The sequence below is a fragment of the Alnus glutinosa genome, chromosome 2 (genome assembly GCF_958979055.1).
Source record: "Alnus glutinosa chromosome 2, dhAlnGlut1.1, whole genome shotgun sequence".
Classification (NCBI taxonomy): Eukaryota; Viridiplantae; Streptophyta; class Magnoliopsida; order Fagales; family Betulaceae; genus Alnus; species Alnus glutinosa.
Window position 1 is genome coordinate 646,960 of NC_084887.1, and position 70,886 is coordinate 717,845.

Genomic DNA, 70,886 nt, shown 5'->3' on the forward strand with positions numbered 1-70,886 from the left:
AGGTCACTGAATGGACCAAGCACGAATACAATGCATGCAGAATGCAGATTGCACACTATGCTTGTCGACCTCCCCACATAGGAGCTGAACGTACTCGGACATCTTCTGGGCTCCACCAGCAGATGGTCGTATCCCTGTTTTACCCTTAAGCTATAAGAGTGATGATGTCTTACGAATGGCGTTGGGTAAGCCTATAGGCTCCTTGAAGTATTTAGCCGAGATCACGTCCGAGGTGGTCTTTGGGATCCCTTCCGAGATTATTTCCGGAATCCAGGGGCCTTAGTTATAACAACATTTTTCAGGACCTGTATCAGGTTGGCGCCAAGATTATATCGGGTCTGACACAGTTCTACCTAGGCAAACACGGGAGACTTGCGTTTACAGCAGATCGCATCAGCTCCTCGAGAGGCCCAGCGCCGAACTGAAATGGCCGGGGTCCTTTGAGGTTCAACATCTGATGCATAATGGGAGTTTGCTTCTTTAAAAGAGGAGGAACATGCGGTCTCTCCCCCCGGACTGCATAGGCGTATCACAACTTCTTGTACTGCAGTAGCGAGAACTGCAAGGTTAGAGGGCCGAGATTCGTCCCTCACCCAGACCCCGGACTTCCATATCAAGAATCGAAGCTGACAAGTCCGGGAAGCAAAAAAGCCGAGTGGTGTCTCCTCCAAGTTTCTGGGTAGCCAATAAGGCCATGTTGTTTAGTGAGGGAACTTACCCGGGGTCTTCGGCCGCGTGGACTACAGTTCAGTCAGAAGATGTTAGTAATTGGGACAAAGCTGATTGGAACATGTATTGAACAGCTACAAAACAACGGAACTTTAACGTAGATGCCATCCCCTTCACCGGACGCTGACTTTTGACCCTTAAAGAAGGCGTCCGAGATCGAGGTACAGGTAAGGATGGTTGTAGGTCCTCAGTCGGGTGATTACGGAGTCGAGGATTGTCGCTCATACATCATAATTCGATGAGAAAGTTGTTCGTTCATGAAGTGGTGGCAGGCAATGTTCGTGACCCCTTCAGAGGCCAGGGAGGCCGAGATAAGTCTACTTTCCTCTTCTCATTTCATTTTATTAAATATTTAAAATTGAAATGGTCTCTCTGACGGTTAACAATGGCCAGTGAATAATTGTGCCCTTGTATCCAGTGCTTCAAAGCACAAATATAGAGAATTTTAATAATTTTGTAATTCCAGTAATAAGGGTTAGATATGCTCCTTTACAAATAGCCTAGAATTTATTTGCAAAAAATAAGGAGCTATGGTAGCTCCAAACTTTGAGCAACAGAGGCTACTTCCATGGGACCGAATGTAAGGAGCAGGTCTTTGAGCTCATGCTATTCTGTCTCCTGCTTGGATTTATTGGTCTTTTTCTATAGCATTTTTGCAGGAGCCTTGTTTTTATTGCACAAATAAATAGAGTGAAAAGGAAAGCTCTCGAAGTTACATTCCGAGAGCACTGTTTGGGAGCGAGAACTGGATTAATTTTCGATGATATTTCTGAATTAGTTAACAGGGGATTACCGGGGGAATCGAGGAGGTGACCTCGTTAAAAAACTATGGAAGAGGAGTAATAACCTCGTTAAAAAATCAGGAACCCGCCCTTAACAGGGGATTACCAGGGGAATCGAGGAGGTGACCTCGTTAAAAAACTATGGAAGAGGAGTAAGAACCTCGGTAAAAAATCAAGAACCCGCCCTTAACAGGGGATTACCGGGGGAATCGAAGAGGTGACCTCGTTAAAAAACTATGGAAGAGGAATAAGAACCTCGGTAAAAAATCAGGAACCCGCCTTTAACAGGGGATTACCGGGGGAATCGAGGAGGTGACCTCGTTAAAAAACAAAGGATTAATTTTTACAGGCTCTTGTTGCCACACAAGCTGTTCGGGTCTATGTTCCCAAGACAAATCACTCCGGCCAGCTTTCCTCAGACCGGAGTGCTTTGGGGGGGTAAGAGCTTGGAAGATTGATTTGAAGATTGGTTGTCAAATATTTGATATGTAAAATCCCGTTAACATTTCTGATGACATTTTCGATAACTTCCGGATAAGATTAAAGGAAGAGGAGTAATAACCTCGTTAAAAAATCGGGAGAGGAGTAATAACCTCGTTAAAAAATCGGGAGAGGAGTAATAACCTCATTAAAAAATCGGGAGATGAGTAAGAACCACCCCTCTTGGTAGAGGACAGGGGGGTGATGAGGAAAGTCCGATCCCGGACAATGGACCACCCCCCTCGGAAGAGGACAGGGGGTTGACGAAAAAAGTCCGATCTCGGACAAAGGATCTCCCCTCCTGGTAGAGGACCAGGGAGGTGAGGAGAAAAGTCCAATTTTGGACAAAGGACCACCCCCCTTGGTAGAGGACAGGGGGGTGACGAAAAAAGTCCGATCTCGGACAAAGGATCTCCCCTCCTGGTAGAGGACCAGGGAGGTGAGGAGAAAAGTCCAATTTTGGACAAAGAACCACCCCTCCTGGTAGAGGACCAGGGAGGTGAGGAGAAAAGTCCAATTTTGGACAAAGAACCACCCCTCTTGGTAGAGGACAGGGGGGTGATGAGGAAAGTCCGATCCCGGACAATGGACCACCCCCCTCGGTAGAGGATAGGGGGGTGACGAAAAAAGTCCGATCTCGGACAAAGGATCTCCCCTCCTGGTAGAGGGCCAGGGAGGTGAGGAGAAAAGTCCAATTTTGGACAAAGAACCACCCCTCTTGGTAGAGGACAGGGGGGTGATGAGGAAAGTCCGATCCCGGACAATGGACCACCCCCCTCGGTAGAGGACAGGGGGGTGACGAAAAAAGTCCGATCTCGGACAAAGGATCTCCCCTCCTGGTAGAGGACCAGGGAGGTGAGGAGAAAAGTCCAATTTTGGACAAAGAACCACCCCTCTTGGTAGAGGACAGGGGGGTGATGAGGAAAGTCCGATCCCGGACAATGGACCACCCCCCTCGGTAGAGGACAGGGGGGTGACGAAAAAAGTCCAATTTTGGACAAAGAACCACCCCTCTTGGTAGAGGACAGGGGGGTGATGAGGAAAGTCCGATCCCGGACAATGGACCACCCCTCTTGGTAGAGGACAGGGGGGTGATGGCGGCCGGAGATGACACTACTTAATTTGCCGATATTAAAGACAGAATTAATTATGGTAGCTCGTCCGTCATCGGGAGCTATCTATGCTTGGGGTTATATCAAGGACGAGAAATTTCCAGTCTAACGACCCAGAAGTCGAATAGGGAAATTGGGGTGATTACCTCTTCTTTGAAGAAATGGAAAGGGCAATTGCGCCTCTAGCAGTCCCCGAGCTTCAGGCGTGATGGTTAACGGGCATCCATCTACCAAAGGAAATTAATGGTCCGACGAAAGGTTTCCGACTATTGGGAACGGTGGATATGTTAAAATGCCATCGGAATCGTTGTCCGGGGAAGTATAATGCTAATGGTTGGCATGATGTTGTGCGGGCATAATTTTATAATTTATGAAACGCCCATTTCAGTGGTAGTCCAAAGAGATTATTGAAGATTGATTTGAAATTCATGTTGCCAAGAAGATCTTATTGGATTTAATCATAGTATACACATGCATGAAGACAAAAAGAACGGACAACCCCGAAGGAACATTGTGAAGGGTAGTCATCTGACTACAAAGATGAATTGTCTGGAAATCTTGGAGGGATCATCCGCGCAAATTCCAAGCGCGGCTTGAGCAGTTAGGCTCCCACGAGTTGTTGGGGCAAAATTTGGGTGCTACGCAGTTCCTGTAGGCTGGACAGGAACAGGTTGGCATAAAGCCAAAGGTCACACACCCTTGTGTGTCTAAAGCCGGAGATCACACATTCAATAGAACTACCGTGAAGAGCGAATGCTCCAGGGCCATCTTTGATGGATTTGTGAATATGCTCGGTCGTGAAGACCGCACCAGGAATGAAAAACATTGCAAAAAAAAAATTTGAAGAGTTCAAATAGAATGAAAGGGAAAATCCGATCCCAAGGAAAGGAATAAAAAGAAAGGACGATCTACTCAAATGGGCACTCTCAAGGCCAATGACATTCCAGCGAAGGAAAGTGCGAATATATAGAAAAACAATAGTGATCACTGCATGCACGATTTACGGGGTGTTAGGTGCACCTAACTGACGGTGAATTTATGACGGAAATAAATTCTAAATTGCCTGCCGTAGATGGCTTGGAGCCGCGTAGTGCGGCAGTAGGTGGGATTGGTCGGATTGCAAAGGCTCCATTGGGTAAATTCTCTCTACCTTTATAATAAAGATAGGAGAATTGGGGGGGTAATTGTTAGGGAAATATTTGTCTCCACCTTGGAGTGGGGCCAGGTCTGCCCCAGAGTGGGATTTCGGCCCCCGGGATGGGTTAGTCCCCGGATGTGAGCCTTGGTTGCAGGAAGCCTCCAATATTTATGAGACCAGTCAAATCAAGTCAGAGAAGATATCAGATGTCCCTATTGGACAGTGTGTTTGACAAGGGTAAAACGGACATTTAGCATGCAGGGATATAAAAGGGCTATAAGGACTACTTGACGGGGGGATTTTTTCCATCCTCTGGGACTCCTCTCTCACTCTCTCCTTCTCCCTCTTCTTTAAACACTGGACTGATTTAATCGTCGGAGGAGGCTTCGCCGGCCAACCCCCGGCGGGTCTTTCTTGTTTTGCAGGCTAGCACATGGAAGAAGGGACGCCTCTGATCACGCCACGTCACCAGGTAAAAAAATTAGCATCAACATCTTCTAACCAGATTTTCTCCATTAACAACCTGCCTTGAACCATTCGCTATCATGTCTTTCACTACTTCACTTGCTGGTACCATTTTAACTGCTCTTCCATTGGTAGCAAATCTTGAGGATGATTCAGACTGTCGCATTTCCACTTGAAGCTTATAAAACTTGTAAGTAGTCCTAAGTGGACTGCATGCTGATCCGTCCAACTTTGAGAACTTACGAATTGAAATCGATCTTGAGAAACTAAGGCTGTCTAGTGGTCTTCCTTGATTTATCAACTCCATATTCAAGCAATATTAACAGCTGTAGCTACAGAACAAATAAATTTAGTGGAGAAACAGTAAGCTAAACAGTGAAATGAAGAAGTGATAAATGGGTTTTTCTAAAAGACACAACAACACGACCAGAAAACTTATAAGAACTTAATATATTAATGAGAGAAGAGTTGTAATTAAGCTTCAAGATCCTTCAAAAAAAAGGTTGACTAATACAGCAATCACAAAGCCCTTCAACTGTAAGCAAGATAGGTCGTCATATCAGTTTAGTTGAATCATCTTCCTTACGGCAAACACAACGTACAGTACAAGACTTGAAGTCTTCAACAAGAATGCCACCAATTATATACGTTGATTATATCACTTTTCACTGGAACCAAAGAGAACCCAGATGAACAGACTCAATGTATTCAGCTAGCACCAAATCTTCAATATATACTTCAACCAACTAATTAAATGAACTAGTGTATAAACCTTGAATCTGAGTGGCAAAGAACTTGAGTGGAAGGTGGACCTTGTATATATATTGGGATCTGAACATAGGATGTAATTAACACATGAAATTAAATAAGAGAAAAAGATGGAGCAACAACGTGCAAGGAACGTGTACAAGCTAGAGTTGCCATGGCCGCCGTCCTAGTTTTCTAATCGTCTGAGGGACTGTTTGGATCATCAACTGACAGCTGAGTTCATTGACTATAATAATTAATATTACTGTACAAGGTAACTGTGTCGTGACTTGAGCTCGGGCCATCTAATTTTGTCTTGTGAGGCCAACGTACGTTTTGTTTTCTTTCTTTCATATGGGCCGTTTAACTATTCCCCTCCCGTCATCTCTTCTCCTCTTATAGAAAAAAAAAAATTTATCAAATAAAAATAAAAAGTAATTGATGTGATATAAAATAAAAATAATTTATATAAAAAAGTGAAAAAATTTTATATTATAGTAATTTTTTTATTTAAATAATAATAAAAAATTATTGATGTGATATAAAAAGTAAAAAATACTAAAAATATTTTGAAATTAATGTTTTATTAAAAAATGTGAAATAAGAAGAGAGGGAAAGGAAAGAGTTATTAAACGGGCTGATGATATGATCACTTTGGTTTTGGGTACCAGCAAGAAAAAGGCAAGCTATATTAAATTAAATATAGTATGGTAGATACTGTAGAATAAAATTATTTAAAGAAAAACCTCAAAATGGTAGTAGAATGAGTTTTAACAATTTTTTTTTTTGAAGGGTCACGTGAAAATTGCTAAAATCATATTGAACATTTCAACACCAAACCATTCCTATAAAGTCGTCGTTGGATCCCGAAGACAGGTGATGAGTCCCAATCGGATCGTGGGGAAACAATTTGGACGGTGCAAAAATCTTTGAAAAATACCCTTTCACATAACTCGTTCGTACTGTATACAATTCCAACGAGTCATGATTGCACCCGGACATTAGTGTAAAGGCAGGCGTTGTTTACGCGTGTTGGGCTCTCAACCATTCATGCATTAGGGAAATGCTTGCTTTACAACTCTCATTCGACTCCCACACAGCCCTTACTCACTCTCAAACATTCATGCATTAGGGAAATGCTTGCTTTACGACTCTCATCCGACTCCCACACATGTGTGTGGGATCCACATGCATGGAACCCACACACATATGAGTGGGGATTGTGTGGAAATTGGGTGGGGTTTATGAATATATCATCTCCCATGCATTAACGTACAGGCCGGCTCTAGCTACCCTAGCTAGCGGATTAGACAGTCGCCTAATACTTTCAATTTAAGAAGGCCTTTTAATTAATTAATAAATTTTAATTAAAATTTATTTTATAAAGAATTATTTAAGGCGTTAATTACCATTAATATTATTTAATTAACACCCTAATTTATGGTAAAAAAAATTAATTAAGAAATGCATTAATATCATTTGATTATCTTAAAAATTAATAAATCTCCAATGTTCAATTTTCGAAACAAGTCTTAAAAAAAATTATAGAAATAAAATAATATATTAATATTAAAGTCGAAAAAAAAAAAGTATCATTTGGTCCAAACAATCTTGTGGTCACCATCAACTTCTTCCTTAATTTCAATAGATATGGCAATATATAGCAAATCGTTTTGAACCTAGTAAAATGTGTATTTTATGTTTCTTACGAATGAACAAGTACATGACGTAGTTGTTTAAGATTTACATTAAAATTGTTATAGTATTGATTAAATGATTAAATTTTTTTTTTTTTATCATTTTAAGTTTTTGAAATAAGTAATGATTCAATATGGTATCAAAGTAGAGGTCCTGAGTTTGAACCTTGTCTCCGTCAATTCACTCTCATTTTAATTAAATATTCTATGTGTCAAGTCTCATCTACTTAGAGGGAGTTTGAGCTCACACGTTAAGAAAAATGTTTAAGTATTAATTAAATGATTAAATTTACATATTTTTATTAACTTAAGTTTTTTGAATCAGTGGTGATTTAACAAGAGCATGTATAAGATTTGAAACCGGCCAAGATAGGGGCAATTTTGAAACTTTCTCTTAATATGTAATAAAATAAAATAAAATAAAATAGAAAAGTGATATAGGATGTTCCACGTGTGGTTGTACTTATGAATTTATTTTTTTTCTCTTTGAAGTTTGGGATAAGATTTTGTCTTTATTTGATTAATACATTGAAACAATGACACTTCATTGAAAGCCAAAACAATAATAATAATAATCATAATCATAATGAAAACATGAATTTAATCCAAACAATGAAGCATCATAGATGGTCAAATATAACTTCTTCAAAGAGCGCAAATAGCGGTTGTAATTAGGCGTACTAGCAAGCCAAACATTATTGGACTTCTGAGCTAAAGTACATAATTTATGTTTTTTTATTTATCAAGAATTACATAATATATCAGTACCAAGATTCCTGTTGTAACTGTGAGAAGCTCCATGTGCCCTAAGCATCTTGGACTGTCGAAGCACATGCAGATAGACACCATTCAGATTCTTTCACAATTGTAGGATATTTGGCTGCAATCCGGAAAATGCACAGAAACACAGTAAAAATGCATAAATTCATGATGATATAATCCTAGATATGCTAAGAGATACTTAACACTAGGTAGGTCTCTTACTTCTTCCCCTCTTGGAGTGAGTGGCCTTAATACTCAAAAAAATTAATTAACTGCTAATTAACTTCTTAGTTCATCTCCCATTCTTATTTTATAAGGAATAAAACTCAAAGATATCTACTCCTCGGGTGGCTCACGCCACTAATGACGTCCGTCTGTAGTGACCACCAATCAAACATGATTGCATCAATCACAAAACAACTATCAAATTCAAGCCCAAACAATAAAAGTAAATTTCTTTGACCATATGATTAACCTATATAATAGTAAGGTCATTGCCATTATTCCGCACATACCGGTGTACTATGCCATACGATGCAATTTAATATTTACAGTCTTTTCCATACATGCATTTACAAATTGTTATTTTCATCATCTTATTTATTTATCGCTCATTTTCACAAAATAAAGTTTATAGTAAGAAAAATATATTTCATGTGAGTCGTAAACATGCATGCACGTTTAATACATAAAATAAGCATGCTATGTGAGAAGAAAATAATAACAAGTATCAATGTAAGTTTTACTTACTTGTATCGTAGGGTTCCTCCACAAAATCTACCTGAGGCTCTACAACCTCGAAATCTGATAAAAGACCTACCATTAGTTCTAAACATCGAGCTAAAACAAGCCTTAAATCTTAATATACTCATAATAGACTTTTCGCCTGACCATCAAAAGTTCAAACAGAAGAGATCGAACATTCGGACAGGAGAGGTTGAATGTTCGACCATGACATCGAACATTCGTCTAGAGGAGGTTGAACATTTGGTGCTGGGCAGAAACCCATTTTCGAACAAAAAACCAGCAAAACCTATTATAGCAAGTCCGAAGGTCTTCAATGTGATCCCTAACAATCATAAGCCACAATAATGAACCGATGCAGGAAAATATACATCTAATATTATCAATACGCTAATTCATCGCTAAGCTAGTGTCAAGGCCAACAAAACCAGCTAGAAGCTTAAACCTACGAGCTTATGCTATGAAAATAAACCAATACAACATAACAACAACAAATGAAACGGGTTGGACTATGAAAATTACCTCTTTAGAAGCACAAAGAGCCAAGAACACTCCTTCTCTACCAAGGTTTTCTCTCACGCTCCTCTAGAATAAAACTGACTAGAAGGGGCGAAGGGGGGAAGGGGGGTGTATTTATATATGCCCAAGGGTATGAGGATAAGAATGAAGTATTTTTCACACTACTATCACTTGTCAAATGTTTGGGATGTACCTTCGAATGTTCAATGTGCTGTTGGACCAACTTTAAGGTGTATTGATGGGGCCTATCTTACTAAACTAATGTGACAATGTCCATCCAAGCCTTAACTAGCGAGTTGATCCTTATGCGAACGGGTTTATGAACATTAATTGATTCGAGTAGAGTTTATATGAGTATGTATCGTTTAATAATCAAACATAGTTTTCGTGTTTACAAACCCATTTAATAATTGAGTTGAGTTTAGTCGAGCCGATCCCGAATAAGCTCACGAGTAGCTCAGCTCGTTTACACCCGTACATACAACTATATCAAAACTCACAATTACAATAATTTAAGCTATATCTATCATATTAGGAAGATAATTCACTTTCATCTCTTTAAATGCTTAAGATATTCTCATTTCAAAGTTAAACATAGAGAAAAGTACACATTCCCCTCTCACACTACCACTTAATTTTCAATGTTCCCCCAAACTACCAATTGTGTCGTGGTCCCCTAATGACAAAAATACCATTTAAAAAATTATAAAAAAATTAAAATTAAAAAACAAAAGTCAAATGGGTTCATTTTAATTTTTTTTTTTTTAATTTGTTTTATTTTTTTAAAAATTATTTGTTTTATTTTTTGAATTTATTTATAAGAATAGTTTTTGTCTTATTGAAATTTGTAAGGTCATTTTTGTCTTTTTGCTGACTTGGGGGATATTGACACAATTAGTAGTTTGTGAGAAACATGAACAATAGAATGGTAGTTTGAGAGGACTATGTGTACTTTTCTCTTAAAAAATATGTGTTTATACAAGTTTACACGAGTCGAGCTAAATTTATACGAGTTCATCTCGTTTAATAAACAAGCCTAACATTCGTTCCAAGCATTAAACGAACCAAACTTAAGTCGAATTTATACGAGTCAACCTCAAGATGTTTGCAAACAACTCATTTCATTTACAACCCTAATGGCCTCTGCTGAAAAGTACATCTATTTGGGGGAATAGTCACACTTGTTGCCTCTGCTGAAAAGAAATAGTTTGAAGTTGACAGGAAAAAAAATCAAATTTGCTGTTATATATATTTATTAAACCCAAATTTTAAGTTCATAATTTTTCTATTTTTTCTTTCCCCCCTCCCCCCTCCTTTTGTACATTTTCTATTTTAATCATGTTTTGTATAGTACAAGGCATATTGCTTGTGTATGCTTATGAAAAAAAAAACAAAAATTACTGAAAAATGTAGACCAAGATGTGTCAAACATGAAGGCAGAATTGACATGTCAGTCAAGAAATTATATCATCTTCTCAATTTTATCAAGCCTCTTCACCCTTTGCATAGACCTGAAAAATAGTGCCATAAAAACTCCTGCAGTTAACAAATAAATGACTTTCAGCACATGGATGCATGTAAATGAGATTTTGAAGCATGAGAAGAATAATATCTTGATGGTGAAAGTTTATGGTTCCACAAAAGGTCACCTGCACCAATGAATGATCCATTCGCAATCACTTGACTGCCTTGACCGCTAAAAGTGACCCCAAGATTTAGCAGGGTGCCTCCTAATACCGTATACATAGTTGCCATTTGCAGTATAGTTGCTTTCCGAGCGGCTCTTTCAGACTAGAAAATGCAGTTTTTGTTATTTCAATAAGAAATGATGTTAGATACAGAATATAAAGAAAGATTCTTGAGGTCAGCTAGATCTATTGAAATGGATTATCACTAACAGAAAGTACTAGTATCCAACAAATATCATCTGAGTGTTAAGAGATACCTCAAGCACCCGGACCCGGAGTTTCAAGTCCCCCGAATCAAGCTGTTTCACAAATTCCTCTATCCGCTGAACTCTGTATGGCATGGACATGGTATAGGTTCTGGCCTGAAAATATAGACAAAGATGCTCTTAATGCCAATGTATATAGACATTTAACACTATGATACATTCTTTAAATGGCTTCACTTGAAAATGTCATGGAACCAGAACAATGAACTGAAAGAAAGGGAGCCAAAAGTAAGATGCAGTACATCATCAGCTTGTTTCCTTATTTCCTGCACAAGTTGTGTCCCAGGCTGCTGCTTTTGTCTTATGTCTAAAAGCTCCTGTAAATAGTGTCAAGATCAGTCCTGTACTTCAAATGCATAGCTAAAAGATTACAAAAGGCTGTTATAAACAAAGGCTGAATTATATTTGCTCGGCAAAGGTATGGAACCTGTGCATAAGGCGCAGCAATCTTTACAAAGGAAAAGTCTGGATCAAGGATGTATCCTATACCTGTAAGCAAATATTGTTAGCTAGGAAAGAGCAGAAACATCAGGATAATTGTGACACTGCTTTTCCTGAAAGAAGCATTATAAAAGTTTTGGTTCTGATCCACTGAATCGGGAGAGCTTCACTTCCAATACATCAGGATCATTCTGACAAACACATCACAACTACACTAGAAAAATTTCTACATTGGAAGCAAAGCCCTGGAGACATGCGGTTTTTGTTTTTTGTTTTCTTTGGAGAGAGAGAGAGCACCTTCGAGGGTTGAAAATGCTCTTATGACAAAGGTAAATGTGGATGGAAATCGAAATGGCTGATCTTGGGCTATCGCGAATAAATCCTGCCAGAAAAAACCCCATACATCACCATCTATAGGGCGAAGTCTTATGGTTTATCAGAGTAATGCTAAATGTTATTCTTGTGCTGCGCGCCTCTCTTATGTTCTTCAAAAAATGATGTGATTTTTAAAATGAACAAGTGTGTTATAGGGTTTTATGGTTGGTAATCGAATCCTTGCATACCTCCCCAATTGCAGCCAAAGTCTGCTGCTGATCTGGTGTCTGGCTTAACAAATTGTCCAAGAAAAACTGCACAGATCTCCTTACCTAGGAATAGCACAAAAAGGTTTATTTCTAAGATGGACCGTTCTCTTTCTTGAAGCCCAATTATACTTGAAAATAAAAACGTGACCAATTTCGTTCAAAAAGTCGCTAGGCATAGTATGATAGTTACCGATGACATGTCTCCTGTGGGCTGAAGTGCTTCAAGATCTATGAGCCTTTGCATAACCTGCATGGTTGCTGAGATTTATTGCATGCTTCTGAAGTATGTTAGTGCATAAACTACCTAATTAAGTAGGAAAGACAAATACTCTCTAAAAACGAAACAAAGATTATTTACTTCTGCAATTTAATGTCATTTCAAGCTGAAATGGCAATTTTAATGCATGCAAGGCATATATGCAACATTACTTTGTAAGATGTTCAAATACACGTCCAGTCGAGAGTAAGGATTTATTCTACATGCTCTGTACTAGAAGAGAGACGGAAACAAAACATTCAAATAATGCCATTCATTGACAGACCTTTCCCTGCGTATTGGTGTAATAATGATGCTAGTATTTGGTAATGGGAGATTCATTGTGAACAACATCATTAACATTATAGCAATCCTCCATGTGCTGCATACATAATACAAGCCAAATAATTGAGGGCGAATCATTTCTGAATATCATTGCATCCCAGAAAGACATCATACAGGTTGAGAGGAAATACATATCAAGCATGGCATGTCCAGGGTACAACTAATAAAATTAATTACCGGCATATAACTTAAAGAATGTAAACACACCATAACTGGTTTGCTTCATATGATGATGTAAATATATTTAAAGCAGACCTTCTTTGCATCTTTCTCATAAACAGCATAGAAAAGTTCAAGCAGTCTCTCCCGGGTGAAAGATTTGATTTCTCCCATCATACCAAAATCATAGTAGATGAGTGCTTCATCCATATCAATAGCAAGATTTCCCGGATGAGGATCGGCATGAAAGAAACCGGTTTTTAGTATCTGAAAAAATAAAAAGAAAAATTCAGTAACTAATAACTAAAAAACTAATATGAGAAGAGCAACTAATGCATCCATCAAATTGTAATCTAATTAAAGGAGAATCGTTAAGGAATTCATACATTGGTTCAAGTACAAAATAGTCCTTTGTATTCAACATCAGAAAATCATATTAGTTGGTACAGATAGGAAGAAAGTCCTGACCTGAATTAAGTATGCTTCAATAGCGCGTGCTGATATTCGAGACCGACTATGACCCCGTGAATCTAGCATATCCACTCGATTTATCTTAATCCCTGTCCACAGAGGTGACAATACAAGATTATTTATTACCAATATAAAAATCAATGAGTTGGCTTAATGATGTCAAACAACACATATCATCTTGAACCAAAATAACGCATTAGTTCAGATTCAAACCTGGTACATACTCCAAGGTCAATGCCTTTGTGGCAGTATAGTCCCAATAAACCAGCTAGAAGTGGGGAAAAAAAAAAGTTCTCAAAGTAAGAACCAGGGAAATATTTTGAACAAAACAGTTTTTCTTGCCACAATTGTTTTTTTTTAAAAAACTCAATGATTTTGTATGAATTAGTTCTCTTGTTGCAAGAAACATACAGGTACTCGGACCCACTTTATATTTCGAAAATCGCGGCGAAATCTATCTGCATTCTTCCCTTCATTTATATAATCAATTTCTTGATACAATATCCTGAAAGCAACACAAGCGCAAGAAAATATTTAGAGAATCACAACTTGCAGAGGCAGAAAAAAATGTTTCACTACAGTTCTAGTAAAGCTCAAATTAAAAGGTAGGGAAGCAAATTTTTCTGAATAATTGTGTTAAAATGGTCCAATCAAACACAACTTAAGTTTCATTTTAAAATAAGATACGTTAAGACCAGAAAGTGTTGCACCTTAACATGGATATGAGGTGTTCACGCATGATACATAATGATAGGTCCATATCTCTTTGCTTATGATTTGCATCATACTTAATAACTTATAATTCTACAATACATATCTGAAGAGACTAGAGAGAAACTGGAGAAGCTTGCTACTTACATGGCACATTCTTCATATATGCCGATCCAATCTCTTGTTGGACCGCCCATAGTTTCACTTCTCTGAAAATACTCTGCAATTAGCTTTAGATTTCCTGAATGGAAGCAGCAAAGATTATAAAAAAACACCTAAAAATTGCTGAATTCCAACGAGTCACCCCAAAAATACATGCAGCAAATCTGAAAAGCGTGTCACTTAGCCAGATCTAAAATTTCACCACACCTTGAAATCAGCCAGTCAATTGAACTTTTTCCAAGATGACTGCCTAATAGATTGATCATCGATAACTGTCACAGGTTTTTTCTTTTGCGTCTTGTTCAAAAATCCAACAATTTGGGTTCTCAAACAATACTTAACCCCATCAGTCATGCATGTTAAAAGACACCTTTATTAACTCTCTAATTACAATTATCAAGGGCCCCTTTCAAGTAGTCACCTCCCAATTACGCTTCAAATTTCTATCTCACAATATAGAATAACTCATATCACAGCTGTACTTTCACCATTGGTATTCAATTCTGCACACATGCTTTATTGAATGAATATACAAGAATTCTTCACTGGTCTACCATGCATCTAAAAACAAGTTATACTGAAAAAACTGATGAAACCATACAGTGAAACAAAAAGGAAAAGGGAAATGGGAAAAACAAGCAACAACAACATATGTCATTTTGGATTGACAAGAAACTTACATTGGTGTGGTATGAATGAAAAATGGGCGTTACTTACGTAAGTCAATGTCGAAAAGCTTCTTGAGACCAGGTCTTTGAACTTTCACTACTACTTTCTCTCCATTATGTAGGATAGCCCGATGGACCTAAAGACAGGACTCTCAAATTTTAAATCAGTATAAAAGTCAAAACTCTTAAACAAGTACTATGTGTAGAACCAAGCTTCAGAAATTGTGATTTGTCATAACCTCACAAATTAGAAATTACAGAGCACAGAATTAAAAGCAGTAAAGAATCCAAAAGGAAAAAATTGATATAAGCAACAATGAGAAAAAGACTTGACAATTCTTCCACCATTATAGCATGCGAGCATAAGGCTAAGAGCATTAGTTTCTTTCCTGCCTTCTCTAAGATTGTCTTATTTCTCCAGATTTGTATAAGGATGGACTAAATTTTGAAACAATGTACACTTTTTATCATGCCATCCTTCAAGCTACATAAAGTGAAACAATAAAAACAAAATTCTAACAATTTGGAAGGGTTGACAAATAAAGTGCAATAATTAGACATGAATTAAACACCTGACCAAGACTAGCAGCAGCAATTGGCCGGTCCTCAAACTCCTTAAACAATATATTGATGGGAGCTCCGAGTTCACTCTCAATGAAGCCTCTTGCTTTCTCTGGTGAGAAGGCAGGGACCTTATCCTGAATTATATATAAGAATCACATAGATTTTGTAAGTGAAAACCAGACATTCAAGTTTATTATCTGATAAATAAATAGACTAACAGTCTAACAGGATGCCTGCACTTAAAAGCATAAATACGTGAGTAGACATAGCCTATTTAGAATTAGGACTACAGAAATCAAAAGGTACCTGCAACTTTGCAAGCTCATCCACAAACTCGCGTGGAAATAGATCTGACCTTGTTGAAGATAACTGTCCAAGTTTAATGAAAGTTGGACCAAGCTGCAGCACACGTTCCCGCAGCCATGAGGCAGTTTTTTGCATTCTGTTTTTCTGATTTAAAGAAATCTTGTTAAAACTTGAGGAAAAACAAAAATTCATGTCTGCAAAACCAAGAAACTAATTGGAGATCAGATCAGGCCTAGAATGAGATGGTTAGAGGACAAAACCATCTGTATAATGTAATCATGATTAGGAGTCAACATGGCAGAAACAAAAACAGCAACAGTAAAAGTCCCACAACCCACCTTCTTATCTTCTGTGAAGCCTCCCAAATATGCCCATTTTGCATTGTCCAACAGAATACGAACCCGAAAAGAGAGAACAAAAGACCAAACATCTATGCTCCTTTGCAAGGAATTATAATTTTCATTGGCCCAACTGAAACCTTCATCTGATGGCAAAACCTTGAGCTCCTCCACTGGTGGAAGTTCTTTAGAATCTATTACTTTTGGTTTTCTTACCGGGGCTGGACTAGGTTGTCTTCTAATCAGATTTGCTCCATTAACAACCTGCCTTGAACCATTCACTATGTCTACTTTATTAGTGGACAGGGTTTTTCTTTTCACTACTTCACTTGCTGGTACCATTTTAACAGCTCTTCCATTAGTAGCTAATCTTGAGGGTGATTCAGACTGTCGCATTTCCACTTGAAAGTTGTAAAACTTGTCAGTCCTTGGTGGACTCCATGCTGATCCATCAAACTTTGAGGATTTATGAAGTGAAATCGAGCTTGAGAAACTGAGGTTGTCTAGTGGTCTCCCTTGATTCATTGACTCCATATTGCCGCAATAGCAGCTGTGTGAAGCCAGTATTGCCGCCATTGAAGATACAGATGCCTACAGAATACATTGAGTGGAGAAACAATAAGCTAATTAAACAGTGAAAGATCCAATTTTGGCCATATCTAATATCTGATTTTTTTTTTTCCACTAAATTCAACCAAATCACTCAAGCCTTAAACAAGGAGCTCTGATGCTCACTTAGCTGGTTCAGAGTCAATAACGAAAGAAAAGAAAAGAACATAAAAGAAACGGAAAACTGAAATCTTAAGTATTCCACTTCTTTACTTCTTCAGGAAAAATGATTAAAAGAAAAGCAACCCAACTTCAGTCTTGAACGGTCATGTCACTGATTTACGTTGATTTCATCATTTTCCACAGGAAGCAAAAGAACCCAGATAAAAAAAAAACTCACTTTGTACGAAGAATTCAGCACCACTTCTTCAATACTTGAACCAAATGAACAAATTGTTGACCTTGAATCCAAGTGGGGAAGAACTCGGTTGGAAGATGGGCTTTATCGGAGGTCCAAAGCTACAATATAATAATACATGAAACAAGAGCTGGCTAAACTCGGGAAGAGCGACAAGAAGGGAAGGAGCACTGGGGGTGTCGTTGTTCTCCAATCGTCTGAAGGACTGTTGGACGGTTAACGACAAGAAGACTGTAAATAGGATCTTCAACGACCGCCATTCAGTTGCTTGATGCGTGGAAGTCATTGCAACCCCTCGACAGATGCCAATTTAGCCGACTCCCGAGTTCTTTATTGGTCGTTCTTTCATCATTTGTCACTGTCCCACGTGGGCGATCATCGAATACTTCTATTTCTGTAATTCTTAATTTTCTGTACAATATGGCCAGTTAGCAATCTTCCGTTCATTATATATTTTGATTTTAGATTTCTTGTAATTTTTTGCTTAAATTTTAAAAAATTCGAACGGACAATAAGAAAAGTGAACTCCACTCCCTCTTTATTTCCTGTACAAATTTTATAAAATTCGGATAAAATATTCCAAAAAAAAAAAAAAAAAAAACCTCGATCCACTGCCGTTTAAGTCATGATCGATAAAAACGATCCGAAAATGGCAAACACATGAATTCTGTAAAGGCAATAAAAATAGGATTAGGGACGTAATTTATGTTTTGGACTCCATTATGGACCCAGTAGTGGGCAAGAAGTAGAAGCCACTAATGTATGATGCGTCGTGGCCACCGTAGGAAACAGTCCTTTTCGTTTCTTGTAGGCCAGCAAATTGCTGTGTTGACCGCTAGAAACTCAGAAACCACATAAATTGAAAATTTTGCCCAACCGGGAAGCAACGGGGTAGCCAAAAGTATCCTGATGTGTTTCCACTTTCCATAAATATCACTTCATATAAATATCAGAATTTTTAATTTTAATTTTAATTTTATTTTCTTATTCTTCTATTATCCTTTTATTTTAAATATCAATAATTAAATATATGAGATATGCACTTGTGTCTTATATAAGTCATACAGATTCAGTAGTTACTTTTTAAAATAAAGGAATAAGAGAATAACCGAAATGTACTAATAGCATGTCTCTTAAAATATTGTACACACATTCATCGATAATGTCTCGAAACAAAGCTTCTTCCGGTTTCTATTGGGGTTACAATAGTTGATAATACTCTGTGTTTCCTCATGTGTACCATCAGACCATCGGACAATATGTAAATTATTTTAATTAAAATAAAAATTAAACTATAAAGTTAAAGTTTGAACTTAAAATCTCAACCTTAATATCTGTTGGGGATAAATCCCACTCAACCCGATCCAAAGAGAAGATTCAAAAGTCAAATAGGTCCAAACAGATAAGAATAATGATCATATCAGAGGTCTAAGAAGATATCAGATCAGAAGTCTAAGAAGATACTCAATTAGAAGTCTAGTAAAGGATTGAAGTCCAATTAGAACTCGGACAGCAGTTCTAAATCAACAAGGAGCAGGAGTCCTAATCCAGGTTTGACTCCACCTCTATGCCTATAAATAGGCTCATACCCCAGGTATAAACTAAGACTCAATTTTATGCATAGAGCATTATTTCTCTCACAGAAGCTAACTTAGGCATCGGAGCGGGACCCCCGGAAGGGTCCCTAGTTTTTGTTGTTTTGCAGAATCATTGAGAAGCGTGGAGAACATCAAAGGAACGTGCAGATTCACACCATACCGGAAACTGTATCAACAGTTTGGCGCCGTCTGTGGGAAAACGATTATTCGTTCCTCATAAAAGAAAAAGAAGATCCAGCATGGTGATGAACACACGTTCCGGAAGCCAGACCAATCGACAGCCCGTGGCCCCACAGGAACCGGCTATTCAGAATAATTTGCAGCCTCCACCGAACCCTCCTCCGGGGGGTGGAGATCAAGATCGCATAGCAGCGTTGGAAGCCCAGATTGAAGACTTAAATGCAGAATTGTTACGCATGAGGACGAGACAGCCCAATCCCGAGATGAACAGGGATGAACGTGAGGAAGAAGATCACAATAGCAACATTAATCCTCGGAGGGAGGATGACCGCCAAGGAGATCTGAGCAGAATTATTGCCGAGCTGGAGAGAAGGTGCACGGACATGGAGATGGAAAGAAAGGACAAAGGCAGATCCGTAATGGTGGACAAGCTCCTAATGGGTACAGACTCACCCTTCACCAGACGGGTGGCAGACTATCAGCTTCCCGATAAGTTTAAGGTACCACAAATTCTAAGTTATGCAGGAGACAGAGATCCCTTGGATCACCTAGAGAATTTCAAAGCTCATCTAGACCTTCACGGGACACCCGATGAAGTAGCATGTCGGGCCTTCCCTCTTACTCTTTCGGGGAATGCCCGAGACTGGTTCAGGAAGCTGCCCCCGAATTCCGTTGATCAGTTCAAGGAATTGTCCAAGATATTCCTAACGGAGTTCTTGGCTTTCCGGACAAGGAAGAAGCCTTCGGGATATTTGCTATCATTGCACCAGCAAGGCAATGAGAGTCTTAAGGAGTTTATGGCTCGGTTCAACCGAGAGAAGGCTACGGTCGAAGATCCGACCGAGGATATGATTTTTGCTGCCATTTATCAGGGAATTTCACCCGAGGAGCCTTTGATGAAGAAGTTGATCCGGAAGCAACCGAGTACCTTGCAGGGCCTCATGGATAAGGTAGAAGAATTCATCAATCAGGAAGAGACGCTGAAGTCTATGGCCAGTTCTAGACTACCCCGAGAGACAGCCCCAGAAAAGAAAAGGAAAGAACTCAAGAAAGCTGATTGGGAAGAGCAGAGGCAGGTAAAGAAGTTCAAAGATTACAACTTTACACCTCTCAATGCCGAGATATCAGAAGTCCTCATGGAGATCAAGAGAGATCCGGCGTTTCGGGAACCACAAAAGATACCAGGTGATCCTCCTTATAAGAATGCAGGGAAGTATTGTGATTTCCATAAACAAGCAGGTCATTACACCGAGGGGTGCGTAACCCTAAGGTTGTTAATAGAAGAATTCATAAAGAATGGCAAGCTAGTTCGGTTCTTGGGAGAGCGACGGAACCATCCAGGAAATAACAGGCCTCGGAATCATCAGGACTATCAGCCCCGAGATCAACAGCCACGGGATTATTATCCCCGAGACCGTCCTCAGCTAGACGAAAGGCATCAAGAGAATGCTCCCCGAGATGACATAGAAAGAAGAAAGGACCGAAGAAGCAGAAGCCCACAGCATAGAGAGCCGAGGCAACAGCAGTATCTGCCTGTGATCCCATAAAAAGGACTCTCAGGAATTTCAGGCTTGCTTTTATTTTTTAGCATTTATATTTGCAAAGAACTAGACTTTTATTTTTAATTCAGACTAGACAGAAAATTCCCCAGATTTTGGGAATAAGTATTTTCAGAATAAATGAATAAAGCTGACTTAAGCATCGGAGTGTTCCCGGTCTAGGGACCAGGAACCCGTTGATGTTGTTTCTTTTGCAGGCAAAAACTCTCGGATCAGTCCTAGCCGAGAGTCTCGGATCAGTCCTAGCCGAGATCAAGAAGAAAGGGGGGTCGTCTCGGATCAGTCCCAGCCGAGAGTCTCGGATCAGTCCTAGCCGAGATCAAGAAGAAAGGGGGGTCGTCTCGGATTAGTCCTAGCTGAGACCAAAACTTCTCGGATCAGTCCTAGCTGAGAAGGAGTCTCTCGGATCAGTCCTAGCCGAGAGCAAGAACAACTTCTCGGATCAGTCCTAGCCGAGAAGGAGCCTCTCGGATCAGTCTAGCCGAGAGCAAGAAAAACTTCTCGGATCAGTCCTTGCCGAGAAGGAGCCTCTCGGATCAGTCCTAGCCGAGAGCAAGAACAACTTCTCGGATCAGTCCTTGCCGAGAAGGAGCCTCTCGGATCAGTCCTAGCCGAGAGCAAGAAAAACTTCTCGGATCAGTCCTTGCCGAGAAGGAGCCTCTCGGATCAGTCCTAGCCGAGAGCAAGAACAACTTCTCGGATCAGTCCTTGCCGAGAAGGAGCCTCTCGGATCAGTCCTAGCCGAGAGCAAGAACAACTTCTCGGATCAGTCCTTGCCGAGAAGGAGCCTCTCGGATCAGTCCTAGCCGAGAGCAAGAACAACTTCTCGGATCAGTCCTTGCCGAGAAGGAGCCTCTCGGATCAGTCCTAGCCGAGAGCAAGAACAACTTCTCGGATCAGTCCTTGCCGAGAAGGAGCCTCTCGGATCAATCCTAGCCGAGAGCAAGAAGAAACTTCTCGGGGGGTCGGATTTAACCCTCAGGTTTTGCAGGTTTTTCAAGATACAGGGAGAAAACCCTAAGGAAAAACAAGAAGGTAATTGGGGGGTAAGATTTAACCCTCGGGTTTTGCAGGTTAGCAGGTTTTCAGAAGGAGACAAAGATCGGGTTTCCTTAGACATGGAATTCCCATTATTCAAGCAAGCTTCGGATAAGGGAATTGGGGGGTAACTGTTGGGGATAAATCCCACTCAACCCGATCCAAAGAGAAGATTCAAAAGTCAAATAGGTCCAAACAGATAAGAATAATGATCATATCAGAGGTCTAAGAAGATATCAGATCAGAAGTCTAAGAAGATACTCAATTAGAAGTCTAGTAAAGGATTGAAGTCCAATTAGAACTCGGACAGCAGTTCTAAATCAACAAGGAGCAGGAGTCCTAATCCAGGTTTGACTCCACCTCTATGCCTATAAATAGGCTCATACCCCAGGTATAAACTAAGACTCAATTTTATGCATAGAGCATTATTTCTCTCACAGAAGCTAACTTAGGCATCGGAGCGGGACCCCCGGAAGGGTCCCTAGTTTTTGTTGTTTTGCAGAATCATTGAGAAGCGTGGAGAACATCAAAGGAACGTGCAGATTCACACCATACCGGAAACTGTATCAACAATATCAATAATTAAACATATAAGATCCACACGTGGGTCCTGTATATGTCATACATATTTAATAATTAATTTTTAAAATAAAAAGATGAGATAATGACACAAATGTACTGATAACATGTCTCTAGAAATATTGTAAACATTCACCAAATGAAGCTTCTTCCAATTTTAGCTGGTTTCAATAGTTAATAATACTTTGCATTTCCTCATGTACCATTAATGCATCATGCAATATATAAATTATTTTAATTAAAAAATAAACTTAAAGTTTCAACTTAAAATTTTGACTCGTATTATATTAAATTATTGTTTATCTTAAAATTTTAAGTTAATAAAAAAAATATTTAAATAAATATTATAATAGGCCTTACTTAATAATTGTACAATGAAGAGCAGGACTTTCTAGTAATAACAAACCAGGCCCTGAAATACTACCTGTGGCTGTCAGTACGAGCTTCCACGTGAGTCACGTGTGTCCTTGAATGGGCCATTACTCACTCGTTAGTTGGGCCTCAACATCCTCAAAGAACCTCCCACTTCCTCTTCGTTCGTGGCTCGTACAATGTTTGTGCTCAAACTGACCGCGTCCGAGTAATTGCTGTAAATGCTACGGACAGGGGAAGTTTCCGGAAACCATCCTCAGATTCCTCACCTTCAGGCGGGGACCCGGGGTCCATAAATTTTGGAGCAGTGCTACGCTGAAGCAAATCCGGAAATTTTGCTTGAGCATGGTATTACCCTAAATTTTGAGGTTTAAGACAATAAATTTAAGTAAGGTTATTTTTAAAAAAAATATTAATTAAATTAAATTTATTTTAATATTTATATTATATTATATGTCAATTACAGTGCTTTTTTTTTTTATTTGTAATATATATATATATATATATATATATATATATATATATATATATATATATATATATATATATATATATATATATATATATATATATATATATTTATCTTATAACTTATTAGGTAGAGAATAACTTATTCCTTAATTTAAAGACATGAAATAAGAAGATTTAAAGGAAAAATAAAGAGAAAAATGAAAGTAAGTTATATAACGATTGATTTATAATAGAATATAATGCGGGAAAAAATTGTTGGACATTAAAGATTCACTGAGGGTGTAATTCTATTTATTATGTACAATACAAACAATGAGAATTTATGCACTTTGAAGACTTTTAGTATTTTTCTAAACATTCAATTCAAATAAACGTTGGAGAAAAAATTATGCACATTAGACTAATTTCATGAATATAAAAATTGAGCTTTTAAAAAGAGTAATTAAGTTGGACTTTTCAATAATTTATGAATTTTTTTGAGGCTTTCAATTTGTAATTACTTTTACATGATTAAGGGTCTTAATTATAAACTATTTATTAAAATTTTACCATATTAAAGTCTTAAAATTTGTTTTGAAAATAATATTTATTTTACAATTATTGAGTAGGGCCTTAATTAAAAAGTATTTTATTCACTTTTACCATATCAGAGCCAAAATAATTTTTTGAGCCTTAAATATTATTTAGGAAAATATTTATTATTGTATAATTATTAATTGGGGACCTTAAGCGACCGCTTAAGTCGCCTAAGGCTCTAGCCACCATGCTTGACCTATCATGGTAAGTTGATCCAGGAATAGATTTGCTCCCTCCTCATCTCCTTTTCATTTTCTACTCCTACCATCTCATTCTTATTATGATTTTTTCTTTTATTTGTAAGTGTTTTCCAACCAAATTAGCAATTTTGGCATTTTTGATATGCATCCGTTCATCTATTTTCGTGCTATTCAATTCATCTCCTCCTCATGGTTATTCTATTCATTTCTTCCTTGGTTGCTACTACTGCTGTTTGTTAGTTGTGTTTTTACTTTGAATAAGAGTTTTTTTTTTTTTTTTTTTTTTTTTTTTTTTTTTTTCAGATCTGCCCTCATGGGTGATCTATGAGATGAATGTTAGTTAGGTATGATGAGTTATTTCTCACGGCCTAAATATTTCGGTGCAAGTGGTTATCTTTCACTGCCTATTTAAATAAATTTTTCTAAGATATTTGATTATCATTGTCTTAAATTTAATCTACTCTAAACAGATATGCTATTTAACTATTTTTGTCCATAGGTTAGCGGAATATGAGAATTATAGATATCGCTTTAAAAAATAAATAAATTAATTAATTAAAAAAAAAAAAAAAAAAAAAAAGTCTGATCCATTCCGTATTCGGTTTGCGTTATAAAAATGAGAGAAGATAATTAAAATTGAAATTGAAAGCTGGAGCACGCGTGTATTTCCCCCCAATTTTTCCCTCTCCTCATCTCCTCTCCCACGCTGCTCCCTCCGCCCCCCTCACCTCTCGGCATCCTCCCACCACCGAACGCCACCACCTGCCGTCACCGGTACTTTTCTCTCTTATTATCTGGCTTTTCCTTGTTTTTTTAGAGGAATAGAAACCTGGTTATACTTGATTGTCTTGCTGATTTATGAAAGCAACAGAGGCATTCTTGTTGCAGTTTTTAGAGAGTTCTTTGTTCCTGGTTCAAACATAGTTTTGCTGCCCATTACTGGAATTTCTCTTTCTTGATATTGCCCACTCCAAACGAAGCCGAATTTATCTTTATTTGTGGTTGTATTTGGCTGTAGTTGTTTGGTAGCTGTATAGTGCGTGTTTTGTTTCTTTGTTGTATTGTTGATAGAAGTTTTGGTGTTATCTCGGTTTGGGAGTTGCTTGTTGTTGTTGCTTTTCTTGAGTGGTTTTCTCATTGGTTAGGCTACTGGAGTTTTTTCAGTGGATGCTATTAGGTAGTTTTTTCGGTGGTTTGTGGGATATGACTATGATAAAAAGCAACCTATTACATCTGCATATCTGGTATCTTCACTAATATCTTTCACTGTTGCGTCTCATGTTGATTGTATATAAGACATTTAATTCCAAGTTCCATCAATCACAATAGTATGCAGATAATTGGGGGTGGCAATTCGTGTTCGCGTGTTGGGTTTGGGTCGTGTCGAGCAAATTCTCACTCATTGCACAGTGAAAACACCAGCAAAACCAGACTAGAGGTATACTTACTACCGCCAATTGATTACCTTAACAACAAGAATGAATGTAATTTTTGTTTTATATTTGGAATAACTCACATTTGACTGTCTACGTGTTTCAACCACGTGATTTTGTCCTGTTAAATATACAAGTTCGATTGTGGGTATGTGTTGTACCTTTGCTTGATCTTGATTTGCATCATCCCTCAACCTTCCTATGAATTCTTCTGGCATTTGCTCCAAGTGTACTTTTTTTTTTTTTGAAAAGCCAAGTGTAAGTTCTTGAGGTTAGTCAGATGTTCAATGCCCTCAGGCAACATCTTTAGCTCTGGACAAGAAATTAGATTCAACTCCTGAATGGTTGGCAATGCACCCTCTTCCATTACTAGACTATCCAATTGTGCAAGCTCCACAATATTCAGTTTGTTGAGTTTAGGAAACCATCCCACCTTAAAGTGCAAGAGCTTCCCATCGTAGGCCTTCTTTAGTTCAAGAAACACTAGACAAACAGTACATGTAGAGAAGAAACAGTATCATCTTGGAGGCAAGACGTACTTAAGTACAAATCGGAGAGGCTTGCCAGAGACCCAAGCCAGTGAGGCAACCTATTCAACTGCCCATCCAGTTCCAGCTTCTGAAGAAATGGTGGAAGCAGAGATAAGGCTCCCAACTGAAGTTTTTACCCTTTAGTAGCCGTCACACCTAATCGAAGGAGGCTTGCCATCTTTTAAATGGAAGTGCACAACTTTGGCCCATCAACAGTTCTAAGCCTTCTGATATCCAGCCTTCTGAGCTCAGTCAAGTTCCCAATTTGTTGGATTAGCTCTTCCTCTGCTTCAATGCATGCTAGAGTTTGTAGGCCTCGAATATTCCATATTTCTGCTGGATCCTGTATGCCGTTAGGAATATTGGATGGTTCAGAATTCTGATCACTGTTGAAACACATGTATAGATGTCTCAATCTTAGTAGTTTTGACATTCTGCTTGGTAGCCTTCTCACATTAGTATTACGATCATCCAAGGTTTGTAGGTTCTGTAGCCTTTCCATTGATTTTTGAAGCTTCCTAATCTCGGTACCTCTTAAGTTCAAGTACCTCAAATTGAAAAATTGACCAATGTGCTTGGTATTGTTTCAGTAGGAATCCCTTGTAGTTCAAGGACCCTTATCAATTTGAATTTCAATGATACTTCATCCAAAGAGAATGAGGTGCACATATCACTCTTAAAGACAAAGAAAGAGCGCAGATGGTGTGATACGGTCCTATGTTTTCACCTCTATCATATGCTGTATAGAAATTCTCTTTTTCAAATTTTTCCATAGCCGGTTCATGCATAACATCATGCACTTGACATGACTTCACCCTCCCAGCAGCGTTAATCTCTGAGACCTGAATCATGCTTTGAAAAATTAGATCTGTGAGGTACTCCTCTGCTACCTCCTCCATAGTCATCCCTTTTCTTTCTTTGATGAACCCTTTTGCTACCCAGAGCCGAAATAGCTTCTTCCTCTTGATCTGATAACCAAAATGGCACATACAGAAATACAAGAAACAGTGTTTCAGATAGAAGGGTAAATATTTGAAACTCAACAACAAGATACCCTTCACTTTTCCCAGCATGGGATTGTTGCTAAGTAACCAAAACTCAAGCTTAAGAAAAATGTTAGTTTGTTAAGATATGGTGGATTTGAATTGTCAGGTACAAGGGCATGACTATGCCTTCGAAAAAAAATTGTATATCTCAGTTGTACCTTTAGATTTTAAAGATTTAATGTGAGGAATGGAACATGTTAAACATAGCAGCACTGCTCTCTCCCTTTCACTGGATAATTCTCTGTAACCGACTTAGCCCAGTTTTTCTTTTGCCTTACTGAAATTTACAGCCCATGCCTTGCAACCTCCACCTCATACTTCTCAAATTTTCCTGAAACCGATTGAGCCACCAGCTTTAATCTCAAAATCTACTGTCAACCGCCATTCTTGAGGTTTCTGTGACCAACTGAAGATTCCAGCTACTACATTTTTCGATCTGTATTTTGTGCCGGCCGTATGTCTTGTTTGCTGTAGGTGAATTGTTGAGTTGTTTTTCTTTAAGTGAAGGTGATGAGTTGTCCTTCTTGAGTGTGAGGTATTGTTTGAGTGTTGAAGGACAAACAATACCATTGGGGCACTGTTGAATATTTTTCAAAAGTTGTAGTCATTATTTTGAGTGCTCCAATTTATATTCAATAGAGCAAAGGCTACATTTGCTTCTTCACACAATAATACCTCGGTAATATTACTTCTCTCTCTCTCTGTGATGATGATGATGCATAATGAGTGGAGCTCTAATTAGTGGGTATTTCTGCAGAAGACAGGGGGTGGTGGTGGTGCAGAGGATCCCAACCATATTACGATGACTCCAACTGTTTCTGCTGCAGCTGGGCATAAGTGGCGTTTGGTTATAGCATATGATGGCACCCATTACTCAGGTTTTATTTCTTCTTTTTGGTCTTTGGCTCTGATTCTTTCTCAAAGCCATTAGCTTCACTTTTGTTTTTTAATCCCTAATTGAGTAGTATTAGTTCGCTTTGCTTTGGTGAATTACCCATCTTTTCAACAATAGCTGCTTCTAAATGTGTTTATCATTTTTTTTTTTTGTTAAAAAAAAAAAAAAAAATCTTTTCCTTGGAACAAACTGAAATTTAGAGGAAACATCTGCCCCAAATATCTGTTTGTGTGGAACCCAAAACCAAATAACTCGAAGTGTTCGTTTGGTTTAACGGTTTCAAAATGTGAAATTTGAAAAAAAATAGTGATTCGAAACACTGTTAATGAAAATGCATTTTAAAAAAATACAGTTAAGTGCTTGGTAAAATCGCGATTCGACATTTAAAATTGGGCATTTTATAAAATGCACTCTTTGCCTGCTGTTCAAACTGGCATTTTTTTAAATGCACCTTTGAACATGATACTTTCCACAATTTTGTTTAAAAACATGTGTTTGGCCGGCGAAATCGCAGGGCCAAACACATGTAATTGAAGAAAAGGTCGGAAATGTTGTAAAAGTTGCTGTGTACTGGACTCCAAGCGTTGCCGCAGAAATTTTGAATTACTCAGATATAATTAGTGTCTCAGCTGGTGAAATTATGCATTACAAAATTTGTTTCTGTATGCGACATTACTAGCTAATAGGCATAACCATTGCCCATTTCATGCTCTGAACCACATCGTGATGTTTATTTCAGGTTGGCAATATCAGCAGTCTCCACCCACCATACAATGCACTGTGGAAAAGGCTTTAACTCGAGCAACCAAGTTGGAAAGGAAGGATCTTGTTTTGGTTGGTGCAAGTAGAACTGATAGGGGAGTTCATGCCTGGGGTCAGGTCTGACTTTGTTACTCCTATGGGGATTCAATTAGCATCCATCAGCAATTAAGCAACACACTTATTACCAAATTAAGCTTTCAGGTGGCACACTTTGTTACACCTTTCAACTATGACAACTTGGAAAGCATTCATGCAGCTCTGAATGGTCTTCTTCCCTCTGATATCAGAGTTCGAGAGATTAGCCCTGCAGTGCCTGAATTCCATGCTCGATTCTCAGCAAAAAACAAGGTTTATCACTACAAGATATATAATGACTCCATCATGGACCCATTTCAGCGTCGCTATGCTTATCACAGTGTCTATAAACTTAATACTGCCCTCATGAGAGAGGCAGCAAGTTATTTTGTTGGCAAGCATGACTTCTCTGCTTTTGTCAATGCATCCCACAACGATGGAGTGCCAGATCCAGTGAAGACTATATTCCGTTTTGACGTCATTGAAATGGTAATTGTGAAGACCCATAGCTGGTCTTGGATGATGAAATCTGTTTCACCTCAGAACTTCACCTTAATGTTTTTTAATCCCTTTTCAACTTGATATTACCCAAAAAGGCCCGGAAAGGTATTACTATTACATGTGTTGAATTTAGCTGATCAAGATCTCAAAGCTGATCAGTTGGTTGCATTCTTGTCTAGGGAGCTCTTTTGCAGTTAGAAGTTGAAGGCTCGGGTTTCTTATATAGACAAGTGCGGAACATGGTGAATAATTTTTTCCTGAAATCCATTTGAAACGTGATTGCTATTGTATTATGCATTTGAGGTACACGCAATTGTCTGTTCATTGACTTTTTCAGGTAGCTCTGCTGCTGCAAATTGGGAAGGAAGCAATTCCTTGTGATATTGTTCCCATGATTTTGGCAAGTAGAGATCGCAAGGAGCTTGCTAAATATGCGTTGGCTGCACCACCTCATGGGCTCTGTCTTGTAACTGTCAAGTATAATGAAGAGCACCTACGGCTACCATCAGGTTTCCCCAAAACCAGTTTTGGTAGGCATCATACTGTAAGCAAATGTAAGCTTCCATTTTACTAAAAATACAATTGCACCCAAAAAGGAAAGAAGAGAGATTGTTCAAGGAATTGTGTGTCCCCTTTGTCACTTAAGCTCCGTTTTACTAGACATCCAGTTGTACCAAAACAGAAAAAAAGAAGAGAGATTATCGAAGGAATGGTGCATGCCTTTGTAACTTTTCAATATAGGCAGGTCATAGTTCGCAATCCTGCATGCAGGCTGATCAATTCACTGTTTTATTTGGTATTGTTGGATTTCTCTTAAGAGCGGAAGTGCAACTGCTCCATTAAGGGGTAGATACTTTTTTTTTTTTCTTCTCTTTTATGATTAGATAGTTTTTTTCATAGACATCATCTGACATGTAATAAGTTGAGTCGAGGAAAAGTGTTTAAAAGCAGAGCAAGACTCTGAAGCGGACTATACATAGTTGAAATCTGGAGGGAGAGGAATGCTCTAAAAGGAAAAATAATTACTAAAAGGGAAGAGGAATGGATTTCCATAAAAATATACCTTCCAAAATAATAAAAAAAGAATATATAAATAAAGTAGAGAAAGATTTAGAGAGTTGGATGTGAGTGTTTTTGAAAAGTGGCTTGGTAAAATAGAAAAAGTAGGTTTTCTAGCTAAAGTTTGGCTAGTTCACTTGGAATGCTCTTACAAAAGCACATTCTTAAATGATCGGTTCTGACTCTATAAATCTGTCTTAAATTTTGAACACATAAAATCAGTACTAAAATTTTTGAGCATTCAAAACCAACCAGCATGCGTTTGCTTTTAGGACATTGAAGCTAGGAGCAATTCATCTTCAATGTAAAAGAGTTCGTGAGTTTGGATTCGGGTTGGATTTGTGAACCAGTTCGGATCTGTAGGCTGTAATTGCAATACATTTTTCTTTTTCTTTTCTAGGCTGTAATTGCAATAAATCGTGAAATAGGCAGTCTCTTAAGTGCAACTTTTCATTCTACTTAAACAACCTTTATGAGTATTGCAAACTAATGAGGATCCCCTGCATTAGTTGAATTGAGATTGTCATATCCAACAAACATGTCCTGGCTTGTAGAATGATTACCTCTCTGCTGTGGTGAGGTAGACTGTGATGTAGCCAACAGCCGCCATATAATGAGGTCTTCAGGTACTTGTTCTAATGCCCATGAAACGTACCAGAAAATTTAACTTCTTGTTCTTGCAGAAGAATGTGTTGTTTGAAATGTCCATTATTGCATTGGCTTGGATTTGGTTTTGAAGCTGCTTCAACTAGTTGCATTCTTTATGCTGAATATATTGTCTTGAATAGGAAAGCAGGCTTCACAATGATATAAAAAAAACCTATTACATCTGCATATCTGGCAGCTTCACTGATAGCTTTCACTGTTGCATCTCATTTTGATTGTATGTATGTCCTTTAATTCGAAGTTTCATAACTCACAATAGTATGCAGAGAACTGCAAGATGTTACTTTCTTTCTACTTGTTCTGCATGTATGTTTTAGCTTTTCGTTAGATGCGTAGCATTGGTCTAACTTGTATGACCTGAAGTTTCTCAACAAATGAACACCAAGTGTGTCTATGATATTCATGTGCACACTATCCACTGCAAAAATTGTTCACACATCGCTATAAAGTTTTGAATTGTGCAGGATTATTCTACGCTGCTTTGTTTTTGCTTGGATTAGTAGCAGAGAAGACAAAGAGAGAGAATATTAGGATTCTGACCCCTCAAACCTCTAGAATTGTCAGATTCAAAATCTTTTTCCTTCTTTTTCTCAAATATTGGAAAGAGAGAAAAAATTAACATTATCCGTGATTTGTTGTTTATGATTGAATTATTTCTGAGTATATTGAATGAATCTGTAAGTATTAGTTAACTTCCTAAGTATTTCAATTTACCACCAAAAAAATAAAAGAAGAAAAGAAGAAAAAAAAGAGAGAAGGATGGCAGCGTATGAATCCCCTATGAGGGCAAGGACGTGTGCCTGCCAAGATTACAAGTTACTTTGATTTTCCTGTCCTGGCCTCAACATTGCACAGTCAAAACCCCAGCAAAACCAGACTAGAGTTATACTTACTACTGCCAACTGATTACCTTAACAACAAGAATGAAGGTAATTTTTGTTTTATAGTTGGAATAACTCACATTTGCCTATCGAAGTGTTTCAACTACCCGATTTTGTCCCGATACAAGTTTGATTGTGGGTATGTGTCGTACCTTCGCTTGATCTAGATTTGCATCATCCCGCAGCCTTCTTATGAATTCTTCTGGCATTTGCTCCAAGTGTAACTTCTTAAGGTTAGTCAGATGTTCAATGCCCTCAGGCAACATCTTTAGCTCTGGACAATAAATTAGATTCAGCTCCTGAATGGTTGGCAATGCACCCTCTTCCACTACTAGACTATCCAATTGTGCAAGCTCCACAATATTCAGTTTGTTGAGTTTAGGAAACCATCCCGCCTTAAAGCGCAAGAGCTTCCCATCGTAGGCCTTCTTTAGTTCAAGAAACACTAGAGCAGACAGTACATGTAGAGAAGAAACAATATCATATTGGAGACAAGACATACTTAAGTACAAATGAGAGAGGTTTTCCAGAGACTCAAGCCAGTGAGGCAACCTATTCAACCGCCCAACCAATTCCAGCTTCTGAAGAAATGGTGGAGGCGGATATATGGCTTCCAACTGAAGTTCTTCCCCGTAAGTTGCCGTCACACCTAAACGAAGGAGGTTTGTCATCTTTTGAATGGAAGTGCACAAGTTTGGCCCATTAACAGTTCTAAGCCTTTTGATCTCTAGCCTTCTGAGCTCAGTCAAGTTCCCAATTTGTTGGATTAACTCTTCCTCTGCTTCAATGCATGCTAGAGTTTGTAGGCCTCGAATATTCCATATTCCTGCTGGAGCCTGTATGCTGTTAGGAATATTGGATGTTTCAGAATTCTGATCATTGTTGAAACCCATGTATAGATGTCTCAATCTTGGTAGTTTTGATATTCCACTTGGTAACCTTCTCACATTAGTATTGCGAACATCCAAGGTTTGTAGGTTCTGCAACCTTTCGATTGACTTGGGAAGCTTACTAATCTTGGTGCCTCTTAAGTTCAAGTACCTCAAATTGAACAAATTGACCAATGTGCTTGGTATTGTTTCAGTAGGAACCCCTTGTAGTTCAAGGACCCTTAGCAATTTGAATTTCGATGATACTTCATCCAAAGAGAATGAGGTGCACATATCTGTCTTAAAGACAAAGAAAGAGCGAAGATGGTGTGAAACGGTCCTACTCAATTGGATGTTTTCACCTCTATGATATACTGATAAGCGGTGGACTTTTCCTTCTAGCCTTGATTCACGTCCATCATATGCTGTACAGAAATTCTCTTTCTCAGATGTTGCCATAGCCAGTTCATGCATAACATCATGCACTCGACATGTCTTCACCCTCCCAGCAGCGTTAATCTCTGTGACCTGAATCATGCTTAGAAAAATTAGATCTGTGAGGTACTCCTCTGCTACCTCCTCCATAGTCATCCCTTTTCTTTCTTTGATGAACCCTTCTGCTACCCAGAGCCGAATCAGCTTCTTTCTCTTGATGTGGTAACCAAAATGGAACATACAGCAATACAAGAAACAGTGTTTTAGATAGAAGGGTAAATCTTTGAAACTCAACAACAAGATACCCTTCACTTTTCCCAGCAAGGGATTGTTGCTAAGTTGCCAATTGAGACTTTCTTTAACTTTCTTCCATTCTCCAGTTGTCTTGCTTCTTGAACACATGAGGCCACCTATTGCCACAATTGCAAGTGGCAAGCCTTCACATTTCTTCATAATGGCCTGAGCCAATGGTTTCAGTTCTGTGGGACAGCAGCGACCTGGTTCATTCCAAAATGCCTTCTTACAGAAGAGGGTCCAAGCATCATTCTCACCAAGGGGCACAAGGCGATGAACACGGAATCCGATTCCAACAGATGTAGCGACATTCTCATTTCTCGTTGTCAGTATAATTCTGCTTCCATGTTTATTATTTGGAAAAGCACCTCTCATTATACTCCAGAGATCTATGCTCCATACATCATCCAAGACAACAACATACCTCTTCTGATGCAAAAAGCCAATGAGCATTCCCATGAGTTGCATATTGTTCATTGATCCAAGGTTGCTTGGTAACTCTACTTGCTTTGTCCCAAAAAATTCTCGGACCATGCTCCTCAGTAGCTCTTCAATGCCATATGTTTGGGACACAGATATCCATGCACAGCAATCAAAGTGTCGCTTGATTCTTTGGTCATTGTAGACTCTTGTAACTAGAGTGGTCTTACCTAGACCGCCCATTCCCACAATTGAAATAATTGCCCGTCGTTGTTCATCCTCCAGTAACCATTCAAGCATTTGTTCTGTGTCTTCTTCCATTCCTACAATCTCGTCTTCATCAAAAAGGACTGATGATCCTCCATAGTGCTGCCAACTTTCGCTAGCCATATTTTTACTTGTCCCTTCATCAAACTTATCAAAATCATATCTCTTGCTTCTCTCTGAGATATCATGCACCTTGGCTTTGATCTTTGGAAGCTTTGATGAGATCTGACGCCTTGCAGTGATGTTCTTGGGGAGGTTTACAAAGTCTTTGGCAATACCCTTGAAACCACTTATATGGTTCTCCCTGCCTTTGAGATGCATGAACTCATCTATAATGTCCTCAACTTCATAGGCAACTTCTCTTACTTGCCTCACCCATGTTTCCACTAACTCACTTCTTTCCATTCTTCTTTCTGCATCTCTTAAGAATGATCTCATGGTCTCTAACTCAAGCTTGATCTCTTCAATTCCATCATGAGCATCTCCTAGCAGTGATGCCTGTTGAAGTAGGATAGTTGTAAGTTTATCAAGCAAGAAGTTTACAGCACCATCTGCCATATTTAGATCTATCCTAAATACATCCCTCCCTCTCTTTCTCCTGTGTTTCTTTTCCTCTCTCTATTTTTTTTTTTTTCTCTTTTTTTCTTTTTCACTCATAGGGAGGAAAAAGAGAGGAAGGAAGGAGGCATGGAACAGGAAAGTAGTCTGTCTTTTTTATTTTCAGTATTTAGTTATTTGTTTAAGGAAATGAAGACTTATAAGACTTGAATGAAATGCAGGTGGCCAAGTGCCGGTAATATGTACAAAAGAGTTGCCATTTCATCTTACTGCTGTAGTTAATATCAAGTTTTTGCTTACTGCTGTCCTCCTGACAACTTCAACTTTGGTGTCTCGGAGACATAGGAATGGCTCATGTCGTTATTTTCCTTTGGAAATTACCTTGGTAGTTGGTTCTATTATATGAACTTTCCTCCCCCTTAGAGTTGACCCAAGGTCCACCTTTTTTTGGTAAGAATAGTCGGCAACGACTCTGCATTAAAGCCCTGTGGCTACCGAGTAACTTCCAAGAAGCTACTAACAATAATATGTATGTATATATGTAATGTTCTATATTCTCCCAAATAATTCATAGTATACTAGTTGGGGCCACATGAATTACAACAATACAATGATTGTTTCTATATAAGCGGCAGATTTTTAGAGAGGGAACTCCAAGATCAATTTTCCTACAATATCAGTGTGCAATCTTTTAACAATTTGTATATAAATTTTTGGGCACATTCTTCGTACCAGTTTTCAAGAGTGAGTTTTACTTGTAGTTTGTATGACATATATTCAATAGAATCGTTCTTCATGCTTAGACGGAAAAAATCTCCTCAGACTATTAATTTTGAGCAGTGATTGAATAGAAATTGAAGGGTTCCCTCGTGTAGGGAACCACTCGAGCTTCCAAAATTGCTCGTCGAACAGAGTGTCCAACTTGTCTTGTGATAGCTTCCAAAATTAATTAATTGAAATAATTAATTAGGAGTATTACTGGCAGTGCTCCAAAATCATTTAATTTTTGTAATTAATTGGAAAACTACCTTTAACAACAATTAATCATATTTAAAAAATATAACTGAATGTAAAAAAAAATAATGATATGAGCTATACATTAATGATTAATACCTCAATAGTATCTCTCACCAAAAATTACAAATCAAAGCTTCTAGAAAGAAACAATTGTCCAAATCATAATCAAAGTTATATTAGGAATACAATGAACACTGCCTCATACACGCAAGTTCTCCTGACGCCCCCACGAAGCTTTCTTTCATCTAGTTTTTTTTTTTTCCCGTGCTTGGAGTAGGGCTTCCAAGCTGCAACTGAAGCCCATTTCTACTGACTGCGAAAAATTGTAGTTTTTGCTAAGGTTATTGCGATTATTAGGGTTAAATATATTTTAGTCTCCCAAACTATCACTATTTCTTCGAATGGCCCTCAAAACTACCAATGCTTAGATTCTGGCCCCTCAAACTACTACTTTCTGATTTTTTGGCCTCATCCGTCTATTTATGCCGTCAATTCTAACAGAAATTGGCCAAAAACCAGAAAATACCCCTCCCTTAACTGTGAGAATTTCAAAGTGTAGGAGGGGTATTTTCGGATTTCTGTTTAAAATTGACGGCATAAATGGACGGATGGGGCTAAAAAATTAAAAAGTGGCAGTTTGGGGGGCCAGAATCTAAACATTGGTAATTTGGGGGGCCATTCGGAGAAATGGTGGTAGTTTGGGGGGCTAAAATATATTTATCTCAGATTATTAATTGTGATTATTATCCGTTATCTGCATATTAAGTATTGGGTTTTTATGGCCTATTTTAGTCTTTTTAAACCTTCTTTGAGTCTCTATTACGACATTTTTTAAATGATTTTGAAAATAATTTAGACTGATTTTTAGAGTTTAAGCTTGTTTTATTATTATTTTTTTTTTTAAAAGATCTTAATCTTTTGAAAATATATTTATTTCACATTACTTTTTTTTTTTTTTTTTTGTCAAAGTGTGACATGAGAAAGCAATACAGTCAATCAAATCAATCTAAACATAACATATACCTAGTCTAAAACGACGTCGTTTTAATGAATTTTATTATATATATGAAGGGTACGTCACATCCGTATATGCAAATAATGGATTTTGTTAACTTCATCAATAAACACATGCGTAGATAGCATATATGAACAATTAATATCCGTCCGCATATACCCTTACCTCTTACCAATAAATTTTCTGTTTACTTAAACCAAATAGTGGCTGTGTATCACTCAACGCCCACGACCACGTTGTGGGTCATTTTTTTCCCACTATATTTATTTCTTCCTCGATATTGACCAACTATAGCAAGCAAACATGCATGTCTCGCATTACTAGTTGTCACCCAGTCGTTATCTTTCCCAACAAGACAACAAAAATTCATTTACTGAATTTGGTCTTATCGCTTCACTTGTTTTGTTTATGAATAAATCTTCCGAACAAACGAAAAGTTTTTTGAGATATATTTCTTGAAAAGAACGCAGAGAGTATGGATGAATGATATTAAATAAATAAATTATAATTATATATACAACTTCTTAAGTCTTTTGACCAAGTCTCAAAAATCACAATTTCTTTATTCTTAAATTCAAATGGATAAATTTATTAATTATAATCTTTTTATCTTTCGGTTTAAAGTTAATTTTATATGGAGTTGTTATATATAGAAAAATTTCTAAGATTAAAATGGATTTTTTGACTTCCATTTTAATTAAAGAATGATTACAAAAGTAACCATTTACGTACACACTCCTTCCACTTGATTTGAGCCATCCGGGAGTTGCAGTTACCAGCTGACAAGCCAGCCGGATTGTGTGACTAGGGTTGGTACATTCGATATATTTTGAGGCTTAACGCGACAAGTTTAAGTGAGATATTTTTTTATTTTTATTTTTAAAATATTTATTTTAATATTAATATTTTATTTTATTTAAAAATTATTCTTCTCGCCTTTTGGAATGCAAAATTATTGATTAAGTTTATATATTCAAGTTTTTTTAACATTTAAGTTTCAATTGATAATATGACTTGTTGGCGTCAAAGGTCATGTGGTCTGATGCTCCAGAGTCAACTACTCAAGAACTGCTATCACCATCTCGAGAGGAGCTACAAAGGGCAGTACTACATTTACCTGAGTCTGTGGTTGATACGTCCCTTTGAGATGCCTCGACATGGGGTGAGAGAGAGAGACGTGGCTCTGTTGTAGCCATCGCAACTTGACCCATGCCTCCATTTGAGCCAGTAGTATCACGGCGTTTTCGGGCCTGAAGTTTATTCCACCAGTCGGGATACCCGTGTAATTTGAAGCAATTTTCGCGAGTATGTTTTAGATTACCACAGTGGGAACACTTGGTTCCATCAAAGAAGGCTCGCGGCTTAGAGGAGACACCAGTTTTCTCATTACTTAGAGAGAGAGATCTGGTAAAGGGCGAAGCACTCTGTCCAGGCTTGAAGCTTTTTGAGGCCATGACTGCTCCTGGACCCCCAGTGGAGTCGCAAGTGATCATAACTGCTTGCCGGACAGCTTCCCTGCAGACATGAGCGTACGCTTGTTCGATCGTAGGAAACGGGCGCATCTGTAGTATATCACCTCAATTTTTGTCAAGCCGATCATCGAGGCCATCCAAGAAGACATATACTCAGTCTTCTTGAAGCATGTCGTTGTAGTGCTGAATATCAGCCACGCATTCCATTGGGTTTGGGTGACGGAAATCAATCTCGCGCCATAGGCCCTGGAGGTCAGTAAAATATTTTTCAAGGGAACCACCCGCTTGTTTCAGACGGGTCACACGTCGTCGGAGGTCATATACCTGAGAGGTATCACTTCCATCAAAATAGGTAGTAGTAATGGAATCCCATACCAGTTTCGCAGTCGGAAATCTAATCAAGTTACCAATCAACGATGGGTCCATGGAGTTAATTAGCCATCCCTTGACAATGGCGTTATCCGTGCGCCACTTTCGAAAGGATGGATCTGTCTGTGGAGGTTGGTCGATGTCGCCGTTAATGTATCCCAATTTGTCCTTGCTAGAGATGTATATCTCAACAACTTGGGACCAAAGAGCATAGTTGGTGCCATCCAACTTAATGCCAATCGGAGTAGCGGTAGTGTCGGTGATCTGGGTCGGGGCCGAAGCTTTGGTCAAAACTTCGTTCATTCTGGTGGTCAACTCAATAAGAATAGATGTCGGCTGGGGTTCATTAGGTTGGCCAAGATTGGCCATGGTTGTAGGTGGAAGAGGTGAAGTGTGGTAGGGTTAGGGAAGAGAGGTGATAGGGCACAGGATTAGAACTTGCTCTGATACCATGTTCAAATTCATAGTAGCTTTTCTATTATTTCTCCACGTATCACATTTTACAAAGAATGACAATGTATAAATACAAGTAGGGGTGTGCATGGGGCGGGGCGGTGCGGGTTTCCGCCTTTTTTGGCCCCGCCCCGCACCTTTGCGGGTTGGAAATTTCCAACCCGCAAACCGCACTTGATAAAGACTAACCGTGCGGGGCGGATCACTGCGGGGTTGGTTCGCGCGGGGCGGGGATTGCGGGTATTGCGGGGCAGGGCAGGTATTTTAAGTGGCATTTACGTAATTTTGATTTTATTTTGTAAAAAATAAAAATTCAAAAAAATATTGGTTTTTTAAATAAAAAATTAAATTCATATTTCTATTCAAAAACATTTTCCATGAAATTAGCCTTTTAAACTAAAAGCCCTATTAATTATAAGATAAAATTCTAAGAAACATGATTTCTATTTTCTCCCATCAACAAAGCATAATTGAATAAATGTAAAGAATAAAAAGTTATAATATTTCATTATTCCATGTAATCAATTTTCTTGTCTTTTCCAAAAGTAATGAAAAGATTATTTCAAATAACAATACAATAAAAATGTGTACACTTTAACATCCCATGAAATTGAACCATAAAAATTGTATTTCTCACACAATGAAATTGAACCATAGAGCTAGTTTTTTTTTTTCTTCCCCTTTGTGCGGTGCGGGGCGGGGATCCCTGCCCCGCTCCGCATAAATTTCTCAAATTAAGATCCTAACCTGCAAAAAAATTCGAAAACCCGGTCCTTTGCGGGGCGGGGCGGGAATTGCGGGTTTTGCACACCCCTAAATACAAGAGAATCCTATCTATTTTAGGCTATTCTTGACTTTATGGCTATATTAATAACTAGTGGTCCCTTATTGTAGGGGTTGGCAACCGACCTACATGTCATACCCATATCCCTCTTGTGTCCCTCTAAAAATGAGGTGGCTTTTAAAATCACCATTGAGCTTGTGATTGATCAAAATTGAATTTTGATCACATGGTGATTTTAAAAGCCATCTCATTTTTAAAGAGACACAAGAGGGACATGAGTATGATGTTTAGAATTACTCCCTTCATAGTGATTGAATATCAAAGATCTTCCCATAATTTCCCTCATGACAATTAATGCCAATCTTTCCATAATCTCCCTTATGACAACTCACGCCAACAACATTTCACTTTCTTGTGACATTCTTAATCGATTAAAATCTTATCAATCTTCCCTAAGATTTTATCAATAAAATAAATTTAAAAAATAGAACAATAAAACCTACTTTCCTTCTTCTTTGCATTTAACTTTTTTTCCGGTTTTTTTTTTAAACGTTGGGGACTTGCATGTGTAGCATAATTTCAATCTTTTTAGCGTTTGAAATAAATAAACACATACAATACATATACATTTTTTTGTACACCCCATAAATAAATTATATATTATTTAATAATACTATAAAAATTTTAAGACTTATTTTGAGATCAAATGGAATATTATTAGAAAATTAAATGATATTAATGCCTTTTCAATTACTTATTACTCTATAATTAAGCCTTTACATATTTTTTTCCCTTAATTTTCTTGGAAGTTATATATTGGAATTAATGCAGTGCGTCGTCTATACTCTCTATATATATATGTATATACGAATTCCCGTGTGGCCGTGTCTTTACGAGCAGTCGAACAGAGGAAGACGACCCATTCAATTCAAATTCATAGTCCCAAAAAATTCAAGACTGCCCGCGTACACCGAAATACAAAGGTAATTTAAATGTCTGCCAAAGCCAACGAAATCGAGAAATCTGCGTGCTTGTGCTTGCAAATTCCTTCTTTATATATATATATATATATATATATATATCATGCAGAGGTTAAGAGTAGTTAAGCTGTTGCACCCACATGTTTTAGCTAATTACAACAGTACTTCTCCGGCATCTTCATTTGGAGCCCTCCCGATTCCAAACAGGCCTACTCTTGGTATATCATCCTCATCCTCATCCTCCCGCAGGTCTTCGAACATGTCACATGCATGTCTTTAATTAGGCGGTTGCATGTTTGCGCGCGTCGTTGACTTTTTTTTTTGCGTCGACTGGGTCGCCAGATCGATGTTAACGTTGCCGGCCAATTAATATTTTGTTTTCAAGATTTGGTGATATATATGAATATGAATCGATTATTTCTGTGTATGATTAATGGTATCTTTTTTAATCGTTCGATCAGGTGGCAGATTCCCTTTCTTTTTGATAAGAAACGTGTCGGTTCCAACAAGTTCCATATCAGCAAGGAAGCCTGTAATTATGGAGGAAAATAGAGTTCAACTTCTAAGCTCAGATGATGATCATTATGGAGGAGTTCTTGTAAACGTGAAGCATCCTATGGATTCTAACGCCTTTTCTACTTTGCTGAAAGCTTCAATACAACAATGGAAGCAACAGGTACGTCATATTAACCTATAAATATCAATTTTTATTCGCAAGATGAAATTATTAAAAAAAATGTTAAATTTACAACACCAACACAACAACCCCTCACATGAGGGTGGGCCCCACACACTGGAGCCCACCCTCATGTAAGGGGTTGTTGTGTGGTTGTTGTAATGGTGTTGTGTATGAATCAAACCCCAATTATTAATATAAAACAATTAAAATATCAACTTAAAAATTAAGGTAAATATTTAAATCACTGATTCAACGTGCAGTCTGAAATCAACTCCCCATTATTTAAAAATCCATTTTTGCACTTTAAAGTCTCGTTTGGTTCGCAGAATGAGTACTTCATTAGAAAAATAAATAGTTATTATTTGGAAGGAGGAAGAGTAGAATGAGATAATTATTTCAATTACTTAGTTTGGTAAAAACACATATATCACAATTGGAATTGATTTAAAATTATTAAAAAACCAACATAATTTTTTATTTTTCAAAAACAAAAAAAAACTCAAATCTTAAAAAAGAAAAAAAAAATGTTGGACCTTAGATCTGTGGATGGCCGGCCACAGATCTGATCTAAATTCTTTGTTTCTTTTTTTTTTTTTTTAAAAAAAAATAAAAAATATATATGGTTTAAGTTTTGTTTGAATTTTAATTAATTAATTATTATTATTATTTAAGTCTAGTTTGAAAAATTAAAGAAAAATATGGTTTTTATTTTATTTTATAAAAGGTTGTCTATTCTTTTAAGAATAGTTATTTCTCTAAAAAATTAGAGGAATAACTATTCATTTTCGTAAGGAAATAGTTATTTCTATGAAATAGCCCTACCAAATAAAAGAATAGTTATTTTAATGAAATAGTCATTCCATTCTAATGACTTTTTCTGTGAACCAAACGAGGCCTAAGTTTGTCGTAAATTTGAAATGAATAATGATTCAATGCCATCTAAATATACAACTTTTCACCACCTTGCCTATGTGGCAAGGTGGTCCCCCACTACTTTTTGAGTTTTTTTATTTTTTAAAAATAAATTAAAGTAGGGGACCACCTTGCCACATAGACAAGGTGGTGAAAAGTTGTATATTTAGGTGGTAGTGAATCACTAATCATTTGAAATTAGTCATTTCGTAATTTTTTCGTTCAATTTTTTTTAACTTTCATTAATGTCACGTCAGTTTTTTGGCCACATTTTCTTAAAATATTTTTTTTGTTATATTATAAATTAAAATAAATTTTAAAATTAAAATCTAAAAAAAAAAAAGTACTAGAAAAGATTTGAAAAAAATGTCCCCCAACCCCATTCCCCCGGGTACTCCCTTGGGTGGTTGAAATATTGTGTCTCGCCGGAAAAGTTTATCGAAGTACCTGAACAAATTCAGAGCAAGTTTGTGACGATTTTTTTTTTTAATTTTCCATGTTTGGAATCCCACTGTCAACGATTTTCGCGAACGCGTGAGTTGGTCTTCGTGCGCGTTTTCCCAATCCGATTTTAATGGGAAAAGAATGAGTGGCCATCGAAATATTTGTGTACTAGATCTTCGTGTTTGGGTCGAACCCCCCGAATTCGGCTGGAAAAGACAAAAGGCCAAGGTTTCTGGCCGCGGGTCAGCACGGTATGCAAAGTACGTATACAAATTTATCGGGAAAAGCGACCCAGTGGCGTTGTTGAAGGCCAAGACTCAAGAGCCCCTTCAGCATGTCGCTTAAACTCGGGTCGAACCTTCCAGAAGACGGAGGCTCCGATTGCTTGAGCACCGCCATGGAGTGAACCGTTGAGGACGTTCTGGAGGTTCTGCATCGCCGGCAGGAGCTGTTCCATGAGGCCTTGATCGCCGAAGGTCATGACCTCGTCGCCGACGGTGATGAGGATGATCTTGCTCACGGGTACAAGCGGAGTCAGGATTTTAGTTGAGGGGTCAATAATTGTTTTTTTCATTTTGATAAATGAAAAAAAAAAATTTAAAGTTAATCAAAAATAAATAAAAATATTAAAAAAATATAACTAACACAATAAATAAATAATTCAACAAAATTTACTTATCATTTAAAATATATAAATGTGAGGGGTCAATAATTGTTTTTTTCATTTTGATAAATGAAAAAAAAAATTAAAGTTAATCAAAAATAAATAAAAATATTAAAAAAATATAACTAACACAATAAATAAATAATTTAACAAAAATTACTTATCATTTAAAATATATCAATGTAACTTTATATATATATCATGACTCTCATTTAACCTATTATGAAGAAAGTAGGCTAAGCTAAAGGCCTAAAGCTTTTTATTTATTATTATTATTATTTTTAAAAAAAAAAATTAAGGTTAAATTGTTACTTTAGAGTTTTGACGTGTCTCATTACTTCATATGTTTCCTTTCAAAATCTTTTTTTTTTTTGGTTTGAAATCTTCCTTCTTCTTTTTTTATTCAGAAATTTTATTAAAAGAAAAGCTAATCTCATTACTTTAGAGTCTTATTCGTGTCATTCTTTCAAGTGTTCTACTTTAGACGTGTCCTCCCCACTTGCTGCAGCATTATTATATATATATATATATATATATTTTTATTTTTTTTTTCTCTTTTGATGAACAAAAAGTGTCATCTTCATCTTATTCAAGTTAGTGGCTGGTTTTAGGTTAAGAAATAAGTAAAAAAATGGTAGAAGACGGTGGTAACTAATGAAACTCAGTCCTCTTAAAAAAATATTTATCCCTGATGAGTTTTTAACAGGAGGCAACTGTGACTTTCGAAAACATAATTCTAAGAGTAAAAAAAAGTTTTGGGAGGTGAGGGGGGTAGTTGACCCCTCCCAAACCCCCTCCCTCCACCCCTAGGTAGAAGAGGATTACATTGGACTTGATCTAGTTCTTGGCAAAGCCCTTCTTTTTAAATATTTTTCTTTTTTAGATTTTATTTTTAAAATTTATTTTTTATATTTTGATTTGTATTTTTTTAAAAAAATAATAATAATAAAAAAAAGATACGTGGCAAATGGAAATGAATTTTCTACGTCACATTATCCTACATCAATTTTACACCAAGACATATAGGGTGTGGAACTCATGCATGTTAGTCCTCTATATTTGAGTCTCATATACAAGGGTCCCACACCCAATCTATCTTGGTGAATAATTGATGTAGGATAATGTAATGTAGGAATAACACATACCTGTGGCAAAAAGGTTGACATGGCACTAACTAAAGTAAAAAAATTGGACAAAAAAATCACGGAAAAACTGATTTCAAATCCGTGACAAAATTAAGGTGTAAAAATTAATTTTTAAACAAGGAAAATGTTAGATTTACAACATCAATACAACAACTGCACAATAACCCCTCACATGAGGGTGGACCCTACACACTGGGGTCCACCCTCATGTGAGGGGTTGTTGTGCAATTGTTGTAATGATGTAGTGTAAGAATCAAATCTCTTTAAACAATGATGGAATAATTTTAAATCGCATGTTGATTCAAAGATTTATTAGACACTTACCTTAAAAATTATGTTTGATTAAAATATACACATTAACTAATAATGATCATATATTTTCAAGTTGGGAGAGCTATAAAATAAATAACATCCAACAATACATTCAAACTTCCAATAAACATACCAGCTATTTTTATTTGTTTATTTGCAACCTTGAAAATATTCAAATATTTCTTATACTTTTATATAATTTGGGAAATTACGAAAAAGAGAAAAACGACAAAGATGAGCTACGGAGGATGAGAGTGTGTGAGAATATAAAGTTTTTGGAAGTGGGATTGGAATCTAGTACAATTTGGTTGTAGGGGTGTACAAGAAAGGCAGTTATTAACCGCTAACTGAAAACTGCAAATAATCGCAATTGGATAAGCGCATAGGCTGGTTACAGTTACCGGTTATAAGAATTGAGCAAAGCGGTTAATAACTGAGTAATAAAAACCGATTTTATAATTTTTGGTTATATATATATATATATATATATATATATATATATATATATATATATATAGTTGAAGGAAATACAACTAAAAGATTAAATCCTGAAAAGTTTTATTAGAACTATTTTGTTTTAAATAGCGCAATAAATTTAAATAATATTCAGATTCCACATCTAAACGAACCATTAATATATTCAATTTTTTGAGATGCAAAGCTACCTATCTTGCTACCATCCGTGATCCTTATTTTTCTTGCTTATAGGAATATAGATTGGATGTCAATGTCATTAATAGGTGCTTCTCTCAAAGACCAGTTGAAGAAATTTTATCTGTCATTATGGTGAATTATTATTATTATTATTATTATTATTATTATTATTATTATGTTTAGAAGAACATTTTCTTTATCATTATTAAGTAAAAGAGAAATGATTGTTGTACAACTCTTTATACAATTCTTGTACAACTTCAACAACTTTTTTTTTTTTCAAACTAACCATTGGATATGTTTTCTTACATGTGGTCATACATATCTAATGGTTAATTTTTTAAAAAAATTGTTGGAGTTATATAAGAGTTGTACAGAAATTATAAATGTATCATATCTCTAAGTAAAATAGGCATTAGGTTCTAGCATGAAATTCATTAAAATGGGCATTAATTAGGTCCTAGTATGCAATTCATTAAAATGGGCATTAATTAGGTCCTAGTATGCAATTCATTAAAATGGGCATTAATTAGGTCCTAGTATGCAATTCATTAAAATGGGCATTAGGTCCCAATGGTGAACATTGAAAATGGGCTTTATGACCTAGCATGCAATTCATTAAATACGTCAATTAAAAAATAATTAAAATAGTGAAACAATTTATGGCTTAAGAAAATGTGTCTTGGATTTTAATTAATTAGAAGAAGTCATACATTAATAACCGGCCTTTAATAACTGCATGTCTGTCTATTGTAGTTAATTGCTAATTGGCCTAGCGGCTGCGGTTATTTAAAAATAAATAATCATTTAAACTAGTTGTTCTTGCAGTTAAGAGGGAATAACAACAACCGCTTGTACAACTTTAATTGGCTGTCCATACTACTTGTTATATGAACAAACAATTGTGAGAGTGCCCTTGTGGGGTCCTCTTGCTCGATCAAGTGTTCGGACAACACGAGGCCTGCTCGAGTAGATAAACCTTATAAGGAACCCTCTCACAATTGCCCTGCTCAAAAGTTTTGGAGAACAGTAAAAGATAATTTACTCAGGCGTAAAAATGTAAATTATTTTATGCCTCGTGAAAATTACTTTTCTTGGTCAACGGAAAACATCTTTATGTTGATCAATATTTTACGCCAAGAGAAACACTAAAAAATAATAAAAACAGAAAATATTTTAATTTGGAAGTTGCTCCTACGTCTTATTTTGTTAAGAATTTGGAATATAATTTGCAGGGGAAGAGGGGTGTCTGGATCAAATTGCCCATCGAACAAGTAAATCTTGTTGAAGCTGCAGTTAAGGTAAACACATTTCCATGACTTAGACCAGATGCTGGGTTAGCTTCAGAAAAGCTTACTTGAATTTGAAACTGTACGTGTAGTTATTGGTGTGCAGTCTTTCCAAATCCCGCTTCATAATCTTGTTCTGCTAATTTTACAGGAAGGATTTCGGTATCACCATGCTGAAGCAGATTACTTAATGCTCGTGTATTGGATTCCTGAAACTACTGATACTCTTCCAGCAAATGCTTCACATCGAGTGGGTATTGGTGCTTTTGTCATGAACAGTCAGAGACAGGTATTTCCCACAGTTTTCGCACGTATTAAACCCACCAATTTGAGTATTCACTATGAAAGTTGTGAATTTCAACTATTGACTTTCCTTCATATCCCGAATGCCACCATCTTTATCACCATAACATGCTAATTGAAATGAATTTGTGCTGTATTTCTCACTGCATCAAAAAATGTACATCAAGTGTTCGATATTTATACACAGAGAAGACCTTTATAATATCCTGTTGTAATTGCATTGCTTTGTGGAGGAGCATCAGTATCGGAGGGTGAGTTAGAGATAACGGTTGAATCTTGATTGCTGGAGTTAGTGAGAATGGTCGAGGCGTGATTGCTCGAGGCATTCGCGCTAACAAGCATCAACATTTTCCGTGACACATTATACCGTTGCCGTCACCACATTTCTATCCCTAATAATGGTCAAAATATTAATTAATTTATTAAATTCACCTCTTCCTATCGGTTTAAACTTTTTTGAGATAAATGATTATTTAATACGGTATCCCAAAAATTTAAGCTAATATTTATAATCATTTAATTAATACTTTAGTACTCCCCCTCATGAGTGCATGGGACCCAACAATATGTAAACTATTTTAATTGAAATGATGAGTAAATGATGGAGACAAGGTTTTAATTCATGACATTTGCTCTGATACCATGTTAAATCATCACTTATCTTAAAATTTCAAGATGATAGGAAAATGTGAATTTAATTAAAACTTCAACAGTAATAACAATGCAATAGTACGTCACCACCATTATCATTGTGGCTGTCTCTACCAAATAATACTCTAATTCTTAATAAAATTCAAATTTTGATCATCATCAGTGTAGTTTGGCCCCCAAAGATAAATTTCTGGCTCTGTGGTCTTCTGGTTTGAAAAGTTGAAAGTAATCATGTTAAATATTGTAAGAAAAGTACACTCTATGGATCAAATGGTTGTTTTCATTTGTGTCTCAAGTACAATCTATGTACACTCATGGTCTTTTGGCTCTTTTTATTTTTTTGTGTGGAAAGTAAACCTGCTCCAGTGTATTTGGTTTGACAATTTCAATTTCTTTAATACCAGAAATGTGATGGCTTGTTATATCTGACTACTGAAATTGATGTTATCGTATGATAGGTGCTTGTAGTTATGGAGAATAGTGGCAGATTCAAAGGAACAGGTGTGTGGAAGTTCCCTACTGGGGTTGTTAATGAAGTGAGTACATTATGAGTGCGGTTCTTTATCCAATTCTTTAGAACATCTTAGGAAAGTGTTTCATCTTGAATTGAAATTTTGCATCCACAGGGTGAGGATATTTGTACAGCTGCAGTTAGGGAAGTCAAAGAAGAGACAGGAGTAAGTAAAAAGTGTGCAATTGGTTGACTCAAATGAATATGACATTTACATACATGTGGGTTTACGCATGCCAATGAAAATCTAAGACCATTCCTTATATTTTGTTTCAGATTGATACAGAATTCGTTGAAGTTTTAGCATTTAGGTACGAAATTTTCTAATTATCCCTCTCACAATGCATTTGCACATATTATTGTTTTAGATTAGTCAACAGAAAATCTTCCCCGTGAAAAGCTAGTCTTACTAATGTTGCATTCTGAAGATTTATAGCAACTTGTTACACTAAGCTACTGTTATTACATTGATAATTTTCAATATAATTTGCATGCTCCTCAATCTCCTTTTTTTTTTTTGGCCCTCATTACAGGGAAAGCCACGAGTCATTCTTTAGCAAATCAGATTTGTTATTTATTTGCATGTTGCAACCACGCTCCTTTGACATCCAGAAGCAGAATCAGGAGATTGAAGCAGCCCAGGTACTTTTTTTCTTCCCAATAACACTACAATGCTTGTTTTGCTTTCAGTAAAGTTACATCAACTTGGATTAGGGTTTTGACTTTTGAGTATAAAATTGCATTAGTTTTGTTAATCAAACAGATGTTGGGCAAGTCACACTGTGGAATTAGGCATAAAATGTTTCGAACTTTTGTCAATCGATCCTACTAGCTGCTACTACTCCTTGGAATAACTCTTCCAAAATCATATTAGGTGGGTGAAAGACCATGAGCCAAAGTAATCAGTTTGCAGTTCGTATTTGATGAAAGAAATGAATTTAAGGAACAGTCAGTTATGTCTAAAGAAATTGTGTCACAGTGTCCGTATTAAAGCATTTCAGTAACATGTTTTTCTTCCAGCATGTGCTGAAGTCAGGGTCTGGTTGATAAGTCCAATTGGGAACTTTTTAACCAGGACTTGTAAATTGATGCTTAGAACTTATATTGAAGTAATGGAAAAGTAGGGAAGCTTGACTCAAATAGGGCCTCCTAAATTACTGAAATATGAAACAAGGTTTCCTTATGTTCATTTTTTCTTTTTGTTTTCTCTAGTGGATGCCAGTTGAGGACTATGCAGCCCAACCTTTTATCCGAGAACACGAGCAATTCAATTATATTGCCAAGATATGCTTAGCAAAGTTAGATAAGGACTATGCTGGTTTTTCTCGAATATCTGCAGCTACAGCTTCTGGCAAAACAATCTCCCTGTACAGCAGCAATCTTGGCAATCAGCAGTAGAGAGGTTTGCACCACCATACTTCTGACAATCAGCAGTAGAAAGGCTGATGTAACACCATATAGCTGTGACAATGAGGCCTGTTATTCATCCAAAAATAAAAAATAAAAAAAATAAGGGCATACTGTACGTATCGAATGTTATACTTCGTCTAGATTTCTTTACCATATGATATGATTATTCCATAACTTGATCAGCACTGTCATGGCGTCGATCACAACTTGCATGACACGTACATGGAAAAGTTGACTACTGCTCCTTTGATTTGCATTATAACCCCTTGACAGACGCCAATTTAGCCGACTGCCGAGTTTTCTTTATTGGTCGTTCTTTCATCATTTGTCATTGTCCCACTTGGGTGATCATCGGCTCCTTCTATTTCTGTAATTCTTAATTTTCTGTCCTTTAGCCAATTCTCCGCTCATATTGGATAATTACGTGCAATAAAGTGGTTCATTATGTATCTCAATTTCAGATTTTTTGTAATCTTTTGCTTAAATTTCAAAGAATTCGGACGGACAATAAGATAAGTGAACTCCGCTCTCCTCTTCATTTCTTGTACAAATTTTACAAAATTCGGATAAAATATTCCCAAAAAAAAAAAAAAAAAACCTCGATCCACTGCCATTTAAGTCATGATCGATAAAAACGATCCGAAAATGGCAAACACATGAATTCTGTAAAGGCAATAAAAATAGGATTAGGGACGTAATTTATGTTTTGGACTCCATTATGGACCCAGTAGTGGGCAAGAAGTAGAAGCCACTAATGTATGATGTGCCGTGGCCACCGTAGGAAACAGTCTTTTTCGTTTCTTGTAGGCCAGCAAATTGCTGTGTTGACCGCTAGAAACTCAGAAACCACATAAATTGAAAATTTTGCCCAACCGGGAAGCAACGGGGTAGCCAAAAGTATCCTGATGTGTTTCCACTTTCCATAAAATATCACTTCATATAAATATCAGAATTTTTAATTTTAATTTTAATTTCTTATTCTTCTATTATCCTTTTATTTTAAATATCAATAATTAAATATATAAGATACACACATGAGTCTTATATAAGTCATACAGATTTAATAGTTACTTTTTAAAATAAAAGAATGAGAGAATAACCGAAATGTACTAATAACATGTCTCTTAAAATATTGTACACACATTCATCGATAATGTCACGAAACGAAGCTTCTTCCGGTTTCTATTGGGGTTACAATAGTTGATAATACTCTGTGTTTCCTCATGTGTACCATCAGACCATCGGACAATATGTAAATTATTTTAATTAAAATAAAAATTAAACTATAAAATTAAAGTTTGAACTTAAAATCCCAACCTTAATATCAATAATTAAACATATAAGATCCACACGTGGGTCCTTTATATGTCATACATATTTAATAATTAATTTTTAAAATAAAAAGATGAGATAATGACACAAATGTACTGATAACATGTCTCTAGAAATATTGTAAACATTCACCAAATGAAGCTTCTTCTAATTTTAGCTGGGCCGGGTTTCAATAATTAATAATACTTTGCGTTTCCTCGTGTACCATAAATGCATCATACAATATATAAATTATTTTAATTAAAATATGAAGTTAAAGTTTGAACTAAAAATCTCAACTTTCATATCATATTAAATTATTATTTATCTTAAAATTTTAAGTTAATAAAAAAACACATTTTAAAAACCGGGCCCTCAAATACTACCCGTCAAAAAGAGCAGGACTTTCTAGTAACAAACCGGGCCCACAAATACTACCCGTTAGTACGAGCTTCCACGTGAGTCGCGTGTGTCCTTGAATGGGCCGTTACTCACTCGTTAGTTGGGCCTCAACATCCTCAAAGAACCTCCCACTTCCTCTTCGTTCGTGGGTCGTACAATGTTTGAGCTCAAACTGACCGACCGCGGTTGAGAATCGAGATTGTCATATCCAACAAACGTGTCCAAGTAATAATGGCTGTAATGCTACGGACACGGGAAGTTTCCTGAAACCATCCTGACCGCACGCCTCTCTATAAATTTTGAGGTTTTTTTTTAATCTTAATTAAATTAATTTTTTTTAATATTTATATTAATTTTTAAAGGCATGAAATAAAAAAATTTAAAGAAAAATAAAAATAAATTATATAACGATTGATTTGTAATAAATCATAATGCGAGAAAAAATTGTTGGACATTAAAAATTTATCAATAGTGTAATTCTATCCATCTTGCACAATACAAACAATGAAAATTTATAAACTTTAAAGATTTTTCATATTTTTCAAACCTAATAACGAGGTTCAAAGAAAATACATATGTAACGTTTGTAACTTGATTGTTTTTTAATGATATTTGGACAAACGCATACATTCAATTTAAATAAACGTTGGAGAAAAAATTATACATGTTTGACTAATTTCATAAATGATTGAATGTAAAAATTGAGCTTTTAAAAATACTAAATAAGTGGGACTTTTCAAGAATTTATGAATTTTTTTGAGACTTTCAATTTGTAATTACTTTTACATGATTGAAGACCTTAATTATAAACTATTTATTAAATTTTTACCATATTAGAGTCTTAAAATTTGTTTTGGAAATAACATTTATTGTACAATTATTAAGTGAGACCTTAATTAAATAGTATTTTATTAACTTTTTACCATATTAGAGCCCTAAAAAAAAAAATTTGAGCCTAGAATTTTATTTATGAAAATATCTATTTATTGTATAATTATTAATTGGGGACCTTAAGCGACCACCTGAGTCACCTAAGGCTCCAACCACCATGCCTGACCTGTCATGGTAAGGTGATCCAGGAACAGATCTATTCCCTCATCCTCATCCTCTCCCTTTTCCTTTATACTCCCCACTCCTACAATCTCCCTCCCATTCTGGTTTTTTCTTTTGTTTGTAGGCGTTCTCCAACCAGATCAACAATTTTGGTATGTTCGCTATGCATCTGTTAATCTACTTCCGTGTTGTGCGATTCATCTCCTTCTTGGTCGCTATTGTTGTTTGCCGGTTGTGTTGTTGCTTTGAATAAGAGTTTTATTCTCTTTAGATCTGCCATCATGGGTGATCTATAAGATGAATGTTAGCTAGGTGTAATGGGTTATCTCTTACAGCCTAGATAGTTCAGTGTAAGGAGTTATCTCTCACAGTCGATTTAAATAAATTTTTCTATGATATTTGGCTACCATTATCTTAGATCTAGTCTACTCGGAGTAGATATGCTTTTTAACTATTTTTGTACATGTATTAGCGAAATATGAGTGTTTGTTTTGAATATTATTCTGAATAATATTCTACTTTTTTCAAAAATAAATTATATTTTATTCATCTTTTTCTAATTTTATCTCCTAAAGTCAAACCTCGTAATTCGCGCAGTAAATTCGAATAATATTTAGATTCAACACTCAAACGGACCTAGTAGGCTTGACAATTTTTAACACGATCCGTGAACCCAGCACGAACATGACACGAAAATACAGGGTTTGGGTTTGAGGTAATCGGGTCAACCCGATTATGAAATGGTTATAATCGTGTTTTGGCAGGTCAACCCGCGAGTTGACCCGCTAACATGATTATAGCCTGTTTGTTAAAAAAAAAATCCGAAACAAACCCTACGGCCACATCTTTTCTTTTCAGTTCACTTTCTTAGTTTCTTTCATGTCTCATCTCCTTCAACCATTTCAAACTTTCAGTGGTTTGAGGTTTCATAACTTTCATGCCTCCTTCGATCCTCAGACCTTGAGCGATCGTCGTCCCACTCATCGATCGAGCGCTGGTTGAACGCCCTCCTGATGGCCCCACTAAAATGGCCGAAGAAGTAGCCCGAAACCCGAGTCTGATCCGATCGGTCGCCTTTTGCATGTTCTTCCTCTATTCATCTTGTTGCTGTGGATCTTCTTCAACGATGTCAAGCTCGTCGATTTTGTCTTCGGAAGTGGAAACGCCGTTGTCTTGTGCACCGGAGAGGAGGGTGTTGGATTGTTGGAGTCCACGTCGTTTTGTGAGTTGGTGAAGTAGTGGTGTTGTGGTGGTGGAGAGGCTGAGATGGGACAAAACTGAGAGGAGGGGGAGGCGAGGAGTAGCGCTGAGAAGCCTGAGATGAAGAAGAAGACGAAGTCACAACGGGTTACCTGGGTCGTGTTCGGGTAACTCGGTTAACAATAGGGTTGTATTTGGGTTTGAAGTTTCAACCCGATTATTAATCAGGTCGGGTTCGTGTTAGACTCGATTGTGTATTTGGGTGGGTCGGTTGACACGAACCTGACCCGTAAACCCAAATTGCCAAGCCTACTACTAGTCTCATAGATAGCACTTTATTGTAAGAATTTTGTTTGTATCTATGATTATGTGACCTCATAGCATGTTGCTATGATTTTACAGAGCTTTATACTTTGTAATATAAGAGCTTTTTTTTTTTTTTTTTGAAGTGAAAAATCCCTTTCAATAGATAAAAATGAGACCAAATCAGTCTAATGTTCAGGGTTACAAAGATTTCTTAATAAACCAAGTCAAAGGCACAGTGACAAAATATCCTCCACCCAGACAAGGTCAGACTTAGACCACCAATATAGGCCACAACTGCTACAAAATAACCTAGACAACAAAATATGCCTCTACGTATACATAAGCCTCTACTTGATTGAGGAGATAACACACATTCTAAGCTATATAATAGCTTTTACAGACCATATTTGATCTAAAAATACAGAGCAACTGCCTTACAATAGTACAATAAGATTGAAACAAAAACAAGGAGGAACAATGACAAAAATCGGAACAAAATCGGGGTCACGCCATCAAACCATCCAAAAGAATCCATACGCAAACTCCCGGCAAATTCGCCCCCACGAGCACACTCAAAAGGAACCCCTGTACCTAAAAAATACTCCCCTTGTGCAAGGAAATAGTTACCTAGGGAAAATTACTATCACCTGAGCCATCGGTCCGACGCTGGTAAGACCATCGAGAAAAACAAACAAGGGCAACATCAGGCAAAGTTGTCGGAGTGGTAAAACGTCAGGTCCGACACCGGTATCCACCAAACGAAATCAGAAATCCAAGAAAAAAGGCCCTCCCCTTCAACAAACACCCAAAGCACACCCGTAAAAAAACGCCCTAGAACAAAAAAAAACACCCCTTTTGCAAGAAAACAGTAACCTAGAGAAGGGAGCCGTCACCCGAACCACCAATCCGTCGCCGGGCGAGGCCATCTAGAACAATAGGGCATCTTCAGGCATAGCTGCAGGTATGGAAAAACCTCAACATCTCGGACCCAAAATCAGCACCTGTGGCCACGAAACAGTCCCGATCGACCGCCGTTAACCCCAGCAAACCAACAAAACAAACCTCCTCAACCCAAAAAAGGGCAAGGGACCAAATCCTTTCACCTCTAGGATGCCAACGACGCCCAAAGAGAGAAAAACTTTTATTTAGATACAAAGCCTAAAACAAACAAACGAGGGAGGAGGGAAGCGTACGGTCAAAATGTGGACAAAGCCCTCAATGGAAGAGAACTCTCAAAATCTTTGATCAATAAAATACTCATATTTTTATGCTCGTAATTTTTGATCAATGAAATACCCATATCTTTCATTAAAAAAAAAAAATTGGGTCCAATACGTATTCAGTCTTGGTTATAAAAAAAGAGAGAAGATAATTAAAATTGAAATTGAAAACTAGAGCACACATGTATTTCCCCCCAATTTTTCCCTCTCCTCATCTCCTCTCCCACGCTGCTCCCTCCACCCCCCTCACCTCTCGGCATCCTCTCACCACCGAACGCCACCACCAGCCGTCACCGGTACTTTTCTCTCTTATTATCTGGGTTTTCCTTGTTTTTTTAGAGGAATAGAACCCTGGTTATACTTTCTTCTTCTTTTTTGAACTAATAGCATGTGCTATTATAAATTAATAGCCAAAGGCTTACATCTTGAGAAACCTGGTTATACTTGATTCTCTTGCTGATTTATGAAAGCAACATAGGCATTCTTGTTGCAGTTTTTAGAGAGTTCTTTGATCCTGGTTTAAGCATAATTTTGCTGCCCATTACTGGAATTTCTCTTTCTTGATATTGCCCACTCCAAACGAAGCCGAATTTATCTTGATTTGCTGTTGTATTTGGCTGTAGTTGTTTGGTAGCTGTAAGAGAGGAAGGTAGGAGGCTTGGAACAGGAAAGTAGTCTGTCTTTTTTATTTTCAGTATTTAGTTATTTATTTATTTATTTTTTTTGAAACAAGTATTTAGTTATTTGTTAAACGAAATGAAGACTTATTAGAAGATCGGCTTGAATGAAATGCAGGTGGCCAAGTGGTAATATGTACAAAAGGGTTGGCATTTCATCTTACTGTTGTAGTTAATGTCTAGATTTTGCTTACTGCTGTCCTCCTGACAACTTCAACTTTGATATCTCAGGGACAGGAATGGCTCATGTCTTATTTTCCTGTGGAAATTCCTCCCCCTTAGAGTTGACCAAATCTCTACCTTTTTTGGTAAGAATAGTCAGCAAGGACTCTGCATTAAAGCCCTGTGGCTACCGAGTAACTTCCAAGAAGCTACTAACAATAATATTTCCATATGTAATGTCCTATATAATTATATTCCCCCAAATAATTCTTAGTGTTAATTCGGGCCTCATGAATTACAACAATACCATGATTGTTTCTATAAGCGGCAGATTTGTAGAGAAGGAACTACAAGATCAATATTCCTTCGATATCATTGTGCAATCTTAACAATTTGTATATAAATTTATGGGCACTCTCTTCTTACCAGTTTTCAAGAGTGAGTTTTACTTGTGGTTTATTTCACATATATTCAATAGAAACATTCTTCATGTTTGGACGGAGAAAATTCCCTCAGACTATTTATTTCGAGCAATGGTTAAGCAGAAATCGAGTAGTCCCCTTGGGTAGAAAACTACTCGAGTGCTTCTTCAATTGCTCGTTGAGCAGAGTGTCTAACTTGTCCTGTGATGACCTCAAAATTAATTAATTAAAATAATTAACTTTGAGTATTATTGACGGTGTTCCAAAATCAATTAATTTGTAATTTACTGGAAAAAAAATACCTTTAACAACAATTAACCAAAGTTTTTTTTAAAAAAAAAAATTATATGAGCTATACATTAATACCACAATAGTATGTCTTACCAAAAATTACAAACCAAAGCATCTGGAAAGAAACAATTGTCCAATAATAATCAAACTTATAGGAATACAATGAACACTGCCTCATACACGCAAGTTCTCCTGACTGTAACACACCAATGTATTCTCATTTTTCTCAAGGATATTATGGTAAATTGCAATGGAAAGATTCAATGGATTCCATGGATAATACGAAATTGTATTAAAGCCCATTATTCTGACAGCCCATACCATGCGAAATCTCACCGACCACTAACAGCTTAACACGTCAAAGCTTATCCTTATTTTCACAGCTAGCTCGCACCCTTCATCTTCAGATACACGTGACTTCTCAACTGTTCCACAACGTTTTTTTAGGGTTTGGACTCTTCTTCGTCACCCCCCTTTTAGGGTTTGGACTCTTCTTCCTCCTAACCCTTAAGTCCCGTTTGATTCGTGAAATAAACGTTTGGAAGGAAATGGCGATTCTCCAAACCCCCCCCCCCCCCCTCCCCCCCCCTGCGTTTTGTTTGTGAATAAATCTTCCGAATAACGACAAATTTTTTGAGAAATATTTCTAGCGTGAAAAGAACGCAAGAGAGTATATATAAATCATATATACAAGTCTTTACACGCGTGCGCGCTTCCCTTTTAATTTTTTTTTTTTTTTTTTTTTTGTTGACAGCACGCGCTTCCCTTTTGACCAAGTCTCTAATCACAATTTCTTTTGTCTTAATTCAAATGAATGAATTTATTATAATCTTTTATCTTTCCGTTTAGGGATAATTGCACCGTTGGTCCCTGTGGTATACCATAATTATTTTTCACTCCCTATGGTTTAAAAAGTTCATGGGAGGTCCTCGTGATATGCAATAATTACAAATCGATCCCTGACGTCAAATTCTGTTAAATTTTTTAACAGATTCTGTCAAATGCCACGTCAGCGACACGTGTCCACCGTAATAAAAAAAATATAATTTTTTTTTTTAAAAAAATATTATTTTTAAAAAAAAAATTCAAAAAAAATTCAAAAAAATTCAAAAAAAAAAACTGAAGGGGCCGGCCACCCCCAGTGGCCGGGGGTGGCGCGCGGCCACCCCCAAGCCACAGGGGGTGGCCTTTCGGGCCACCCCCAGGCCACTGGGGTGGCTCCGCGCCACCCCCGGCCACTGGGGGTGGCCGCGCGCCACCCCCTGCGGCCAATGGGGGTAGCGCGCGGCCACCCCCAAAGGGGTAGCCGGCCCCTTCAGTTTTTTTTTTTTTGTTTTTTTTTTTTTGAATTTTTTTTTTTTGTTTTTGAATTTTTTTAAAAATAAGTATTTTTATTTTTTTAAAAAAATTTATATTTTTTTATTACGGTGGACACGTGTCGCCATGTTATTGGCGACACGTGTCGCTGACGTGGCATTTGACGGAATCTGTTAAAAAATTTAACAAAATTTGACGCCAGGGATCGATTTGTAATTATTGCATATCACGAGGACCTCCCATGAACTTTTTAAACCATAGGGAGTGAAAAATAATTATGGTATACCACAGGGACCAACGGTGCAATTATCCCTGTTTCCGTTTAAACTTAATTTTATATGGAGTACGTTGTTATATATGGAGAAATTTCTAAGATTAAAATGGATTTTTTTTTATTTCCATTTTAATTAGAGTAACGTTACATTAATTACAACTTTTTTAGAATGATAACAAGAGTAATGTTCCACATTAGAAAAAGAAAAAAAAGAAAAGAAAAGAAAAAAAAAAAACAATCTACACACCACTTCCACTCAATATGAGCCATATGTGGGTTGCAATCACCAGTTGGTAAGCTGGGTTGGTGTGATTATATATTTTGAAGCTTAAGACAATAAGTTTAAAGGGAGACATTTTTTATTTTTATTTTTAAATATTAATTAAATAATATTTATTTTAATATTAATATTATATTTTATTTAAAAATTATTCTTCTGGCCTTTTGGAATGAAAAATTATTGATAAAAGTTTTGATATTCAAGTTTGAGAGCCCCTTCTATCAGGATATGGCAAAAACCAAGGGTTTTTTGCCCACCAATAATATATTGACACATCATCTCAAAACAAAAAAACTCAAAAAACTAAAGTGTTGTTGAAACACCAAATCTGGACCACGCTGAGAACGCCCCTGCCCAAATCTGCACCACCACAGCCAGGCCGGACGCCGCCGGCACCGCCTAGGCCGAACGCTGCCGGCACCGCCCAGGCCAGACCACGCCGCCAACGCCCGTACTGGACCACGCTGCCACTGCCCGGGTCGGAACACGCCGCCACAGCCAGGCCAACCCCAACTCCTCCGACGTGGGTCTGGACGCTTTCGGCAACGCCCAAGTCGGAAAACGCCACCAACGCCCGTGCCGGACCACACCGTCCAGGTCGGAAACCGCCACTGTCCGGGTCGGAAGATGCCGTCACAGCCAGGCCAAACCCGACGGTGAGTGACGCCCGACAGAAGGGGTGGCCCGAAGGCCACCCCCAGGTTCAGGCCAACCCCAGACCTCGGGGGTGGCCGCGCGGCTGCCCCATGGACCGTGGGTAGCCGCGCGGCCACCCCCCAGTGGCCAGGGGTGGCAGCGCAGAGCCTGGGGTGGCCATCGGGCCAGTCCTAGATGGATCTAGGGTTGGCCCGAAGGCCACCCCCAGACCCCGGGGATGGCCGCGCGACCGTCCCATGGACTAGGGGTAGCCGCGCAGCCACCCCCCAGTGGCCGAGGGTGGCCGCGCGGCCACCCCCAGGGCCTGGGGTGGCCTTCGGGCATACCTTAGATCCATCTAAGGGTGGCCCGAAAGCCACCCCCAGACCCCGGGGGTGGCTGCGCGGCCACTCCCGGCCTCTGTGGAGTGGCCGCGCGGCCCGCTGGCGGCGGCTTTCCGGCCTGGGGCTGCGGATTTGGGGCGGTGATGGTGCTCTTCCGGTTGGGCAGCAGCATTTCATTTTTTGAGTTTTAGCTGACTTGTCGATTTCTTATTGGTTGGCAAAATACCCTTCCTTTCTGCCACGACCGAACAGAAGTTATTTCCTTCAAGTTTTTCTAACATTTCATTTTCAATTGAGAATATGACTAACATTTCACTTTCTTGTGACATTTTTATCTTAGCCCTTAAGTAATATTTTATCAATAAAATAAATTTAAAAAATAGAACAATAAAATCTGATTTGTCAAAGAAATTATTTGGAATTCACTCTATGATAGGATTGTCAAACACTTTCAACCTCCACAAGGAAAGATAAATTAGTTCTTCTTAATTATAATTTTTTTTTTCCTAAAATCAAATAAAAAAAATTAATGTAAGTGATTGATTGAGTTTTTGGTAACTAACAAATTTTATTTTATTTTATTTTTTTATCATTGATCAGCTATGGAATGATTTTAATTCCTTGAATGGTGAGTTGTTGGAAAATAATGAAATTATAGAAGAATAGAATAATTCAAATTTGAATAAGACTTGATTAGGGAAATAAAGAAAAAAAAAATTGGAAACATATAGAGAGAAGAGTTTATAATTGAATAAAATATTTTGAAAAACTTTTCTTCTTCTTCGCATTTAATTTTTTTTCCCCGGTTTTATTTTGAACGTTGGACTTGTGTAGCATAATTTCTATCTTTTTAACATTTAAAATAAAGAGACATAATACATACATATATATTTTTTGCACATCTCATAAATAAATTATATATTATTAACACTAAATGTTAAAACAATACATATCTTTTGCTGCTCAATGCTCATCCAAAAAATAAAAAAATAAAAATGAAAAAAAGGCTCATACCATCGTAAGGCCCAAAAAATTTCTATCCACAACGTAATTGAATAGATTATTATTTTTATTATCTCTATTATTCTCAAGAATATAACATTCAAAGTTGAAGAATGAGTTTTATTCAAGAATGTTTTTAATATTATTTAATAATACTATCAATTTTTTAAGACTTATTTTGAAAATGGAATGTCGAAGAATTAAATGATATTAATGTTTTTTTAATTACTTATTACTCTATAATCAAGAACCTTAATTAAAAAAATATTGACTATAATTAAGCCTTTACATGCATATTTTCTTTTCCCTTGAGTAATTTCTTGGAAGTTACAAATTGGAATGCAGTGCAGTGCGTCTATATAAATTATATATAGACGACCTATTCAATTCAAATGTGTCCAGTCCCAGAGGAAGACCGACGACCCATTCAACTCGAAGTCCCAAACAAGTTAAGAGTACTGGCCGGGCGCGCGCACCGAAGCTGTCCTCCGGTTTCTGAGTTCCGACCGAAAAACGAAGGTAATTTAAATGTCTGTCAAAGCCAAAGAAATCGATATATATATATATATATATATATATATATAATGCAGATGATCAGGTTAAGATCTCATGTACATGTTTTAGCTAATTACAACAGTACCTTTCTGGGATCTTTATTGGGACCGCTAGCCCTTCCGATTCCAAACAGGCCTAGTACGTACTCTTGGTATATCATATCATCCTCATCCTCCCTCAGGTCCGATCCTCAGACTGTCAGACATGTCATTAATTAGGCGGTTGCATGTTTGGGTTGTTGACCTTTTTTTTTGCCGGCCAGATCGATGTTAACGTTGCCGGCCAATAATAATGGATCCGGCTTCGATCTGTGCTGTAATGGAAACTACAGCACGGATACTATAAAAATATTGAAAGGTTTAATCACATTTCTTTTAAGTCACAGGTCGTCGTTTTGTTATCCGAAGTCTTCTTCTTTTGTTTTTTACCCAAAGTCTTCTTCTTCCTTTAGGGCACTTACAGAGAAGACACATTCTCCTTCTCTCTTTCACGTGTCTTTTGACTCTTTTTCTCCGACTCTTCCCCTCTCAAATGTCCTTCCCTCCTCAAACAAGAAGCCACTTACCCTTCCTTCTCCAGCAAAAAAAATATGCTTCTATGAAATTTCAAGAGGAAACTTTAGAGCAATAAATCAGTAAGGGACTTTATGGATTTGAGTTAGTTTTCTCTCTCTATCTCTTTTTTTTTTTTTTGATGAATAAGTGAATTTTACTAACCAAAAAAACAGAGTACAAACAAAAGGTCTAAACCGACCAAACAAAAAAGCAACAAACACCAACTGGGTTGAGAATTTGAATACTTCTCTCTCTATCCCTCTCTGAAATTCCCTCACCTGAGCACTCTTTGAAGAAAGATCTGCTGTAAAAATAACAACGGTCCAGATACCAATCGATTATATCAGTTGTGCATATATATATATGATTGGTAGCTTTTTTAATCGTTCGATCAGGTGGCAGATTCCCTTTCTTTTTGATAAGAACCGTGTCGGTTCCAACAAGTTCCATATCAGCAAGGAAGCCTGTAATAATGGAGGAAAATAGAGTTCAACTACTAAGCTCAGATGATGATCATTATGGAGGAGTTCGTGTAAACATGAAGGATCCTATGGATTCTAACGCCTTTTCTACTTCGCTTCAAGCTTCAATATCACAATGGAAGCAACAGGTACGTAGTATATATATATTTTAATCTTATCGGCGTAATTAAAATTTTTATTATTATTATTGTTGTTGAAAAATAATTTCAGTTAGATTTTTTTTTTTTTTTTTTTTTTTTTTTTTTTTTTTTTTTTTGTATTTTGCTTATACGAAAAATCATCAAACATTTTTTTTTCTTTTTATATTTTTATCCAATCATATTAATCTATAAATATCAACTTTTATTCCCAATACGAAATTATTAATATAACACAACTAAAATATCAACTTAAAAAATTATGTTTAATTTAAATATACATATATTAACTAATAATGATAGTATATTTTCAAGTTGAGAGAGCCATAAAATAAATAACATCCAACAATACATTTAAACTTCCAATAAACGTATTGCATTGCTATTTTTGTTTGTTTATTTGCAACTCTGAAAATTGTTCGAATCTTTTTTTTCGACGTTTGGCTCATATAGAAAATTGTCAAATATTTCTTATATTTTTATATAATTTGAGAAGCTACGAGAAAGAGAGAGACGACAAAGAAGATATGCGGAGGAAGAGAGTGTGTGAGAATATAAGACCTTCGATGGTGGGATTGGAATATAGTACAATTGGCTGTAAGGGTGTACAAGCGGGACAGTTATTAATCGCTAAATGTATAATTGCAACTGGATAACTGCTTGGACCGGTTGCGGTTATCGGTTATGAGGATTGAGGAAAGCAGTTAATAATTGGATAACCAATAACCGATTTTATAATTTTTTTTGTCACACATATATAGCTAATTAAAGGAAGTACAATTGAAAGATTAAGGGGGTGCTCGGTAAAAATTGTTAAGTTAATTTTTTTTTTGAGTAGTAGTAACTAGTAAAAAGTGATTGATGTGATATAAAGTAGAAATAATTTGTAAGAAAAAGTAGAAAAAACAATTTGTATTGTAGTGATTTTTTTTATTTGAATAATAATAAAAAATTATTTATGTAATATAAAAAGTGAAAAAAGTTAATATGTTTTGAAGCTGATTATTTTTTAGAAAAGTGAAAATAGAAGGGAATGACAAACACCCCGGCCCCTTAAATGCTAGAAAGTTTTGTTAGAACTATTTTGTTTTAAATAACTATTATGTTCATTCTCTAAGATGCAAAGCTTGCCTATCTGGCTATGTGGCTGCCATCCATGATCCTTATTTTTCGTGCTTATATGACTACAGATTGGATGTCATTAATAGGTGCTTCTCTCAAAGAACCATTGAAGAAATTTTATCTGCCCTCGTGGTGAATTATTATTATTAGATAAAACTTCACTTACTATTTCTGATTTTTCATTACTTTTATAATTATAGTCTTAAATTTTAAAAGTGTCAATTTAGCATATTTATTTTTTAAATTTTTTTTGAAAAAATTACAATTTAACCCCCCAAACTACCAACCATTCTACGGATAGCTTCCTTAACTACTAACACTTGGATTCTGGCCCTCCAAAATACCAAAACATTTGAAAAAGACCAATTTTTGCAAAATATAACCATAATACCCCTGCCATGTGTCATTTTTCAATTAAAAAAATTAAAATAAAATAAAACTAAAATTTATTTTTTAAATAGAGAATAATCTCAGTCGATTAAAATTTTATTTTACATTTTTTTTAATCTTTTCTCGAAATAAAAATATTAACTCATTTTTTTTTAAAAAAAATATTGAGGGTGGCCTGGGCAAACAATATTTTTTTAAAAAATAAAAAATAAAAAAATAGTTTTTTTTGTTTTTTTTTTAAAAAAAATTAATTGAAAAATGACACGTGGCATGGGTATTATGGGCATATTTCACCAAAATTTACATTTTCAAAGGTTTTGATAGTTTGGGGGGCCAGAGTCTAAGCATTGGTAGTTCGGGGGCCATCCGTAGAATGACTAGTAGTTTGAGGAGCTAAATTATTATTTTACCTTTTCTTTCTTTCTTTCTGTTTTTTTTTTTTTTTTTTTCATTTCACTATTCCGTTAAATCTTATCAAAATTTTCAAAATAATTTTTTTTTTTGTTAAAAAAAAAAAAACTCAAAGATTAATCAAGCATGTGTACTTTTTCAAATTTCATTAAATCTTGACCAACGCGTAAATCCCTGTAATATTTTTGATACCCTGCCGTTAGGATTTAAAGAAAAATTCTAATAGATGTAGGGTTAAATTGAAAATAAAAAATAAAATTAAAAGATGAATACTTATACTAAATTGACATTCTTGAAAATTAATGGATATAATTGCAAAAGTGAAAAAAAAAAAAAAAAAAAAAAAAGAGAATAATTAAAGTTTTCGCTTATTATTATGTTTAGAAGAGCATTTTCTTATCATTATTAAGTAAAATGGGCATTATGTCCTAGCATATGCAATTCATTAAAATGGGCATTAATTAGGTCCTACCGTCCTAGCATGCAATTCATTAAAATGGGGATTAGGTCCTAGTGGTGATGTTTACGGACATTTAAAATGAGCATTAGGTCCTAGCATATGCAATTCATTAAATTAGCCAATTACAAAATAACTAGAATAATGCAACAATTTATGGCTTAAAAAAAAGAAAAAAAGAAAAAAGAAGAAGAAGGATGTTTTGAATTTTTATTAATTAAAAGAGGCTATTGGTTAATAATGGATTTTCAATAATTATATGTTGTCTTTAACTGCAATCGACCTATCGGTTGATGTTATTTAAAAATGAATAATCGCAAAAATTGATTGATGTTGTGATTAGGAAGGAATAATCGCAACCGCTTATGCACTCCTAATTAGTTATCTATATTACTTGCTATTAGGACAAACAGTTATTAGAGTGCTCTTGTGGGGTCTACATGCCGATCATGTATTTGAACAGCACGAGACCTGTTCGAATAGGTGGGCTTCATAAGGGTTATCTCATAATTACCTACCCAAAAGTGTAGGAAAGTGACAAAAAATGATTTACGCACACTGGTGAAAAACGTAATTCATTTTATGCCTGGCAAAAGCTACTTTTCTTGGTCAACAAAAAATATCATCGTGTTGAACAATATTTTACGTCACGCCAAACTCTAAAAAAAAAAATAAGAAAACCTCTTTTCCATAAAATATTTTGTTATGAATTTGGAATATAATTTGCAGGGGAAGAAGGGTGTATTAGATTTATTTTTCACATGTACATGTGACCTTTTTGTACACGTGCTTAATTCTGTTTAGCATAGATCAACAGCTGTTAGTTAGCATAGACAGTTAGCGTACTTGCTCAGAACAGAAACAAGTACGCTAACAATATTGAATTTCTGTTATTGAATGATTGATGAAGAACAGAAACAAACAGATGCTAGGAATTGTACGAGAGAGAGAGAAAAATGAGAGAAGAGGAATCCTCTGTTTTCTGTATTAATCAAAAGTAAGTGTAAAGTTACAAGAATCTGCAGAATATATATTATATTACAAAGCTTGCTGAGCAAGTACGCTAACTGTCTATGCTAACTAACAGCTGTTGATCTATGCTAAACAGAATTAAGCACGTGTACAAAAAGGTCACATGTACATGTGAAAAATAAATCTAATACTCCCCCTCAAGATGGACAATGAATATCCATAATGTTCATCTTGGACAAAAGAGAATGGAAAGGAACAGCTCCAAGAGACTTAGTAAAGAGGTCTGCAAGCTGATTTGCAGAAGAAACATGGAGAGTCCGAATCACACCCTTTTCAATTCGTTCACGCACAATATGACAATCTATTTCAATGTGTTTCGTGCGTTCGTGGTAGACAGGATTTGCGGCTATATGGATGGCAGCCTTGCTGTCACAAAAAAGGAGAGCAGCAGAAGAATGATCAATCTGAAGGTCCTTAAGAAGACTACATAGCCATGTAATCTCACAAGAAACGGCAGCCATAGATCGGTATTCAGCTTCAGCTGAGGATCGAGAGACCGTGTGTTGCTTCTTAGATTTCCAAGAGATTAAGGAAGAGCCTAAGAAGACACAAAAACCAGTAACTGAGCGCCTAGTGTCAGGACATCCGGCCCAGTCGGAATCACAAAAAGCTTTAATGTGACAAGTAGAAGATGCTGGAAAGAAGAGGCCTTGACCAGGAGCAGACTTAACATATCTTAAAACTCGAAGAGCTGCTGCCATATGCGGTTGTCTGGGAGATTGCATAAACTGGCTGAGAGTATGTACAGAATATGTCAAGTCTGGTCGAGTAGTGGTGAGGTACAAAAGACGACCAATTAATCTTCTATAGACAGTTGGATCTTCAAGTAATTCACCTTCATGAGCAGAAAATTTCGCATTCGGCTCCATGGGGAATTTAGCTGGTTTAACAGCTAACTGTCCTGCATCTGAAAGAATTTCAAGAGCAAATTTCCTTTGGCAAAGAGCAATGCCAGTACTGTTGCGGGCAATCTCAAGCCCAAGAAAAAATTTGAGAGGTCCCAAGTCTTTAAGCTTGAACCGAGTATTGAGAAAGACAATGAAATCTTGAATGACTTGAGAATCACTGCTAGCCAATACTATATCATCAACATATAACAATAAGGCAATAAAAGAAGAACCAAACTTCTTAGTAAACAATGAATAATCTGCCTTAGATTGAATGAAACCATGTTGAACTAGAGTGGTTGAGAACTTAGAAAACCATTGCCGAGATGCTTGCTTCAAACCATAAAGGGACTTATTTAATTTGCATACCCGAGTCTCCCCCTTGCTAGCAAAACCAAGAGGCAATTGCATGTAAACTTCTTCATCCAACTCTCCATGCAGAAATGCATTGTTCACATCGAGTTGATGAAGCTTCCAATTATGAATAGCAGCCAAAGCAAGAAGACACCGAATAGTAGTCATCTTAGCAACTGGCGAAAAAGTCTCAAAATAATCCAATCCTTCACATTGAGTGAAACCCTTTGCAACTAGACGGGCTTTACACCGTTCAATCGATCCATCTGCTCGATGCTTGATCTTGTACACCCATTTACAACCAATGGGTGTTTTTCCGGGAGGCAAATGAGTAAGAGTCCAAGTTTGATTAGACTCTAAAGCATCTATTTCAGATTTCATGGCTTCACGCCAACAAGCATGCTTGACAGCTTGATGAAAGAATTGAGGCTCAATGGAAGTGGAAATTGAAAGAGCAAAGTGTTTATGAGATGGTGATAATCGAGAGTATGATAAAACAGATGAAAGGCTATGAGGAATACCTGAATCGGGCAGATCTGCAGTCAAAGAAGAAGATGGCTGGGTAGTAAAGTGAGAAGAGTCCACCAATTGACAGTGATAGTCATGTAAATAAGTTGGTTGCTGTCTAACTCTGGAAGATTTTCGAGTAGGAATTACAGGAACATCAGAATGAGAAAGAGAAGAATCATCAATATCAGAAACAGAAACAAGATTAGGAGGATTAACAGAAACAGGAACTGAACTAGTATGATTATCACTACTAGAAGTAGTAACTATAGGAGAATGAATGAGAGGATCACAAGTAGAATCAGAAATGGAAAAAGGTAAGACAGAATTATTTATAAGAGAAGAATTATTAGAAACAGGAGGATAAGTGGTTGTTTTGTAAGGAAAAATATCCTCATGAAAAATAACATCTCGGGAGACAAGAATTGATTTGCTATGAAGATCAAAAACCTTGTAACCCTTGATACCACAAGGATAACCAATGAAGATACATGGTTTGGCCCGAGAGGCAAACTTAGTACGGTGATGAGATAAAGTGGAAACAAAACAAAGACAACCGAATACCCGAAAGTGTGAAAAAGAAGGAGGGCTATGAAATAATTTTTCAAAAGGAGAAATATTAGATAAAATTGGTGTGGGGATTCGGTTTATGATGTGAACAGCAGATAGGACACACTCACCCCAAAAAGACAAAGGCAAATGTGCTTGAAAACGTAAGGAGCGAGCAACATTCAAAATGTGTTGGTGTTTCCTCTCAACAACAGAATTTTGTTGAGGTGTTTCAACACAACTCAACTGATGGATTACTCCGTTGGAGTTAAAAAATTCTGTCATTTGAAATTCAATACCATTATCACTACGAATGCATTTGATTTTACATTGAAACTGAGTATCAACATATTGAAAAAAAAGAGCAAAGCAAAGAACGAGTTTGGCCTTTATTATTCATCAAATGTAACCATGTAAATCGAGTAAAATCATCTACAATGGTAAGAAAGTACTTAGCACCTGTAAGAGATGCTGTAGAAAAAGGGCCCCAAATGTCACAATGTACAATTTCAAAAGGGTGACTGGAAACAGAATTACTAATAGGAAAAGGTAAACGGTGTTGCTTAGCTAAAGGACAAGTAAGACAACACTTATTTGAATCAAAAGAAATCTGAGAATTTTGGCTACTAAGGAGCTTCAGACGAGCATCCGAGAGATGACCTAGCCGAGAATGCCATGTGCTAGGAGAAACCGTATGAGCAGAAAAACTGTGAATTGGCACAATTGGCACAATGTTAGAGGATGTTACAAAATTGTTACAAAAAGGAACATGATTACACTGTAAATGAAACAGACCTCCAAACTCCCTACCCACTCCAATCGTCTTCCATGTCTGTAGATGCTGAATATAGCAAATGTTAGCAAGAAAAATTATGCAGCAGGATATATTTTTGGTGAGCTTGCTAACTGATACAAGATTGAAAGAGAATGAAGGAACACAAAGGACATTAGTCAAGGTAAGGGTGGAAGAAACTTTAACAGTTCCAATGTGGGTGACGGTAGCAAAATTTCCATTTGGCAATTTTACTAATTTGGAAATAGATGCAATGTGGGTGGTAAAATATGATGTGGAACAAACCATATGGTCGGTTGCTCCTGTATCTAGAATCCAGGGGCAATTTTTAGATGTTGAGGCTTTATGAAATGTGGAAACTGAAGAAAAAACAGAATGTGTGAAATGAGGAGTAGAATGAGGCATAAAGAAAGAATTACCTGACATGTTGGCTATGAGTTTCTGAGATTGACCTACTTGATTGGCTGAACTAATCTCAGAATTAGGTGTGATGAGAGCCATGATCCTCTGATACTGTTCTGAAGTGAAAGGCAATGAAGAGACCTCTTGGATACCAAAATCTGAAACTTGATTGGCAGAAAGGTCTTCAGCAGCCTTTCCTTTGGTAAATTTGAAGCCAGGGGGAAACCCATGCAGCCTATAACATTTCTCTGCCGTGTGACCAGAAATTCCACAGTGGCTGCATGTTGGCTTATCTTTACGATAAGAGGTGTTTTTATTAAAACGACCTCGTGGTGTTGAATTTCCAGATGTAGTCACAACTGACTTGGTGAGCAAAGCAGCAGAATTCTGATTAAGAGAAGTAACAGAATTCGAAATCTCCTTCTGTCTTTCTTCTTGAATTACTAGTGAAAACACCTTGTTGATAGGTGGAAGAGGATTAAGCATCAAAATCTGACCTCTAGCCTGAGCATAGGATTCATTTAATCCCATCAAGAATTGCATCACATATTCTTGTTGCTGGTAGTCATTATGGATCTTCATTGTACCACACGTACATGGTGGTAAAGGCTTGTAATTGAGTAGTTCATCCCATAATCCCTTGAGGATGGTGAAATAGCTACTCACAGAAAGATTATCTTGTCTCAAGTCAGAAATGGACTTTTGAATCTGAAAGATTCTAGGTCCATTCTGTTGTGAGAAACGATCCCTAAGATCGGTCCACATTGCCTCAGCGGTATCAACACAAATGATACTAACTCCAATTTCCTTAGAAACAGAATTAATGATCCAAGAAAGTACCATGTTGTTGCATCGCGTCCATGGCAAGAAATCTGGACTGGAAGGGTCGGGCTTTGGCAAACCTCCATTGATGAAAAGAACCTTGTTCTTCACAGTCAGTGCCATGAGCATTGATCGACTCCAAGTGTAATAATTGTCTCCAGTCAATGATTGAGAAACAAGAGGAATTCCTGGATTATCTCCGTTGTGGAGATACAATGGATTAGAAGAATCCATCGCTGAAGAAGATGAAGTGAGAGATAGGTTTTCCATAAAAAAAAATGATGAAGAACAGAGAAGAATCAAGAAAAAAAAACTTGATTTGAAAGGAACAATCACGAAAGAAAAATCACGAAAGCTCTGATACCATATTGAATTTCTGTTATTGAATGATTGATGAAGAACAGAAACAAACAGATGCTAGGAATTGTACGAGAGAGAGAGAAAAATGAGAGAAGAGGAATCCTCTGTTTTCTGTATTAATCAAAAGTAAGTGTAAAGTTACAAGAATCTGCAGAATATATATTATATTACAAAGCTTGCTGAGCAAGTACGCTAACTGTCTATGCTAACTAACAGCTGTTGATCTATGCTAAACAGAATTAAGCACGTGTACAAAAAGGTCACATGTACATGTGAAAAATAAATCTAATAGGGTGTCTGGATCAAATTGCCCATCGAACAAGTAAATCTTGTTGAAGCTGCAGTTAAGGTAAACACACTTCCAACTAAGACCAGATGCTGGGTTAGCTTCAGAAAAGCTTACTTTGAATGTGAAACTGTACGTGTAGTTATGGGTGTACAGTCTTTCCGAATCCCGCTTCATAATCTTGTTCTGCTAATTTTACAGGAAGGATTTCGGTATCACCATGCTGAAGCAGATTTCTTAATGCTTGTATATTGGATTCCTGAAACTACTGATACTCTTCCTGCAAATGCTTCACATCGAGTGGGTATTGGTGCTTTTGTCCTGAACAGTCAGAGACAGGTATTTCCCACAGTTTTCGTACGTATTAAACCCACCATTTGAGTATTCACTATGAAAGTTGTGAATTTCAACTATTGACTTTCCTTCATATCCCGAATGCCACCATCTTTATCACCATAAC

General features: G+C 36.9%; 6 protein-coding genes and 2 pseudogenes across 9 annotated transcripts in view; 4 read left to right on the forward strand and 4 right to left on the reverse strand.

Annotated features, from left to right (window-relative positions):
• The window catches only part of LOC133859132 (protein ACTIVITY OF BC1 COMPLEX KINASE 7, chloroplastic-like), a 14,770-nt pseudogene extending 9,625 nt beyond the window's left edge, over window positions 1–5,145 (reverse strand).
• A 5,256-nt stretch (window positions 5,146–10,401) lies between these two features.
• LOC133860817 (protein ACTIVITY OF BC1 COMPLEX KINASE 7, chloroplastic-like) lies at window positions 10,402–17,419 on the reverse strand. 2 transcript variants are annotated; one of them, XM_062296443.1, is made up of 18 exons: window positions 17,084–17,419; window positions 16,135–16,725; window positions 15,797–15,940; window positions 15,499–15,624; window positions 14,976–15,063; window positions 14,244–14,337; window positions 13,797–13,890; window positions 13,599–13,653; window positions 13,383–13,474; window positions 13,011–13,181; window positions 12,345–12,401; window positions 12,134–12,217; window positions 11,868–11,952; window positions 11,557–11,618; window positions 11,372–11,446; window positions 11,121–11,225; window positions 10,825–10,966; window positions 10,402–10,686 (listed from the first exon to the last, which is right to left on the reverse strand). In XM_062296443.1, the coding sequence occupies exons 2-18, from the start codon at window positions 16,708–16,710 to the stop codon at window positions 10,670–10,672; spliced, it is 2,067 nt and encodes a 688-aa protein (XP_062152427.1). In that variant the 5' UTR covers window positions 16,711–16,725; window positions 17,084–17,419; the 3' UTR covers window positions 10,402–10,669. The 2 variants fall into 2 exon arrangements, with proteins under 2 accessions (XP_062152427.1, XP_062152426.1); XM_062296442.1 differs by having other exon boundaries at window positions 10,402–10,711; window positions 17,084–17,417.
• A 1,920-nt stretch (window positions 17,420–19,339) lies between these two features.
• Window positions 19,340–20,761, forward strand: LOC133861901 (uncharacterized). The gene is made up of 2 exons (XM_062297724.1): window positions 19,340–20,064; window positions 20,161–20,761. Exons 1-2 carry the CDS (start codon window positions 19,677–19,679, stop codon window positions 20,424–20,426), a joined length of 654 nt encoding a protein of 217 aa, XP_062153708.1. The 5' UTR covers window positions 19,340–19,676; the 3' UTR covers window positions 20,427–20,761.
• A 3,563-nt stretch (window positions 20,762–24,324) lies between these two features.
• Window positions 24,325–29,757, forward strand: LOC133861445 (uncharacterized). Its single transcript, XM_062297237.1, has 7 exons — window positions 24,325–24,448; window positions 25,004–25,112; window positions 27,441–27,561; window positions 28,318–28,457; window positions 28,542–28,904; window positions 29,096–29,158; window positions 29,254–29,757. Exons 2-7 carry the CDS (start codon window positions 25,005–25,007, stop codon window positions 29,488–29,490), a joined length of 1,032 nt encoding a protein of 343 aa, XP_062153221.1. The 5' UTR covers window positions 24,325–24,448; window position 25,004; the 3' UTR covers window positions 29,491–29,757.
• On the reverse strand, window positions 25,122–27,068 carry LOC133860688 (disease resistance protein RPM1-like; annotated as a pseudogene).
• Window positions 29,758–31,565: 1,808 nt separating the features above from the next.
• LOC133860153 (disease resistance protein RPM1-like) lies at window positions 31,566–34,584 on the reverse strand. The gene has a single exon (XM_062295819.1). It carries the CDS (start codon window positions 34,363–34,365, stop codon window positions 31,609–31,611), a length of 2,757 nt encoding a protein of 918 aa, XP_062151803.1. The 5' UTR covers window positions 34,366–34,584; the 3' UTR covers window positions 31,566–31,608.
• A 5,757-nt stretch (window positions 34,585–40,341) lies between these two features.
• On the forward strand, window positions 40,342–49,884 carry LOC133860864 (nudix hydrolase 2-like). Of its 2 annotated transcripts, none has more exons than XM_062296497.1 (9): window positions 40,342–40,458; window positions 40,917–41,131; window positions 46,501–46,566; window positions 46,706–46,843; window positions 47,967–48,044; window positions 48,135–48,185; window positions 48,296–48,330; window positions 48,553–48,661; window positions 49,232–49,884. In XM_062296497.1, the coding sequence occupies exons 2-9, from the start codon at window positions 40,994–40,996 to the stop codon at window positions 49,415–49,417; spliced, it is 801 nt and encodes a 266-aa protein (XP_062152481.1). In that variant the 5' UTR covers window positions 40,342–40,458; window positions 40,917–40,993; the 3' UTR covers window positions 49,418–49,884. The 2 variants fall into 2 exon arrangements, with proteins under 2 accessions (XP_062152481.1, XP_062152480.1); XM_062296496.1 differs by lacking the exon at window positions 40,342–40,458 and adding an exon at window positions 40,605–40,673.
• A 10,806-nt stretch (window positions 49,885–60,690) lies between these two features.
• The window catches only part of LOC133860797 (nudix hydrolase 2-like), a 17,490-nt gene continuing 7,294 nt past the window's right edge, over window positions 60,691–70,886 (forward strand). Inside the window, exons 1-3 of one of the 2 annotated variants that reach the window (XM_062296420.1) lie at window positions 60,691–60,845; window positions 61,831–62,045; window positions 70,628–70,765. In XM_062296420.1, the coding sequence (XP_062152404.1) occupies window positions 60,719–60,845; window positions 61,831–62,045; window positions 70,628–70,765 (480 nt within the window). In that variant the 5' untranslated portion in view covers window positions 60,691–60,718. The remainder of the gene's footprint in view (window positions 60,846–61,830; window positions 62,046–70,627; window positions 70,766–70,886) is intronic. The other variant, XM_062296421.1, reaches the window with a different exon arrangement.

Excerpts from the sequence above, each read along its gene's own strand:
- LOC133861901 (XM_062297724.1), top strand. The coding sequence starts at position 19,677 with ATGGCTCGGTTCAACCGAGAGAAGGCTACGGTCGAAGATCCGACCGAG. Across the intron at positions 20,065-20,160 it reads GGAACCACAAAAGATACCAG|AAGAATTCATAAAGAATGGC; the intron begins GTGATCCTCCTT and ends GGTTGTTAATAG.
- LOC133860817 (XM_062296442.1), bottom strand. The coding sequence starts at position 16,710 with ATGGCGGCAATACTGGCTTCACACAGCTGCTATTGCGGCAATATGGAG. Across the intron at positions 11,619-11,867 it reads AGCATTTTCAACCCTCGAAG|GTATAGGATACATCCTTGAT; the intron begins GTGCTCTCTCTC and ends ATTTGCTTACAG. Across the intron at positions 11,226-11,371 it reads TAAGGAAACAAGCTGATGAT|GCCAGAACCTATACCATGTC; the intron begins GTACTGCATCTT and ends CTATATTTTCAG.
- LOC133860153 (XM_062295819.1), bottom strand. The coding sequence starts at position 34,365 with ATGGCAGATGGTGCTGTAAACTTCTTGCTTGATAAACTTACAACTATC.
- LOC133860864 (XM_062296497.1), top strand. The coding sequence starts at position 40,994 with ATGGAGGAAAATAGAGTTCAACTTCTAAGCTCAGATGATGATCATTAT. Across the intron at positions 41,132-46,500 it reads TACAACAATGGAAGCAACAG|GGGAAGAGGGGTGTCTGGAT; the intron begins GTACGTCATATT and ends TATAATTTGCAG. Across the intron at positions 46,567-46,705 it reads TTGTTGAAGCTGCAGTTAAG|GAAGGATTTCGGTATCACCA; the intron begins GTAAACACATTT and ends CTAATTTTACAG.
- LOC133861445 (XM_062297237.1), top strand. The coding sequence starts at position 25,005 with ATGCAGATAATTGGGGGTGGCAATTCGTGTTCGCGTGTTGGGTTTGGG. Across the intron at positions 25,113-27,440 it reads CCAGCAAAACCAGACTAGAG|AAGACAGGGGGTGGTGGTGG; the intron begins GTATACTTACTA and ends GTATTTCTGCAG. Across the intron at positions 29,159-29,253 it reads ATAGACAAGTGCGGAACATG|GTAGCTCTGCTGCTGCAAAT; the intron begins GTGAATAATTTT and ends TGACTTTTTCAG.